This window comes from Cajanus cajan, chromosome 7 (genome assembly GCF_000230855.2).
Source record: "Cajanus cajan strain Asha chromosome 7, NIPB_CcT2T_4, whole genome shotgun sequence".
Lineage (NCBI taxonomy): Eukaryota > Viridiplantae > Streptophyta > Magnoliopsida > Fabales > Fabaceae > Cajanus > Cajanus cajan.
The window spans coordinates 14,018,515-14,071,996 of NC_138523.1; the positions used below are offsets into that span (position 1 = coordinate 14,018,515).

Consider the following 53,482-nt stretch of genomic DNA (forward strand, 5'->3'; position numbering starts at 1 on the left):
CCGATTTAATATATCGGGTTTTACCCGTACCCGTACCCGTATCCGGTCAAACCAGGTATTCCCGTTAAAATTGGGACAGATTCGAATATTACCCGCGGGTACAGATATATTTGTCATCCCTAGCTGTTAGCAATTGACAAGAAGATCCTGTTATTGTATCTTTTAAATGGTGCATTAGAGATAATACTATTGATTAGTTAAGAATTATTTATATTTTGGTTGCTGTTCATAACTTTTTTTTTTTTTTTTTTTGTATATATAGTTGAATCAGATAGAGTAATAATTAAAGAGAACACAATGAATCTCTCACTTGAAAGTAAGAGCTGAATATAAGATTCTAATGATTCAGTTCTCCTCTGATATATTGGTTAAAAAGGCAACAACAGGGTGGTTTTTCCAAAATGTTGCTTGCACTCTGGTCGGTAGAAAATAATGAAATTGGTGAGAAATAAAGTTGAAAAGAAAAAAAGATAAGTCTATATGAAAACAAAATATGTGAGAAATAGATTTGATTTAGAGGTGTAAAAGCAAAATAAGAAAGAAATAAAAGAAGGAAAATAATAGACATGTACGCACGCAATTTAAAAGTTTTACTAAAACATATTAACGAGTATATATTTAATTGAAATTATTTTTTTTTGGAGAAATAATCAAATTTTTTGAAAAACAATTCGTAAAATACACAATTACTTTCTAAATTAAATTGAACTAAACACACACTAATATTCGTCTTTAGAATGTTCTTATGAGAAAATGAAATAAAAATAGTTCTTAAAAGTTATATTCCTGAAAATTTATTTTTTAAATAATTATTAAATATGAAAAATTAAGATTTATAAAAGAGTAAAAATATTTCATGTATCAAATATTCTCATAAAATTAATTTATTTTTAAAGAAAAATGTATTTGGTCACGTAAATGGTAAATTTAATTTAAATTAATTTTATCCTGAACTCTTATAGCTTTTTTTCGACTTTTGAAGTTTATTTCGATCTAGATTCATCTAAGGCTCGCTTTTCCTATAAAGAATATTTTTAATTAAAAATTAGTGCCTAAATATTCGTTTTAATATAAAGAAAAAAAACAAACAAAAATATTAATTTATATATTATGCAAAATTATAATTAATTTTATAATATTGTAATTAGGCTTAGATCCACTTTTAGTCCCTATAATTTTATGAATGTACAATTTTAATCTTTTAAATATTTTTATTATAAATTTAGTCTCCTAATTTTCAAAAATAAGTAATTTTAGTTTATCATTACCATGTTTTCCAAAATTATAAAAAAAATGTTGACAAGTTTGTAAGTGACATTAAACAACACTGTTTTTGTACTATAAATATGTTATGTTTCTTTCATGTTTCAATTAAATTTTATAATTTATTAAAATAATTTTTCAATTTTTTAATTGCAAAACATTATTAAAAACCCAATTAAAAGCACATACAGTGCCTTAAATTAGGACAAAGAAATAGAGTACACCTCAAATTGTAAGAGGAGCATACAAAAAGCTATGAAAATAAATTAAAAAAGCTATAAAAAAATAGCATTTTGTTTTCAACACCACGGCCCACCAAAACGCAGATGATCAAACACACGCAACAACACAAAAAAAAAAAAAAAAAAAAACCATAAACCCATCAAAACATGTAACACAATTATGAACCCTTTCTAGGAAAAATTTTTATGCATTTTAAAGGGTTACACATTCATGCAATCAAAAAGTAATGAAATCCTTCTTACATTACTTTATGGTGTGTTTGGATGAAAAACTTTACAAATTTAAGAAATTTAAAATTTTTTGTATTTTAATTATTTTAATTTCAATTTCTATCATTCTTGAAATATTTTGTTTGGATAAATCAATTTCAAATTTTTTAAATTTTTAGTTTAGGTGTGGTAATTTGATTTCACCATGATAAAATTAATTTTAAAAATATATTCATATATTGATATTTTTAAATTAAATTTTATAAAAATAAATATTAACTAATTTAAAAATATTTAATAATTTTAAAAATTAATATTAGATAATATTTGATAATTTTAAAAGCATTTGTAAATATTTAATAATTAAAAGAATGAAGATATAAGATAAAATATATAAGTGAAATAAGAAAATTAAATATGAGAAATTTTAAATTCTTACTTTTTTAGAAGAATTTAAAATTCTACTGATTTAAGAGATTTCACAAATGTTTGAATTTTAAATTCCTTGTAAATTTTCTATCCAAATAAAGCATTTCACCTCAAGAAATTTGAAATTCTTCAAATAAATGAATTACTCTATTTAAATTCTTCATCCAAACACACTCTTAAGTCACTTTCATATGAAAGAATCTTAACATCAAGATCATAGTGTTACAATTTAATCAAATAGATTTTAGGACTACAAACCATACCACCATCCAACAATTGACATCAAAACCATTCCCTTCAAAAGAGCCCTAAAACTACTTGATATGCTTTTATACTTGACCATATATTGCTGTTTGAAAACCAAACCACCGAAAGCATAAAAATACCAAACCAAGGAAAATAGCTTACATTCAAATATAAGATGGTTAGTATGTTCATCTTCTCTAGGCATCCTACACAAATTGTTTTCATTCTCATTAATTATTTCCCTTCTTGAAAGATTCATTTTTGTTGGGATTCTGTTTTGAATTGATCGCCTTGCAAAACTAACACTTTAAGTAGAGTAAACTTGCTCCACAATATCTTTTATGAACCATGCCAACAAGCCTTCTCACTTTAGAATCTAGACATTATTATATGCATAAGTGACTATATACATGCCATCTTTTTCCGAATTCCAACGGTATATATCTTTCCTATCTAACTTCTCCTTTGGGTTTGGATGAAAAATTTTAGAAATTTAAAAAATTTTAAATTTTTAAAATTTGAATTATTTTAATTTTAATTTCCATTATTCTTTAAATATTTTATTTGAATAAATATTCAAATTCCTTAAATTTTAATTTCTTAATTTGGATATGGTAATTTGATTTTTTATTATGGTTAAAATTAATTATTTAATTTTTACTATGATTAAAATTGATATATATATATATATATATATATATATTATTGAGATTTTAAGATTAAATTTTATAAAAATAAATAATAGCCAAATTTTAAATATTTAATAGTTTTAAAAATTAATATTAGATAATATTTAATAATTAAAAAATATTTTTGATATCCAATAATTAAAAAATTACATTTTTGAATATTCAATGATTAAGAAAAAATTTGGGAGAGAGATAACAAAGAAGGGAGAGAGAAAATAGAGTATGAGAAACGAAAGAGAAAGAGAGATAAAATGAAACATAAGAGATAAGAGATATAAAAAAAATATAAGTGAGACAAGAAAGAAAAAATATGAAGAATTTTAAATTCTTACTTTTTTAAGAATTTAAAATTCTACTATTTAAAGGAATTTCACAAATACTTAAATTTTAAATTCTTTTAAAATTCTCCATTCAAAGAAGGCATTTCATCCCAAAATATTTGAAAATTTTCAAACCAAAAACTGAATTACTCTATTTAAATTCTTCGTCCAAACACTCTCTAAAAATATTTATTAAAGTTACATGTAAATTTCCTAACATCTCTTCCTCTCACATGAATTCTTCTCCATTCCCATTTTCACACCCAAAAACATCCTTATTTGTATGTATGCTATATAGCCTTGGAAACATATCTTTCAATCTACCCCCTTAACTTCCTTATCGCTTCATGTGACTAATTTATTATTATTATTATTATTATTATTTTGCATGGCTAATTAACTATTAGGTTGTAGCACTCACAAACAAACATCAACATTTTATGTTCTAATTTGAATTATACACTAAAATTATCATAAAAAATTTGGAAAATTAAAGGCTAAATTACACTTTTAATTAGCCCACTCACAATTTTTCTCAATCCATTTTTATTTCTACAATTTTAGTCCTTAATCTTATAAAAATCACAATTTTGGTCCCCTTATTGAATGTTCATCCATTGATAATTAAAATTGTAACGTTAGTCATGGTCTAATATTTAGTAAATGACATAACAATTAATATTTAATGATATTTTGAGTATAATTTTGTAACACCAGGCTTTTAGTACTATTGAAGGTGGACAAACTTTAGTTGATAAACATTTTGCATATTCTCTTAGGGCCCTAAGGTCAATAGAGCATAATTATTGCTACTGGAAGCATTTTAGTGTACTGAGGTAGAAAATCAAAGTGTATTGGTGTGGAGATAGGGGTGTTCAAAAAAACCAAAAGAACCGAACTGAATTTAAAACTAGACTGGACCACTTTAAAAAAACTAGAACCAATTATAATAAAACTGAATCAGATTTAATTTTTAAAATAAAACTAAAAAATTGAACCTATTTTTTTTAAGGTTTGGTTCACTAATATATTTGGATTATGGCATTATGCCTCGCTCAGACTCGGAGACAGAACAACACTCTCACACTCACTCTATCTCTCGCACTCTCTATGTGACTCTATCTCTTGGACTCGCACTCTCTCTGTCTCTTGCACTCGCAGAAATCTCGCTCATTCTTGTGAATCACTCATGCAAGTCTGCAACTCTGCTTCAGCAGCTCAACTAGCAGTTTTGTTCCTCTCCCTAGGATTAATTTCCATTAGAGTTGGTTGTGTCAGACCTTGTTCCATAGCCATTGGAGCAGATCAACTGACAATTAAAGACAGATCTAATGATGAGAGGCTCTTGGATAGCTACTTCAATTGGTATTATGCCTCAATTAGAATATCAACCGTGATTTCATTGAGTGTAATTGTGTATATTGAAGTAAATGTGGGATGGAAAATTGGGTTTGGAGTACTTGCTGTGCTAATGTTCATATCAGCTGTCAGTTTCATTCTTAAAACCAATTTAAAACTGGTTTATTTTTTAAAAACTGGTTCAAAAACTGGTTTGATTATGAAACTGGTTTTAAACCGATTATAAACTTGTTTATTAAAGTAATTCAATTTTAAAATGGTTTGTTAAAGTGATTCACATAATTTATAAACCAATTCATTTTATTAAAATGGTGTGGTGCAGTTCAATGTGGTTTTTTTAAAAAACCAAACCATGCACACCTCTATGTGGAGAACCCAAAATTGTTTTCTTCTTCCTTCTTCCTCTCTTTCTTTGTCAGAAAGTTTGGAGCCATTCCTTCTTCCTCTTCTCCTTTCTTGGTTTAACTTGGAATCAAGGTAAGAGAAGATAAAACTTGAATTGTCGTTATATTTTGAGTTACATATGGTTGCATCATTATCAAAAATGTGATTGTGTGGTTGAGTTTTTGGATTTACAAGGATTCTATATTGTGAAGTTGGGGTTTCTAGGGAACGTGAACCCAAAATCCAAAGTCATTGATATCTCATTATTAAAGACATGTATGTTGCATTTGAACTAGTTTCCATGTTGTATATGTTGTTTAAAATCATTTTGATGGTTTATATTTGAGTTTAGAGTTTGTAGATGAGCTTAGGATGGATTAGGGAGGCTTAGAAACTCCCAAATCGCAAGAAACAGTCTGTCTTTGTCACAAATCACAATTTTGGGCCAATCAACCTAAAACTAAAAACTTTACCAACATGCAACTCAATAAACCATATATACACTTAATAAGCACTTTAATTCCAACTAGAACAACAACATACAACTAACATATGATCAAAACACCAATTTTACCTCAACATGTTCAAGCAACACTAAAACCCACACATAAGATTTTCTTCTCTCAATCATCATCACAACCACAAATTTAATGAGATCAAGCAATATACAACTTTTACACCACAACAAAATCAACATGTAAGCTTTCCTTACCTCTATATCAACTAGAAAAGAGGAACAAGGAAGAATGAGACCTTCCTAGCCAACTTCGCATGGGACCACCACCACTTGATTCTCAGCCTTTCAAGCCTTGAATCTCTACACAACTCTCACAATCAAGTTTCAAGGAAGATCTTAGTACTCTCTTGAGGACTTATGAGAAGAAGAAAGAAATTTTGGCTTTAGAACTTCTCTCTCTAACTCTTCTCTCTAACTTTTTGAAGAAATAAATTAATGAAGTTCATTTCTTAAGAAAAACCTTATATATTATTCCCTAACTGGTCAACTTGACCTTAGCTCAAAACAGTTTCTAAACAACAGAAACTCATTAAGATTTCTAAATTCTTAGAGATTCAAAATAATTGAACAACTAATTACAATGTCAATTAAGTTAATAAAATCAACAATTATTAACAAAAATGCATAGTATTATATTTTTTCTGTCACAAATAAGAAGGATTACGATAAAAATATAAAAAAGAAAACATTATAAACAATTGCAAATAAATAAAAATAAAAGTAATGAAAAGTGATAACAATTGGAAATAAATATATTTTTCATAAGTTATACCCTTTTGAGTGACGAAGTAAATAAGATATGATATATGAATCATTAATGATTTTTTTTCAATCTATTCATCATAATCTTTTATTTTCAATTTCTTTTCCAAAATAATTTTTCAGATTTTGATAGTACTTAACGTGCAAACTTTAATATGCTAAAATAGTTACTCTTTTTAAATATTTGTGAAATGAATTATCAACATTGTGCTTACTTTGGGCATGGAGATTTGTGTCTGCAAATTTCTTTCTACAACAAATTTATAATATACCCCCTTCATCCCATTTCTTTAATGGTTTTAGCATATTTTTTTTTTCCAAAAATTTTTAGAATTTTAATGAAAAATTAGACTTTTTCCCTCTCAATTATGTCTTCTATTTAAGAAACTATTATTCTACGTACTAACTACTAACTTATTTTTATTAAAGAGTGGGCTACACAACCACTAAACACACTATCATTAATTCCACTAATGAGATACCCCCTCTACTCTTTTTTATAAGAAAAAATATTTAACACATATTAAAAGTCAGTTTTTATTTTATTTTATTAATCTTATATATAGTATATCTTTCCCCAGTTGCTTTGTTATAAATTCTCAAGAAAAATGATGTAATTAAAATGTCATGTATTAAAGAAATAATATTTAAAAAAATTATTAAATGAAGTTAAAGTTATTAAAATTTGTTTATATTTAAAAAGGAAAAAATATGTTTTTTTTTTATAAATGAGAACAAAGAGAGTATTTAATAAAGATTTTGTTAGTTCAAATTGTATTTATTAAATATTTATTAATCTATGTGCATTTCTTAAACCGTTAAAGAAAAGATATGGAATAAGTATTCTTTATGTCTCATAATAGGTATTATCCTAATTTTTTTTATATGAACTAAAATAAATTAATAAATCGATGAAATAATACTTTTATAAAATTAACTTTATTATTAATGTTCTTTATTTAAAATACTGCATCATAACAACATTTTTATTATTAAAAAAATAATATCTTTCTAAAAAAATATTATTAGGGAAATAAGTGAAAAAAAAGAAAATTAATATTATATTAAAAATTAAAATAAAATAGTTATATGATATTTATTATGAGACAAAGAATATAATTAATTTTATGGTCAAACTTTTCATATACTTCGTTTAAAACATTAATACCACTAAATCTCATTGTGACTTTTTTTAGTGAAAAATGTTACCAATATTTTTTTTAATGATTTTCTATAATTAGAAGAAAATTGTTACAAATCACCACATCATATAGAACTCATTTCTTGTCTAATATATCACACTCATGATATTTTAAATTTTTTTAAAAAATAGGTTAAATTTTATTTTTATTTTATATTTTAAAATATAAATATTTAATCTCTTAATTTTAAAAATATAAAATTTTGATCTCATAATCAATTTAACATTCATTAACTATTATATTTTAATATTGATGCATGACAGATTATCACTTAAAGAATAAAAAATACAAATGAGATTTAATAATAAAATAAATTTCAATCACTTGTTACAATAATTATAAATGAATATTTTTGTTTATTTTTAATTTTTATTTTTAAACATCATATCATGTTACTTAAGAGATAACAAATCAAAAATCAAAATTAAAATTATGATTAAACGTGATTTTAGCTCTTAAACTTTTGTTAATTTTTGTTTTAAATTTTTGAACAAATTTTATTTGATTTTAGTCCTTAAAACTTTTTTTCTTATGAACAAAAAGTTTTGGCACTAGAAACACAAAAAGTTAATGGAAGAAAAATTTAAAAATTAAAAATAAAAATCGATCAAATTTTATAGCTAAAATCAATAAAAACACTTGTTTACCGACTTAAAAATGGAAAATGACAAAAGTCTAGAAACTAAAAATATACTTGATTCTTAAAATTTAATGTCATTGAATATTAAATTGATAACAAAACCAAAATTTCTTATTATTATAAAAAATATAAAAATAAAAATATCTCTATTTTAAAATAAGAATAAAATTATTTATAAAAAGAATATGCAGACCAAGAGTTCAATTAAACTTAAATTTTAATCGATAAAAATTTATCAATTCTTCTTATAACACTAAAAAGAAATTTGCATAAGTGGACTTAAATAATTTGGATGATTATTAGCTTTAATCTAATTGTCTTTTCAAATGAAAAATAATATAAAAAAAATGCACGTGTTTCTTAACTATCTAGAGCCAAAACCGCGTTTTTTGTTCTAGAAGTTGTGAGGAACCGGAAACAATAAAAACTATGGCTTGGTTTATGTTGGGTCATGCATGCTTCCTGCTAGTGTGAAGTCAAAGCAATTTGGTAAGCATTAAATTAAACACATTCGATAATGATCATAGATCATTCCTACTAGCCTAAACGTTATCCTCATCGATTAGCTTCCAGAAGCATCAGGATTCATAAACTAATAATTAATCACTATGCATTTATATTACTTGCAAAATAAGCGAAAAAATATGAATATAAAATAGGCACTAATTTTATAGGTGATTAACTTATCTTTCAAAAATAATGTGATATATATATTAATAATATATTCATATGATTGATTGTTAATTGTTAATGATTAGTGAAGATATTCTGTTAAATAAATATAATTGTTTGATTATGATATTTTAAAAAGTATATATTTTAATATATTTTATTATTAAAAATTAATTGGTTAAAAATTTATTTTATGATAATAAATTGTAGGTCTACTGTGAGGGAATAGAAAAAGGTTAATTCGACTTTATCAAATTAGATAATACATGTAATACTATTTAAGAAAATATTGATATATTTTATTATTATTTAATATTGATAAGATATATAGACTAAAATAAAAATATATATATTTAAATTTTTTGCGACTTTGGTATTTTTCTCATTTATGATTGACCATAGAAATATGTTTACTAGTTCTTTGATAAAGTACAAAATTAAAAGATCTATATAATTTTATAGAATTTTTAGTTGTCTTTAATTGAAAATATTTTATTTTATTTATATGTATTACTAGTTTATACTGACTCATAACTTTTTTAAATAATTAATATAGATTTTCTTAACGATATGATAGATCACTACATTTTATAGCTTTGTAACAAAGTAGCATAAACAAATAATTAAATTAACTATACTAGAATTATCATGTAGCAGTACTTAAACATCCATGTAATAGATATATGTATAGGATGCGAAAATTATAAAACAATTCCTATCAATTTAACTAGAAAACATAAAATCATTTATGAGGTTACAATAAAAACTTATACATATATACAAATATACATTTAGTATAAGATATTGAAAACATAAATAACAATATCAGTCAAGCATCTACCTTATACAAGCTACATTAGAGTAGCCTCTAACAAAAAAATGTCATTTCCAGCGTGACACTCAAGCAACTAGTCCTCTAGCCTAATCCTATCCTACTCCCATAATAATATGGTCACCGTAGTCCAATAACAATGAAAGTGTAAGGGTAAGCTTAAAATCAAGAAATCAACATTTAGCCTATAAAAGTGTTTCACCAACCACTACAAGAAAAATGATGAATTGCGACAGACAAATTGTGACGGTTATCTTGAAGCCGTTGTCGCTTTGATATTGCGGCCCTTCATAAGACGGTTTCTACCAACCGTTGCAAAATTTTTCAACATTGCGACGATTTCTCCCAAAATCGTCACAAAATTTTCTAACATTGCGACGGTTTCTCCCAAAACCGTCGCAAAATTTTCTAACATTGCGACGGTTTCTCCCAACCGTAGCAAAATTTTTCAACATTGCGACGGTTTCTCTCAAAATCGTCGCAAAATTTTCAAACATTGCGACGGTTTCTCCTAACTGTTGCAAAATTTTCTAACATTGCGACGGTTCCTCCCAACCGTCGCAATTTACAAGACAAAAATTGAAATAAAAATTCACACAAAGTCATGCACACTCTAAAATTATATAATTTTACTTTCAATAAAAAATAGAAAAATAAAATCATAATGACATGTAATTACATTTAGAAATGTTAAAAATGAAAAAATACTTTAATATACTATATTAATTTTATTTCTCTATCTTTTAAATTATTTTAGAATAAAAAGTTTTATGTTAATCCTAGGAAGCTAAAAAAATTTTAAAAAAAATATATGTTACATTTCTTTATGTGTTAGTGAAATTAATAATACATCTTAATTGTGAATTAAATCGAGAATATTGAAAAAATAATAAATAATTTATGAAATTTATTATTTTAATGGTTAATTAAATATGAGATATTTGATAAATTAATTATCTTTTAACAAATAATAACTTAAAAATTACTTCTAGATTTGAATATAATACACACACGCACACACACATATATATAACCCCTATTTAATTAGAATTTAAAAGTTATTTTTAGTACAAACTAAGTATTATTTTGTTCAAAAATTACGGTAAAATTTGATAAAGTTTAGGATTAAAAATACATTTAATAGTAGATTGGACCAAAAGTAATATTTTTCTTTTGGAAGTATTATATTATCTTAATAAACTTATATTTTATTAACAATTTTATATATATTTTGTTTAATACGAGATACACAATTATCATCAAAAAAATTATATTTATATATATATATAGAGAGAGAGAGAGGAGGAATCAAATGACTCACAAAGTAACTCTTAATAAAGTTATTTCACTCAATAACTCATGGTATAAGTTAAATTTTATCGATCAAATTTTTAAATTAAAAGTTATTAAATTTTACTAATAATTAATATAGAAAAAATTGATTAGAAAATAAAACAAGGATAAATGCATTTTTTGAATTTTATATCTTAGATTTAAGATGAATAAATAAATTAAGTTAATTAATAATTTATTTAAAATGTTAAAATTTAATTTATAAAAATAATATTTTAAAAGAGAAAGGTTATAATAACACCAGTGTAACTTTTACTAAGTATTACACCGCTCAATAACTTTATATTAAATGTGAATTTTATAAATTCAACCATTAGATTGAAATTTTTTTAGTCTTAGATCATATATACAAAATTTTATATTAATTCAAGATGATTTGATACTTCATTCTTGTAAAAAAAATTGACGTAATATATACATTTCAAAATATACTAAAATACGAACACTTTGATTACCTTCAAGTTGTTCAATTTTAACAAAATTTGATATAAACATATAAAGTGATATGAACTTTCAATCCAACGGTTGGATTTACAAAATTCACATTTAATATAAGATTATTAAGCGGTGTAATAGTTAGTAAAAGTTACACCGGTGTTATTATAACCTTTCTCATTTTAAAATATATAAATTATTATTTAAACTTTTAAATTTATAATAAATAATGTGAATTATATCATAATATTAATTTTAAATAGAAATAAGTAGATTGTTAATTATAAAAGTAAGTATATATATAAATAAAGATTAATTAAATATAATATAATTATTATTAGTAATATAATTATTATATATTTATAACGGTTCGAACACACCGGAATGAGAAAGATCCAAAGATAGTATAAGTATGAGATTGTATAGTTGAGAATGACTTAAATGAATTAATTTGTACTACTTATACTGACAACATGTATTTGCTTTTCTGTAGCTTATCTCATCAAAACTCCACAGTTAAGTGTGCTTGACTTGGAGTAATATAAGGATGGGTGACCTTTTGGGAAGTTTCCTAGAAACTGTGTAAGTAAGGACAAAACATGTTAAAAAGTGAAGTATTATGAAATAAAATCCTTGAGAAAAATAGCAATCGAATTTGAGACGTCTAAAAAATTTAATAAAATAAAAAATAAATATTCAACGACTGATATAGAGGCAGTTAGTGCGACGGGTGCTATAAGGGTCGCAATTTCAATTTTGCGACAATTTGTGCAATGGTTCCAGTAACCGTCGCAAAATTCGCTCGTGACGGACATTTTTGCGACGGTTGGTGAACCATCGCAATGGTGTGTTTGCGGCAGTTCTAACCGTCGCAATGTAGGCCATATAACTGTCGCAAAATCGTCATTTTCTTGTAGTGAACTATATTAGCAACTCAATTAGTACAACAGTTTAACAACTCAACAACTTTCATTCAACATACAATGATTAACAATTGAATCAACACAACAACTAAACAACATATCAACCTACAACACAATACAACTTAACAACATTTACACTTAGACAACACTACAACATATCAACACAACAATACAATGCATCATCACACATTTCAATTAAGAGATCTTTTACAACAAGGTGAGCAATCTAAATAGTTTGACACTACCGAATTAATTTAACAATATAATTTTTTTGGTCTTGCTAGATCAACAACAAATTTATAAAACTTGAATATTATAAGTTCATTTCTCTAAATACTAGAGAAAAGTTTTAGAGGGATGAGCTTTGGAGCTAAGGAAGATGTTTCTTCTTCTGACTTCAATTGGAGCAGCTAGATCCTTCCCTGATGTAGAGATTGAGTAGTTGTGTTGAACAATCAAGCTTATGAGCTGTGAATCTTAGTGAGAAGTTGCCATATGTGAGGTTTATGGGTCTTCTCCATCGCCTATTCTTCTCCTTGCTTTGTGAAGTAATTGAGATAATAAGGAAAGTTTATTTTTTGAATGTTTTTGATGTTTTTCAATTGTGATTGGAGTTGTATAGCCCATTGGTGGCTCAGTTGTGAAAGATTTAAGTTGTTCATAGGTTGTGAAGTTAGGGTTTTTCAAGTGTAGGGATGGCAACAAGATAGGATAAGTATGAGTTTCACTATTCCCATCCTTGTCCCTTGTACCCATCCTTGTCCTTGTACCCAATGGGTATGAGATTTGTGTCCCCATCCCTGTTTTTGTTGGGTATTGGGTATACCTGTACCCATCTCATATCTACCAAAAATTTAATTAAATATTTTTTTGTAAAAAAGAATTGGTTAAGTTATATTTGACATAAATTTAAAATAAACTAAAAATTACAAAATTGTTAAATATATTTTTTTTAAAATAAGTTTTTATAAATTAAAGCAGGTACATATACAAGACAGGTAAGTATATACCTATCCCCGTCCTCATATCCAATTTAATAATTAGGTATTATCCATACTTATGTTTGGTCAAATTGTATATTCTCCATCAAAGTTGGGACAGGTTTAAGTATTACCCATGGATACGGGTTTACTTATCATCCCTATTCAAGTGTAAGGAGACTTGTAATCCAAGGAAGTTAAGATTGATGAGTTTTGATGTTGCATTATGAAATTGATGTTGAATTCATGATATATATATATATATATATATATATATATATATATATATATATATTGTTTAGATGTTTCTTAATAGTTTGCATGTAATGGGTCCTACTTGTAGTGGTTGGATTTGAAGAGAGAAGATAAATCTTCACAAGGAGAATTCATATTTTCACCCAGGGAAAATGAATGCTTACTCAACGTTCATCCAAACTTGAAGATTTTTTTGTCTAGAATTACATTCTTGCTCAATGACGTGATTGTCGCCCAACAAGGAAACCACTCTATGGTAGTCTCTCTCAAAGCTTACTCGATGAGGCATAACGTGTCCAACGAGAGGACCCCCAAGGGTTTATGGTCACCTAGCAAAAGGATCCACAAATTGATCTATTCACTCAACAAGCTTTTGGCCACCCAACAATGAGCTCTAGAGGTGTTGGATAGCTCAACGAGAAAAGTTACAAAGAGTTTTTCTCGTTGAGCGAGACTAGTTTACTTAGTGATGAGCTCCAAAGAGTTTTGATCACTCAATGAGGCTACCTGTTGCCCAACGACAACTATGTTTTGTGAAAACTATATATTAAGTATCCTTTACATATTTTGTTGATATAAGATGATAATAATTGAACCTAGTTTGTAGTTTAATTATATACTATGATGAATTATGTTGTTTAAGTTAAAAGTAGCTTGTTGTATGAAATTGATAAAGTAAGTTATATGTTGTAAGTTGTTATGAACATGTGATGCATGTCTTAATTGTTGATAGTTGCATAAAAACTAAATGAAAGAAAAAGTGTTTTTTGAAAATCAAATATCTTATTGCGTAGATATCAGTTGTGGTACTCTGATAAGTCCAAAATTTGAAAACCCTTCATATAATTAATTGTCCCCTAATTGAAAAGTTGTTATAAGTTATATTCTCTAGGTTTTCAATTGAAATACTATTGTGGAGGTCGAGCCATATTTGTCACAAGCGTCCAATGAATAAAGTACAAGGTTAGAAACCCAAATTTCTAATTGAGTACAAGACTAGATGAATTGGGTGCAACATTTTCTATTAATTTTTTTTAGTTTGATTATTTTAAAGAATAAACATATCATTTACCCATTTACCCTTTAAATTACAAAAATCTTCTCTACGCTTTAGATTTTTCATTTTTATACTTATTTCAATATTTATTTTAATTTCTTATATCTTTGAATATATTATTTTCATATTTATTTCAATATTTTTTAAAAAATTATGAATAATTAAAAATAATTTTATATAAATTGTAACGATCTGACGTGATCCCTACACTTTGTGGAATCGCACTAATAATCTAGTGAACTAAAATAAAATATTAAGCTAGATAACATAATATACATATATAAGAAGAGGTAAAAGAAAATAAATATTTGTACACAATATCGTACTATGCATATATAGTCATCCAACTAATACAATCCTAGTATTGGTCAAGCACCAACAGACAGTTACCCAAGATGGTAACTCTGACACTAGGAACAAAATTTCACTTCTAGCAGCGATCGCAGCAACCAGCTCTAGCCTATCCTTGATCTACTCCCATACACAGTATGATTATCCCAGTCCATCCACATGGAAACAAAAGGGTAAGCTAGAGTTCAATAAACAACCATACAAGTATAGGGTAATAACTATACTACTCATTCGTTCAATCATCATCAAAACACAACAACACAGTTTATCATAATAGCTCAACTATCAACTCATTCATACAACTTTACATGCAATTTGAATGCAACAACACATGCAACATCAACTAATGCGTCGTCACGCATATACAACTAGGAGATCTCCAGCAACTGGGGTTGAGCAGCCTAGGTGGCATAAATCCTATCGAATCCAATGTTTGACCTATCTTAACCAGGTCAGGTATTCGACATCGTTAGGAACTTCGAAGAGAACTAGGTATAAACAACAATAGGCGATTGCTCAGGTGTGTCACTCAGACTTGGAGGTCTAGTACTAATGTCAGGGCAGAAGGGTTTGGGTATGGGCTTACCACGACCTTGGCTTGCATAACCAATCCACATATGGAGTTAGCCCACCCACTGCCCTCCAGGTACCACGCACCCTCCAGTACCTAGTCAAAGACTACATCTCTAACTAGATACCTTACTCAATGTGGTCATTCAACCATGACATGGATCGACTACTTCCATATCGCTCACACAGTACTAAGAGATTCAACTTTAAAACAATTTTTAACTTATCACCTTAGTACTATATATCTCAACATAAGACATATATCTTCACCATATGTCCCCATCTTTGCAACTTTACAACAATAGACATCTTTATACAACTTTACAACAATAGACTATTTCAACTTATGCATCTCGACTTATTCGTATTTCAACAATAACAACATGTAATCAACTTAATTTCATCAATTACACAACATATAAACAACTTAAGTCAACAACTACTCAACTCATCTTCATCAGACAACTTAGCAACTTAACCAAATCATTAAGCCTACTCACGCCCGACATAATCAACTCGTGCCCTACCTAACATCCAACCTGAGAGCTCTAAGCTCTTCCACGCCTGACGCAATCAACTTGCGCCCGACGTCCTTGAAACAAAGACTCACAAGAGTCTCCACGCCTGATGCCCTCACTCTGCGCTCAGCGTTGTCTACACAGAGACCTACAAAGGTCTCCATGCCCAACGCACTCACCCTACGCCCAACACTATATCAGCAAAACATCATCCAAGCCACTATTTGATATGGCGCTCGACGTGGTTTTCCTCACGCCCAGCGTGAACTCATGCAGAGACTCCCGTTTATAATCACGTCTGACGCGACTAATCTTGCACTCGACGTGATCAAGAAATGGGTGCCTCTGATGAATACACGCCCGACGCCAAGAACATGCGTCTGGCGCAAATTCATACAGTAGCCTTCAAAACTTCAAAATTTTCCATCAAAACCTGAAAATCAGAAAATCTAGCCACATGCAATCTATGAAATATAAGACAAAAACTCCATACAATCAGAAATCATTATCCGATTCAACATGCACCCACCCGATGCATCAAAATCATCAAAACCCCAATTTTCCCAAAAACCCCGAAAATGAGAAATCTTTCAATTCAACCCTTGATTCTCAAATTCATGCACCAATTGAGTCCCTAATCTCACATGCAACTAAACAACCTACATTTTAGCTTCCATTACCTAAAGATTGGCTCCGAACAACCAAGAATTTGAGAAGAAGAAGAATTTCTCCCGAAGCTCTACTTACAGAATTCAATCCTCCGAAAATAAGCTTCCTAGCCTGAATTCCAGGAAAAGACAGAAGAAGTTAGTGATCTAAAGAAGAAGAATAAATCACAGAAATATGGGAGAGAAAGGAGCTCACGGACACAAAGTCCTTCTTTCTAAAACCCCTCTCTAAGGTTTCTTTCAGAATGAGCTAATGAGACTCCCTTCTAGGAGAAAACCTTATATACTCTCATCTCTAACATTCACTAAACTCTAAACCAACATACTATATGTTACATAAATTATTTATCATAAATCTAAAATATAATTATAAGTTCAAAATTATTTATTTATTATAAATTTAATTATAACACAAAATATAATAAAAAATTTATTATAAATTTTAATTATATAAAATAAATAATTATCTTATAACTAAAATACTAGTTTATTAAAAATTAAAAATTCAGTAGATCGTTGATCTTATTGTGTCTTCTTTTATAGTTAGATCTTTCAATATTTATAATATTTAATAAATTTTAACTAAAAATAAAAATATATTAAATATAGTTTTAAACACAAACAATGTTTCGTGATTTCTCTTTCCTAAATCCACTCCAAAATATGATAATTTTTTTTAATAAAATTGACTATCATTATTTATAATTCTAAATATTTTTTTTACATATTTAGTTGTTCAAGGTATGATAAGATTTTGCGGTGATCTCGTTGATGTACGGTTGATAATAGATATGATGGTCGCGAAGCCTTTACACGTGTTTCGTGGGACATGTCGTGTAGCCGCCTCGCACGTGCTAGTGCCACTTACTTCGTTCCTTCTTATTCATATTCATGATTTCGTTTTCTATTTTTCACTTTTTCTTTCTTAAATTCTCCTTTTCTTCTTCTCTGCTTGACTCTCTTTCTCCAACTAGTCAATTCCTCTTTCTCTTTCCGCAAGGAAACTTCGTTTGGCCCAATTTTCTTGAATAATGTCTGGGAAAAGGAAAAGGAAGAGGAAGTTGAAATCGTAAGCTCCTCTTCTATCTAATCCAAATGTCAATTTTGCATGCTTATCTCTGTTTCAAATTTTTTGTTTAATTAATTAATTGTAGTAAATACGTTAAAAAAATGATCTTCAACGCTGGATCAGTTTGTGCTTGTACAGAATGGCAGTTTTTGTTTGGTTTCTGTTTTGATTTTAGTCTGAATACTCAATTTCAAACAAAAATTGATTTTTGATTAGTTTAATTTAGTTAGTTTGTGATTGTGAATGCATTAGGTATTGCGGTTCAGATCAGAGTCTGATTTTCATAACTTTGTTGAGAATTGGGTTTCTCTAGTGTGAATTATTGTGATTTGCTGAAAATTGGGTTACTCCAGTGTGAATTGGATTTGTACACAGGCTCTAGTGAGTCAGTTGTAGTGTGAATTGGAGCATTGTACTATAGTTCAGTTTAATTTTTCTCAGGCATATATTTTTTTAATTCTTTACTCTTTTATTTATTTAATTAATTAATCAATTAATTCCTAACCTTACTGGTTGGTATGCTCCAGTAAGCCTATGTAATCAGATTTTAGAATATTATTATTTTTATGTTATGTACACTGTTCATGACAGAAACATCCAACTTAATATTTTCAAACCTTGAGTGGCAGAAAAGTGAGATTGGTGTACGTATTTATTGGTATAAAGGACTGTTCAAGGAACCAAGTTCTAGTTTCTTTGACCTTTGCTGTAGGATATTAAGCACATTCAAGTGAATTTGTTCACTTCTCTGTTACATGTATCTTTAACTTTTTAGGTTGAGTGATACCAATACAGACAGCGGAAGAGCAGCAACGGAGGCGGAAAATGAAAATTTGGAGTTGCAAACATGGTCCGATCTTCCTACTGAACTCTTAGAATCAATATTGTCCCGTTTAAGTCTAGATGACAATGTTCGTGCTTCAGTTGTTTGCAAGAGTTGGCATTCTGTTGCCACTGCTGTATGTGTGGTAATCCCGTCACCGTGGCTAATGTATTTTCCAAAATTTGATGACTGGTATGAATTTTATGACCCTGTCAAGCGTAAAACTTATTCCATTGAGTTGTCAGAGTTGAGTGGAGCTAGGGTTTGTTATACAAAAGATGGTTGGTTACTGCTATACCGGCCCAGAACACACAGCGTGTTCTTCTTCAATCCCTTTACTCAGGAGATTATCAAACTGCCAAGATTTGAGATGTCATACCAGATAGTTGCCTTCTCTTGTGCTCCAACATCATCTGACTGCATTCTGTTTACTGTTAAGCATGTTAGTCCTACTGTTGTGGCCATCAGTACATGCTACCCTGGGGCAACAAAATGGACCACTATTAGTTACCAAAACCGCTTGCCCTTTGTCAGTAGCATATGGAATAAGCTTGTGTTCTGTAATGGACTCTTTTATTGCCTGAGTCTCACAGGTTGGCTAGGGGTGTTTGACTTATCTGAACGCACGTGGAATGTTCTTTCAGTACCTCCACCCAAGTGCCCAGATAACTTTTTTGCCAAAAATTGGTGGAAGGGAAAATTCATGATAGAACATGAGGGAGATATAATAGTAATTTATACATGTTCAAGTGAAAATCCCATTATTTTTAAGCTAGATAAGATGTTAATGGAATGGGAAGAGATGACAACACTGGATGGAGTAACTCTTTTTGCTAGTTTCTTGTCTTCTCATTCAAGGACTGATCTCCCTGGAATAATGAGAAACAGTGTCTACTTCTCTAAAGTTCGTTTTTATGGAAAGCGTTGCATATCATTCTCTCTTGATGACTATAGATACTATCCTCGTAAGCAGTGTCATGACTGGGGAGAACAAGACCCTTTTGAAAACATATGGGTTGAACCACCGAAGGACTTTGCTGGGTTCACGTGAAGAACTTTAGTGAAACAAGTAAGCATTCCCAAATCCCTATTCTATAGAACTATTTGTTATGACTTATAATGTCTTATAACTGGATATATGCTTTCATAGCAAATTAGCAATGCATGATAATTGTTGCCATTCTTTATTAAGTAATTATGCATGGTTGAAATTTTCATCAATGTTATTGATGTTTATATTATTTAATTATCAATGCTTGCTCCATGCAAATTACAAAGTAATCCAGGTTGCTCTCATTCAGTCATTCTTTTCAAGGTTAAGTTACATGATTTAATTTTGATCCACTATCAACATACAAGTATTTTCACACTCATCTAATTATTTATTGATCTGTCACACTTGATTGAATGATGGATTAGAGGTTAAATTATGAAACATTATTGTCTGTGTGTACCGAATAAGTGAGATAACTAGTTTATTGTGACTTGTGAGGATGAGAGGAGTGAATTCACAGCTGGATCTTATGTGAATGATCACGATTGGAACACTAGAGTCATATGTGTGTCCATTGGAATTTATGAGTTATTTTTTAAAAATCTTGTACAAGTTCATTCATTTGCATTAAGAAACCAGCTTTCAAAAAAATTGTCTAAAATTCCATATAATGTATAAAATTTGACAAAATCCCTACAAGTAGTAAGGATAGCCAACATTAATGAGTAACTTGTTCTATAGGGAGAGAGAAAAAGGAGAACAAAAAGAATAACTATCAGGGGAGAAGTTGTGTAGTGAAGATTGTAAAGTTGTAAGATGAAGCAAGAGTCCATTGAGAAGAGCCTAAATAAAATAACGACTGCTCTTCTTAAACAAAATCTACCTACATACATTAAGCAATAAATATCTTATTTTGGGTTTCTTTCTATTTATTTGAGGATGGGTGAGGGGTTACAAAGTAGTGTCTGTTTGATTTTGTGTCAAACTCCAGAAACATGCATAAAAAATGAGAAGCTATATAACGTGTGAAACTGACATGTGTAACCTCTGAACTCTGAAGTAACAATGAACCAAACACCCTCATAAGAGACAATTCATGAATTTGAAGCCCAACAATAAAAGAAAGCATAATGAAAATGCAAATCAGGCGGCGCTGTAAGGGCATTGTGAATAAGAAATTTGAAAATGTCAGGGGAAGATCAAAGACTAAAAGACATATTTAAAGGTCACACATTCCACCTAGTCAGCTTGACAACCTAGCCTTCTTCCTTACCTTATCTACGTGAAAGAGCCAACTTATGATTTTGAATTTGATTGGCTTAAATTACTGTTAGTAAGTGCACCATTTTAACTTTGTATGGCCCTCCTCATTTTTATTTAGACAGCTCTCGTGTACAAAAATTAAAACATACTTCGGCAATCCTGAAAAGTTATTTGATAATTTTGATGGATAATGGTTATTTACCTGTTTGTCAAACATAGTTGTGTTCTCTGTGCCAAGCTTGTGACTAGGTTCCCTGCTTTTACAATTGAACTTGTTTGCTCGGTCTGTTTCTGAGCATATAATAGGCAGTGACATTTTCATCCAGCTGTCTTGCATGGCATTCATCATCCAGAGCATGACCAATTCAAGTTTCCGTTAATCAATCTTTTGGGCTATTGCAGTTCGTTAGTGAAGCTCATATGGAAGCATATCGAAGGCAACGTCTTTACCATATAATATGTGAGGCTACTAAGTGAAGAATCACATCTATAATCTGTTGGGGGATAAGCTTAGATATATCCCCTTTGATTCCCTTGTCTCAGCTGATGTAGAATTTTAAAGATTTTTCCCAACACAATAGCGATCTAGTGCTTATGCAGAATAATTGGAGTTCATTCTAGAATTACCTAGAGATTTGTTGACATTTATTATCATGATTGTTATTCGTCTTTAACTTTCTGTTTGGTTGAACCGTCAACTAATTCAATTTTTTTTTATAAAAAAGATAAGAGGTCAAAATTAATTCGAAAATTTAAAACTATAATTACTTAAAAGTATATTTTTAACTACAGAATAAAAATATATATAACACATTATATAAACATATCTTTTTCTAACATTTTATTTTTTTTATCAATTAGTTCAATATCTAATATTATCAAACATTTATAATTCAGTAAGAGACTTAATAACCTTAAACCCCACACGTGAAATGCTAATTGTATCATGCACAATTAGTATATGTTTTGAGTCCTGTATTCCTGTCAAGTCTCTTGCATCTTGTCGCAACTTATAATGACGCAAAAATATATATTTTTGTGAAACTGTCATCAATATTTTGTTTTAAGGGAAAGGTATTAAAAATTTCTTTAAAAAAATAATTTTTAAAATTAAAATTTAAGTTTGGAAGTTAATTACGTATAGAGAAGGTATTAACATCCTATAACATGTAAAAAAAAAAGTATCTTTAATTAATTGTGTAAAATTACGTAATTTTATAAATATTTAATTTACCCCAGAAATATATTTTGTTATTTCTTTTTTAATTTTTATAGATGAAAAAAACTTTGTATTTTATTTAAAAAACTTACATAATGATTTAAACTAACAAATAAATAATCATTAAACTCTCGTAATAACATTATAGATAGAATTAACATTATTAATTTTTGATTATTTTATCAAAAGACAACGAATTTTATTATTATTATGATTTTATTTTATTTAAAAAAATATTTTAGTACAAGAATTTAAGTTAATAAATGACTAGCATTAAACCCTCTCATTTAAATAACATTAAAGATAAAATTAGTATTTAATTAATTTTATTAATAAATGTTTTTATTTTTATAAAATAATATGTTTATTTTATCATATGTATAAAAGCTTACTATGAAAAATAACTGTTTTATAAACTTTATGATTTACATAATATTAAAGGTAGGAGTGCTACTTAATTGATATCATTAAAATAACGTATATGTGAAGGATAATTATTTTTATATTTTTATCTAAAAAATATATTTTACATAAAGATTCAAGTTAAGAAATGATTAATCAATAAATCTCCACAATAACATTAAAGATAAAAGTACTACTCAATTAAAATTATTTTAAAGGAAAAAAAATTGTGCATAAGAGTTTAAGCTAACAAATGACTAGTTATTAAAACTTCTCAATTAAATAACATTAAAGATATAATTGTTATTCAATTAATGTTATTAATAAGTGTTTTTATTTTTATAAAATAATAATTTTTATTTTACCTTATGTATAAAATTTTATGATAGCAAATAATTATTCTATAAACTTTTATGATTTACATGATATTAAAGATAAAAGTGCTATTCAATTAATATCATTAACCACTAAAAATAACTCATATGTGAAAGAGAAATTTTATTTTGATAAATATATTTTTATTTAAAGAAACAAAATTTTGCATAAGGATTAAAATTAGTAGATGACTAGTTATTACTCTTATAATTAAATAATGTCATAGATAAAAGTATTATCCAATCGACTTTATTAATTGTTACATATTAAAGTAAATTTAAATAATATTTTTCCGAGAAAATAATTTACTCTAAACATAAAAATTCATGATAGCAAATGACTGTTCTATAAATTCTTATGATTCAAGTAATATTAATGGTATCATTTCCGTTCAATTAATACTGAAAATCTTTATATGAATTAAAATATTATTTATTTATATGAATGGATATCATTGTGAAAAAAAACGGATTGATAATTCATATAGCATTACAAAAAGGTTAAAAGAAAATAAGGATAACAAAAGAAAATTGTGCATATCAAATAATACCACTTATATGTTATTCATTTATTATATAACAATAGTTTAATAAATGTAATATGGTTTCGTACCGATTAGAAATTAAATAATATATGCGTAGAACTTTCTTACTAGTTTGTGCGAGAATGCAAACACTTCTTCAATTTTGGGTTGCTGAATCCTATTCCCAATAATTGAAAAATGCACATTGATATGTTTTTGATTTTTATATTTACGGCATATGAAAAGACACAAGCACGAAAAAGAATGATAAGCATTTCACATATATTTATCATTGCAATATACATGACAAAATTTAAGAGCGAGGAGTATACTAAACAAAATCTGAATATAAAATATGCAATTGTAGATTCTCTGTGATGGTTGAAACTAAAAGACTAATTTTCCTTTTGCAATAAAGACCTAGAAGAGCGTGGAGTGTAATGTAAATTACTGTGAGAAAACTTCTTACTAGAAAGCCAACGTCAAAACCAAAATTGTGCCCTTCCTTCTTTCTTTTTTCCCCCTCCTGCTAGATATATCTAGATCTTTTATAAGCTCTATTGGTTTGTAACCAATATGCCACTATCTAATCCTCTCCTTATTCTTAGGTAACCAATCTTATCTGATAATCCCTTCTTTTTTTTTCAACTACCACATGACTGCTTTATCCCTTCCTTTATGCCATATCACCCTTATTTTTTATAACCTCTTGTTCCACTTATTCAGCTTGTAACCACCTTCAATTTTATCCACTTTTATTTTTAGCTTTTTTTTATAAAAAAAATACCGGATAAATTTAATTATTCACGGTTTCCCTTCTTTATTTATTTCTTTCTAAATATCAATGCTTCTAGATCACTATGATAAGAAATAAATAAAGATGTGAATGAATTTTATCCGATAAACATATCTTCAAATGCCAGTGCAATCAAGTCCTAAGCTTTAATGTTGGTGCCAAAATGATCAAATAAATGCTTGTATTGGAACAATTAAATGTTGGTACTAGAAAGATTCAATGCGTTTGCTTGAACAATAGGATATTCTTATTCAATAAAGTAAAAATGTATTTAAAAAGGAAGTCATTGTATGACTGGATATATATATATATATATATATATATATATATATATATAGGGAGCATATCAAGTGAGAGAAAATTTATTATGAGAGATGAGAGGGTTAAAATATAATCCTTAGATTAATTTCCTCTCACTTGATTAAACCCCAAATTTTCTCTCATTTGATTAATCTAAGGGTTATATTTTAACCCTCTCATAATGAATTCCCTCTCACTTGATATGCTCCCTATATATATATATATATACACACACACACAACGGTAGCAATAGGAGGTAGCTATTATGTGAGTGACATTTTCTAGATGAACAATGTTAGTACTACATTTCAATAACCTTGATTGCTCGCCAATAAACTTGTGAGGATAATTCAATACAATTCTTTTGCCCCATTTTATGATTTTGCCATGGCTTGCCCCAATTGATACCTCAAAAATTGGCATGATACTTCCCTCTCATTTTGATGGTTTCTTTTTATTTTTTTTGGACCTTAATTTTTGCCTAAATTGCTCTTTTGAGTTTTCAACCTAGCAGGTCGCTCTAATTTTGCCTAAATCGCCATTTCAGGTTTTCAATCTAGCAAGCCTTTTTTATCCTAATTTTTACCTAGATTGCTCTTTTGAGTTTTCGACCTAACAGGTCGCTCTAACTTTTGCCTAGATTGTCGTTTCAGGTTTTCAATCTAGCGAGCCTCCCTTTTTTTAGGCATAATATTTCTTTACTACATTAGAATTTACAAGATGTAGTAGATCTTTGCCATCTATGTTTATGAGGATCAAGGCTCCCCCAGAGAAAACCTTTTTAACTATAGAAGGTCCTTCATAATTTGATGCCCATTTACCAAGACGATCTTTCTAAACTTGCAGAATTTTCTTAAGCACTAAGTCTCCTTCTCGAAATTCCCTAGGGTGAACTTTCTTTTCAAATGCCTTCATCAATCTTTTTTGGTATAATTGGCCATGGCAAATTGCATTTAACCTTTTCTCCTCAATGAGGTTTAACTGGTCCAACGGGCTTGGACCCATTCTACTTCTTCCAATTCAGCTTCCATTAGTACTCTTAAAGATGGGACTTCAACCTCGATTGGAAGGACTACTTCCATTCCATAAACTAAAGAAAACGGGGTTGCCCTAGTTGAGGTGTGAACTGAGGTACGATATCCATGTAAGGCAAATGTGGAAGCATCTCATGCCAATCTTTGTATGTCACCATAATTTTCTAAATAATATTCTTAATGTTCTTGTTTGCTGGTTCAACTGCCCCATTCATTTTTGGGTGATATGGAGAAGAGTTATGGTGTTGAATTTTGAAGTCAACACATAATTCTGTAATCATCTTGTTGTCAAGTTGGTTCCATTATTAGTAATGATTTTGCTTGGCACACCATAAAGACAAATTAATTCTCTTTTGATGAACTTTACAATGCATTTTGAGTCACAAGAGCATATGAAACAGCTTCAACCCACTTGGTGAAATAGTCAATTTCCACTAGAATGAAGTGATGTCCATTTGAGGCTTTCGACTCAACAGGACCATTAACATCCATTCCCCACTTCAAAAATGGCCAAGGTGATGACAAAACATTAAGGGAATTTAGTGGAACATTGATGTTATCAACATATGTCTGACATTTATGATATTTCTTCACATATTTAAAGCAATCACTCTCCATGGTCAACCAATAATAATCAGCCTTTAAGATTTTTCTTGCCATGGCATGCCCATTCGTATGAGTGCCGAAAGAGCCTTCATGAACTTTTTTAATAATCTTCTGTGCTTTGACAACATATACACATCTAAGCAAAACTATATCATGATTTCTCTTATACAATACATCCCCATTTAGAAAGAAACTCATTGACAGTCTTCTTAAAGTTCTCTTATCATTCTCTAAAGCATTTGATGAATATTCTCTACTTTTGATATACTTCTTAATATCATAGTACCATGGATTTTCATCTGATTCTTCCTCCACTGACTGGCAATACGTAGGCTGGTCACGACATTGAATTTTTATAAGTGGTATGTCTTTATCATCACTTAGTGTGAACATAGACAACAAAGTGGCCAATGCATCTGCCAAATGGTTATCCTTTCTATGGATGTGATCGAAAGTGATTTCTTCAAATTCTTTCATTAATTCCTTTATACGAGTTTGGTAAGGGATTAATTTTGCATCCTAAGTTTCCCACTCTCCTTTTAATTGATGAATGACTAAGGCTGAGTCCCTATATACCTCAAGCATTTTCGCTTATGCTTCTAGAGCTGCTTGTATCCCCAAAATGCATGCTTCATATTCTGCTATATTGTTGGTGCAATAAAAACACAACCTAGCCGTGATTAGAGTATACTACTTTTCTGGAGAGATGAGTATAGCTCCAATTCCATGGCCCAATATGTTGGAAGCACCGTCGAACAACATGATCCACTTGTTTTCTTGTAGTGACCTTTCTCCATTAAATAATTTCATTATGTTTTCATCTAGGAATTCACACTACATTGATTAATAATCATCTATAGGCTGATGTGCAAGGTAATCTACCAAAACACTTCCTTTAATTGCTTTTTGAGTCACATAAGTAATGTCATATTCTGATAAAAGAACTTGCCATCGAGCAATCCTTCCTGTAAGAGCAGGTTTTTCAAAAATGTATTTGATTGGGTCCATTTTAGACATCAACCATGTTGTGTGACTAAGCATATATTGTCTCAATTGATGAGCTGCCTATGCCAAGGCACAACAAGTTCGCTCCAACAATGAATATCATGTCTCATAATTAATGAATTTCTTACTTAAATAACATACAACTTGCTCCCTTCTTCCAAAATCATCATGTTGGCCTAACACACAACTCATAGACCCATCAAGCACTGTTAGATACATAATGAGAGGCCTTCCAGGAATAGGTGGCACTAAAACTGGCAACTTCTATAGATATTGTTTTATTCTGTCAAAAGCTTCTTGATAATCATCATTTCACTTCATTGGTTGATTTTTGTGTAAAAATTTAAAGATGGGCTCACATCTAGGTATTAGTTGGGATATGAATTGGGCAATATAATTCAATCTTCCCAAGAAACCTCGAACTTGTTTTTTCGTGCTGGGCGGTGGCATCTCAAGAATTGCTCGAACCTTGTCAGGATCCACTTCTATTCCTTTTTAATTGACTATAAATCCCAACAATTTACCAAATTTCACACCAAAAGTACACTTGGATGGGTTTAGCCTCAACTTAAACTTTCTTAACCGCTCAAACAATTTCCTCATGTGAATTACATTATCTTCTTCTTTTCTTGATTTTGAAATCATGTCATCTACATAAACCTCAATCTCGTTGTGTATCATGTCATGAAACAAGGTCACCATTGCCCTCTGATATGTTGCCCTAACATTTTTTAGGTTGAATGGCATGACCTTGTAGCAAAAGGTGCCCCATGGTTTGATAAATGTTGTTTTCTCTTTGTCCTCCTCAGCCATCTTGATTTGGTTGTGTCCCGAGTAGCCATCCATGAAAGAAAAGAATGAATGTTGCACTGTGTTATCTACTAACACCTCAATATGAGGTAGTGAAAAATCATCCTTTGGGATGACTCTATTTAAATCTCCGTAATCCACACACATCCGAACTTTCCCATCTTTCTTAGGAACTGGTACTATATTAGCAATCCATTATGGATATTTGGAAACAGCTAGAAATCTTGCATCAAATTATTTTTTGACCTATTCTCTAATCTTCAAAGAAAATTATGGTTTTATTTGCCTCAACTTTTGCTTGATAGGAGGACATTCTGGCTTCAAAGGCAACTTATGTTCTACTATGCCAGTATCAAGCCCCGACATATCCTGATATGACCAAGCGAAGCCATCTTTATAGTCATGTAAGAGCCTTATCAACTTATTACGTTTAGGTTCTTTCATGAGTGTGCCAATCTTGACTTCTTTCTTTTCCTTTTCTTCGCCCAAATTAATTATCTTAGTCAACTCTTCATGCAATTGGATCTCTTTGATCTCTTGTTCCACTAACCTTAATACCTCACAGGAAGGCTTTAAATCATCTTTAGTATCCTCACTAGTTTGATTAACAGGAAATTAAAACTATTTAATGCAATACTATCATTTTCACTTTCAAGCACATTTTTTTCAATTCTGCATGATTTAAAGTTGGAATAGGATCAATAAAAAGAATAAGAAAGGAATAAAATAAGAGATGAAGGAAAAAAAATGCATTTATTAATAAACTATTGCAAGGAAATACATGAACCCTTATTCAAAGGAAATAAAAAATCCTAAACCTTGGGGAAGAGCAACAGGATTAGCATTTTAAAAAAATCATTTTAAATTTGAATTGAAAACCACAGGTAGCTCGACAATCTCCCAATTATTCAGCTCAAAGTTTGATGGACAAGCATGGACCAGGTTGGCATGGTCATCCTCTTGAACGACTTGCTCAATAACAGCTATTGAGTTTGGAAACTCGTACCCAACACTCCAGAATCTTTCTCGCAAATCACAGACAAGGACCCCATCAATTTTTGCCTCCCTATTTTCCAACCTAGCCAGCCTTCTTTCCCTTTTCTCATACACAGCTCGCCTTTTATCAACTTTGGTAGGTTTGTAGCCCAAATCAAATCAATCATTATTTTCTATCAATTCTGGCAATTGATTTAGGCCCTGTGTATCTCTTCCCAGTCCGCAACCATATTGATACCCATTCTCTAACATGATTTTGGCTACCATCAGAGAAACACCTAATGGTCGTGGCTTCACAACAGTCTTTCCATATCTCACATTTGCAATTTCAAGCCCTTGAGATGAGGTCTCCAGAGCTTCTTCAACAACCTCAATATAAGGAGTGGATGAAGGTTTACTAACCAATAAGTTTTCTTTGGCCAAGAAAATGATCAACTTGTCATCCACAATAAATTTCAGCTTTTGGTGAAGGGTGGAGGGTACAACTCTTGCACAATGAATCCAAGGTCTTCTCAAAAGGCAACTGTAAGCTAGCGCAATGTCCATCACATGAAATACTACCTCAAAGGTAACAAGACCGATTTGGATAGGTAAACTTATTTATGAGACCCATCAAAAGATCTCACTATCACAGTGCTTGGCTTAATGTATGATCCATCATAGGGAAGTTTTGCCAGTGTTATCTTTGGCATCACATTCAATGAAGAACCATTGTCAACCAAAACTCTCGCCAAGATAAGGCCCATGCATTTCACTAATATATGCAAAGCTTTATTGTTCCCGGCTCCTTCCTCTAGTATCTCATCATCTGTAAATGTAAGGTAATTATTAGTAGTGATATTCCAATAATATCCTTAAATTTCTTCTTAGAAATGTCATGAACGACATGTGCTTCAGTCAATATCTTCAACAGTATTCGTCTATGAGGTACTGAGTTCATCATAAGAGACAAAAGTGATATTCTAGCAGGGACCCGATTCAGCTAATTGATCACCGTGTACTCACTTTGTCATATAAGTTTTAGGAACTCACATGCCTCTTCATTAAAGACTTCCTTCTCTTTTGCTATTTCCTCATCAACAACTTTCTGTTCAAGAATTTCTTTATGCTTCTCCTTATCTCGACCAACCTCTCTGGATTGCTCGACCCTTAACTCGCTTGGAGTATAAATTCGACCACTTCGAGTCATACCACCAATCCCAGCAACATTTGTGACTTTGAAGGCTTCTGAACAAGTTTTTACTATTTCTTCCTTAGAGGCTTCAACACAAACTTCCACACAATATCTCCATGGTACTGCTTTGTTATCTTTATAAGTAAAAGACTTTGGCACTTGTATTGTGATAGCCTTTAGGCCATTAGTATTTAGAATAGTTTTATCCTTAATATAATGGATAACCAAGGGTTTTGGGCAGCCTAAAGCTGGTTTAATAGCCAATACATGACCTCCTAAGTAGCCAACTTGTACAAGTTGTTTATTCATCATGTCTTGTTGTATCTTCTTAAAATCATCACATTCTTCAACTTCGTGACCTTCACTGGGATGCAATCCTCATCCCTTACTCCTATCAAGACTTCCTTCCAACATCCCAAACTTACATATTGCCTCAAAATTGACATTTAGGGTATTTTTTACATCCTTCACCCTCCTTATCATGAACTATTCTTTACTCTCCTCAATAAAATTAACTGTAGGCCCTCCATGCCCTAGTAGAGGATGATTCCTGATATTATGATTATCCTCTTTGAAGTTTAACCACCTAACCTTAATCAAACTTTGTACCTTAAATTTTAGTGCTCTACAATTCTCAAGGGAGTGACCAATAGCTCCTGCATGATAGCCACATTTGGAATTAGCATCGTATCCCCTAGGATATGGTTGTTTTATAGGCTTCATCAGACAAGGTACTACTAATGAATTTTGTAGTAGGAGAGGGAACAACTCATTATAGGACATAGGGATAGGGTCAAACTCGATCGATTTCTGATCTTGAGTATTTTGTGACCTCGTATGGCTAGGATTTTGGTTCCATGGTTGGGTAGATTGAGGTGGTCGTGTGGTAGATGTTGTAGATAAAGCTTGCAGGGCTTGATGGACAAGTTGGTAAGGATATGATGAGATGGTGGTAATGTTGGGGTAGGCCATGTGAGGGGTATAGAAATGAGGAGGTTTGTTGTTAGGTATCCCAAGAGAGTTGAATGTCACTGCATTTGTATCTCCTTCCTTTTTCTTGCATGCACCACTTGGAAATTTTCTTGAACCAATTATTCCAATAAGGTAAACAACAATCTTCCCACTCCTTATGTCATTCTCAATCCTTTCCCCAATGATGACTATATTAGAGAAATTCGATTAAATATTTCCAATCATCTTAGCATATAACGGTGCTCGTAAAGTATCAATAAACAGGGCTATCATTTCTTTATCAGACAAAGAAGGTTCTACTTGTGCTGCCACTTCTCTCCACCTCTAAGCATATTCCTTAAACGTCTCACCATCCTTTTTGGACATGTTGTGTAGTTCAAATCTATCTGAAACCATGTCAATCTTATATTTATATTGTTTAAGGAAAACATCATCTAAATCTTTCCAGGAGCGGATATAGGCTCGTTCGAGATGCATATACCAATTCTAAGCTGCCCTAGTTAAAAAATCTTGAAAATAATGAATAAGCAACTTATCATTGCGAGCATATGCTGCTATCTTTCTACAATACATGGTCAGATGGTTCTTTGGACAACTCTTTCCTTTGTATTTATCAAATTCAACCACTTTAAACTTTGGGGGGAACTCTATATTTGGAACCAAACAAAGATTGACAACTTCACTAATATCATAACTACCTCCTTCCACAACCTTTAGCCTCTCCTCTAGCATTTGTAACTTCTCACTAGATTGAACTTGCTCAATTCTAGAGGTTTGTTGAGATCCCCCAGAAGTTTGATGAGGATTACCTTGGTTGATAAAATTAGTATTTTGGGGTTGGTAGGGAATTTGGTGTTTATAAGAGGCGACATTCTCAAATGAACCCCCAGGTTGGGTAGGTTGCATTTGCGTAGGCAGTTGATTCACCAACAGTTGGTGTTTATCTGGAGGGTCCATGATTATTGGAGATGTGTAGTTGGCCGGAAGGCCATATGATGGCCATTGGACCTTTGGAGGGTCAACTTGTTGGCCGGGTTTGTTAAGATGTAGAGTTAATGGTTGTGTTAGGATTGGGGTAAAGCTAGGTTGATACGCAGGAGAAGTTGACGATTCTCCTCTGGTTATTGGAGGGGTCCCTTCTACATTTTTCACTTGCATAGACGGCAACATCTATAGAATTTGGACATTTGTTCCTTCAACTGATTGACATCACTCCTCAATTCTTTGTTGCGTTCCTCTATCTTGTCCATGATCTTGGCCTGACAGCGTGTCCTATAACGATGCCGAGGAAACATTTTTGTTTTTAGATTTATTATTTTTTTAGTACAAAGTGAATTTATGATTATAAAAAAAAGGAAAAAAAAACAAATTTTTGGAAAAGATTGATTTTGTATTCAATTTGAAGAGCAATTCCCTACATCTCAACGCTAGAGGCAAAACCCCTTAGGTCGTACAAAAATTGACATTGATTCTAAGGGAGCATTCACTCCTCAATGGATAAGGTCATTTTACTAGCAATGCAATAGTGCGGCCCACATTTTCAAACAAGGATCAATCATCTCAAGATAAAAATGTGATTAACAATCATTTAAGGGAGAATTCTCTCCTTAGTAAATGATGTCTACAACAAGTTATCTATCAGGTCAAATGTGCTATTATTATATTATGCATCAAAATGAGTTACAATAATTATACTATCTCATTTTACATGAGACCCCTAGCTAAATTTTGACAATATTTCACGAGCTTAAAGATCTTCTAAGGAAGCTTCATTTCAGGATTTGAGTTGATCTCTTCATTTACTTCATGCACATGCGTCTTCAAGCTTTCTATTTGTTTTTGGACAACATTTGTCATAACTTCATATTTATTCATCCACTCATTTACCCTTTCATGATGATGTTCTATAATTAAATGTAACCCCTTAACATTAGATTTTAGTTGGTCCCGCTCCAATGTTAAATCATCAATTTTTCTCAACCATTGTTCTTCATTTTGACTAGCCATCTTGACTGACTTAGAGTATTTTATAGCCAAATTCCACCATTTCTCTACTTCTTGGTGTGCATTTGTTAGCTCCTCTTGCATGAATTCTATTTTTTGTTCTTTTCCACAGTTACTTAACTCTTAGCGCTATTTTTTTTTCTTGTATTTTTGTCATCTTTTTTCTCATTACTTTAATCTTTCCTTCCATATTTTTCGAAAGGATTTATGTCTCTTTTTCTACCATTCTCTTAAGAATCTCTATTTCAGTTTGAGCATATTCTTCTTTTTCCTCCATCAATCTCATTTGAGGTTTCATAACTTCTAACTGAGAGGTTATTTGGTTGGTTTCATGAGATTGACTCACTACATGTTGGACTTCTTTGAGGATTGGGATGGAAATTCTTCTAGCCTTTCTCCATTCTTTATATTTCGAAGAAGCTGTCACACGAGGTTTTTCGAGCTCTGCCTCCCCTTTCTTTATAACCTTTCCCCAAGAAGCTCTAACTTCTACCTATTGCCCCAAATAGGGATGGAAAAAATACCCCCACCCGCGGGTATCTGCAGGTAAAATCTGCTACGGATAATAAATGGATAAGCTAATTGGGTACTCGCGGATAATGGGGACGAATAATTTTTTACCCGTTTATAAACGGGGTGGGGGCAGGTATGATAATATCCATACCCGTGGATACCCGTTTAATAATATTTCTTAAATATCCTAATTATCCTTGTACCACATAACCCTAAAACTACACTCTCACATCTTATTTTCTTTTCATAGAATTATGTTGGATGTAATTTGATTAATTTTCTAGCTTTGATTGAACCAATAAGATTTATATATTTTAAGTTGTTTACTATCTTTTGGAATTATGAGATTGAATTATTGTATCTTTGTGATATGAGACTTTCACTTACTTGTGTGAGATTGATGTATTTTAAGTTATTGATTATCTTGCATTTTTATTATTATTTCAACAAAATTAACGTTAAATACAAGTTCAAAATTAACATTAAATTTTTATTTTTAATATTTCAATGACATTAAATATAAACTTAAAATTATTTGTAATATAATTATTTGTTTATAAATATCCATGGATATCCGTGGGTATTCAAGAAATTCATGGATACCCGCTTAATAGATACCCGCGTGGATATGGGGTGGGTATGAGGCCAATTTTCATTCAGCGGGGCGGGGACGGGTTTACTATTACCCGCCCCATGGGGCCCCATTGCCATCCCTAGCCCCACATTATCTGAAGCATATTGAAAACTCAAACCTCCTAACTCTTCACTTTGAGGCACACATTAAGTCCATTTAAGTTGTCTAAGAGCGATTGTTAGGGTGTATGCTACACATCCTCTCGCTCCATTAATGGAACATTCAAGAAAATCCCACAACTAAAGATTGTATTTATGGGATGGTACTAAGGGCATACCCATGTAAAGTGCTCTACTTCAAATGTCGAGAAATCTCTTTTCCACTCTACTGCTTCTAATTTCTTCACTGGAATACGATGAAAACTTCTTAGAGGATCTGGCATATATCCCATACGATTCGAAACATATAAATGAGTTATGATCCACACATATAGTAAATGATTACAACATTGTAACATCCCTCTTTTCTTTTGATGACATACTTCTAGAGAGAGGAGACTATCTGCAAGATTGGCTGGAATGTGATTTTTTTTTCTGCATTTCGTAAGTGAAGAACACATCCATAGCTGCTTGATCAATCACGCCCATTGTGAATGAGAACAAAATTAACCCATAAATAAGTAGAGCTAAAGTCTTATTGAAGTGTTCCCAATCACCTTTCTCGGCTAGAGATATCATATGATCTTCTAGAAGACCTTTATTCCATCCTTGAGTCACACCTTTGCTCATCAATTCCGCTTGGTGTGACGATAAGCCAATTAAGCCAACAATTTTCCCTCTTGATACATAGTGCCCTTTATATAGATAAACATCGACTTCTTCTTTGAGGGGTAACCTTAGTATCATCTCATACTCTTCAATTGTAGGAACCAAATCCAGATGAGGCAACTCAAAGCTTCTAAAATCTGAATTCCAATATTGAGCTAATGCACTTAGCATATGAGTTTCTATTGAGATCAATAGCAAATATAGAATCTTCCCATATTTCTTTTGAAACTTTGAACATACCTCTTTAGTCATCTTTTGGCAGATCTTACCTACCCTTTGAAGATCACGTTTTTAGCACATTTATCCTAATACTCTTGCTTAACCCTGATGCATTGCTAGTATGATTTTGAATCTCCTCCATATTGAATATTATCAATTGTTTAAAAGTGTTAAAAGAGAAAAAAAAATTAGACAAAGACTTAATTAAATGAAAAACATGCAACCTAACATGCCCTTAATATGCATGTATGCATGGCTTTCCATCATTTTTATCTTTTATCTATTTATTTATAAATTTTATTTTGGGCAAGAAAAACAATCTAGATACTAAAATGATATTGGATATATATGTATGATGCATGAATGTATTAACCTGCTTATATTTTAAATATTAGTATGAACATGTATAAAAGGAGGGATAAAAAGTAGTATATTTCCCATGTGACCTATTATGGTAAACTTAGGGTAGCAAATTTCTACGGTTAACACCCTAATTCAGAAGGTCATTAAGCCCACCTATTAGTGCATGGTTTTGTAGGTGGATCTAGACTCCTTAAGATTTATTAGTCCCTAGGTTGCCCTTATCATATAAATAAAGACCTAGCACATGAATCAATCACAAGTAGAAAAGATACCCTCTCAATATGATTAACCCAAGCTACTAGTAACAACCTGAGCGGTAACTCAACAATTGCCAAGTGTGCATCAAGCCCCTCAATAACAGTCATCAAGCCACCTTCTATTCCTAGGCTCGCACAGGCTCAGGTATAGACTCCAAAGTGCGTGAGGTACAAGTGTAGTGAGTGTGTGGGGTAACAAACAGACATGTAAACCTAAAAATTATCCAAATCCGCCCAAAGGACAGGTAAAGAAAAACATATATATAACAAATAAATAAATAAAATTCTAATTTCAGCATAAATCCAAACAAAACATGCGTAGCCAAACAAAAAACAAAAAACAATAAAAAACAAAACAAAACAAACTCTACTTGTACAAAATTAACATTGTTTGAAACTCTCCAAGATTCTCTCCAAGATTCACTCAAGAATTGTTTTCACTTCTTGGTGCTTCCGGCCAACCATGCTTAGGCATGGTGGACAATTTTTGTCCCTGGCCGTGTGTGGCCAACCTTCCATCAACCAATACTCTTCAAACACTGTCAACACCATCATTTGCTAAAGTCTTGACTACAAACTTAGCTTCAACATTTGACCTCCCTCTCCCTAAGCCTTACCAGAAGGGAGACTCTATTGCTATGAAAATTCTAGAACAAGATTATCAAGCAGGACTCCTACGCTGCCGCAACCATCTTCATGGTAGAGTCATCTTGGCCAAAGGTCAAAAACCTTTGAAATTTGTTGAGCTCAAAGATAAGCTAGCTAGGCTATGGATACATCTTGCTGGCTGGACAGTCATCTCTCTTGGAAGAGGATACTTTGAATTTGAATTCCAACATAGCAAGGATCTTGGCACGGTTCTTGCAGTTGGCTTATGGAATTTGGAACCCGGATTACTTCGACTATCCCTTTGGAAGCCGGACTTCAACCCAAGAAACTTCAAGAACTCTCTTGCACAAGTTTGGCTGCGGATTTATGAGTTGCCTCAGGAATATTGGTGCACTAGGATCATCCTTGCCATAGCCTCGGGTGTAGGCACGCCTATAGCAATAGACTAAGCCACGATACAAAGATCATACGAACACTTTGCACGAGTGTTAGTGGAAGTCAATCTTGTTGAATCCATTCCGGATCGTTTGCTGGTTGAGAGGGAAGGATTTGCCTTTTATGTGACTTTAGATTTTGACAGGATCCCTGCATATTGTTCATTATGCCAATGCATTGGATAGGCTAAGCAAAACAATGTACGTTGTAGAATTTATCACCGCTCAGGTGGTTGATCACGCCAAGGCTGATCAGCACGTAGGTGACTCAGCTGCTCAACTAGCACCAAATGCTCAGGTCGATGGCTTGGCTAAGCAAAAAACATGATGCAATCTCGGGACCAGTAGTAATTCATTACGCTGATGATCAACACAAGGCTACATCTACAGCAGGAGCTGTCAAAAATGCTGCTGTTCCAGCAGCTCCAACATCGCTTGGTGACCAACTAGCACACACTTCACCTGAAAGTATGCAGTAGCTAAACCAGCCAAACCAACTTGGCGTTAATTTGGTTCAATATGCAACTAAACCAGCTATTGTTATTACTAAAAATTCTGTTGCAGCAGCTGGGGGACATTAGCCTGTTTTGGCAGCTCATGTGCCAACAAATATGGACAACCATAGGGGTGATAATTCACTTGAAGGAATTCCATCTCTGGAAGATATATCCGATGATCAAAGCCAGTCTTGCTCGGATGACAATGATGATGCAATTGGTGCAATTAAGGTGCAACAAAAGGGAGCAGCAGATAAGTCAACCGTTGTGCTTAGCAAGCTGAATGTAGCACCAAAGGTGCAAGCTAGAGCAGGTGACCACTCAGTGAAATCCCAAGCAGATTCAGATGTGGGAAGCAAGGCTGGGACAGTCAATGCTAGTCATAAAAAGGGAGACATAGTTGACGCAAGGAATGGCAGCCTCAAGCCAACTAAGTCTCAAAAAACCGTGGATGGTGCAGATTATGATTCTGATTCTGACTTTAATTCAGAATATGAAAGTGATCCTGAGGAAATGACTGATCCCACCTCAAAGGCCTTGGTTAAAGTTGATGCAGGTGCTCACCTTGCACTGGACACAACAGCAACTAGAAGTGCAACAACTGCCTCCAAAAAAGGTACTACTAATGCAGTAACAAGTTCGATTGGTGCAACTAAATCTAGCCACAAACGGCAGGTAGCAATGGTGGCCAATCCAACAAGGAGGAATGATGTGTCTGCTTCAAGAAAACGGAGTGATGTGGATGCAGACTCAGGTCTTGATTCTCCTCCTTGGGAAAACTGCAGGATACCCTATGATGAGTACCAACAGAGAGCTATAGCAAGGGCTGCTAGATATGCCAAATACTCTTAAACAGTTTTGGAACTTTTGGGGAATCATGTAGATTGTATGTAGCTTAATTGACCTGGTTTGGCCTATGCCAATTGATTGCCATTGGTATCATCATTTTGTTTTTCTTTCTATATATTTTTTAGGTGGGTTTTGGTTTGGCCCCCCCACTTTGTACTTTTTACTTACTTTTTTTTTTAGTACATTTTGATATGCTATAGATGATTGATGTGGATTGAGGTGTTAACCTGGTTAGGATTTTAATTCCACATAGTGATGCCTTAACATATCTATCTTTTTTCAAAAAAAAAAAAAAAACAAAACAAAAAAAAACAAAAAATAATAAAATAAAATAAAAATAAAAAAGGGTAAAATCAATATTTTACCCTCTCAATATGATTAATCCAAGCTACTATAGTAACAACCTGAGCGGTAACTCAACAACTGCCAAGTGAGCATCAAGCCCCTTAATAACAATTAGGGATGGAAAATATACTCGTACCCGCGAGTAATACCCGAACCTGTCCCGACTTTGACGCGGAATACCCGGTTTGACCGGGTATAGGTACGGGTACGACACTACAAGAAATGTGATTTTTTGTGACTAACAATAGTGATGAAAGTAAAACTTGTCACTAATAATATATTATTAGTGACTAAATTTTATTTTGTCACTAGTGTTATTTACAATAGTGACAAAAAAATAAGTTGTCACTATAATATTATTAATAGTGACTAAAATATCTTTGTCACAAAAATTTGACACTAATATCTATAAATTTTGTTTTCTTAACTTAAAATCGTCACTAATACAAATTTTATTATATATATAAATGTTTTTGTCACAAAAAGTTAACTTTGTCACAAATATTTTAATTCATGATTGATTATTATAAAAATTATGACTTATTTTTAATTACAAGTGAAAAATTATTCATCATAAAAAAATATGAAGTGATTCTATGAATATTTATTGTTATTGTATTAGCAAGTTATAAAAATTAAATTAAAGTAGTTAGTTCTATAATATACTCATTTAGTGGCCAATTAACCTTCTAGCCCTCAAAAATTAACTCAACTAATATAAAAATAGAGAAACACAAATTGAATTGACCAAGTAGATAAATATTAAAAAAAATATATCATCTATAAATCATGGTTTGAACATGACCTTTTTCACTTACTATCATCATTGATTTATGTTTTGAATATTTATTTGTCTATATACTTACTTTTATAATTAATAATCTATTGATTTCTATTTAAAATTAATATTATGACATAATTTAAATTATTTTTAATAAATTTAAAACTTTAAATAATAATTTATATATTTTAAAATAATTTGTAATGATAATATAATTTATAAAATTATAAATGCTTGTTTATTACATATTAAATCTTATTTATATATACATACTTATAATTGAACCCCAAGCGTGTGGTTTAGCAGTAAGGGTTGATCCACGCTTAAGTAAGGTCAAGGGTTCGAATCTTGCCTTGTATACGCAACTGTTATAAAATATTAGTCATATTTATTTATAAATTAAATTTTAATATTTTAAATAAATTATTAATAATTAGCTTAATATATTTATTTGTCTTAATTTAAAATATAATTAATATATTTAAAATTATTTATTTATATTAATTTTAAACATAATTTATATATTTAAATATATTATTTATTTATATAATTTATTATAAAGTTAAAAGAAGAAAATAACCACTAAAACAAAGTTAATTTTATATTTTTAAGTGAAAGTTTTAAATTATAAAAAAAAATTAGTATAAAATTTTAAAAAATTGTATTTTCCTTATTTTATTTTCTGATTATCAAATATTCATAAAATAAAAATTTAAAATCTTAACTAATTATATCATAATATTTTCATATCAAATTTAAAATCAATTATTAACTATACAAAAATATTAAGATCATGTTGTAAATTTTTGATAAGATTATAGTTAGATAATTTAAAATACTTAATTTATCAACTAAATTCTTATCAAATAATTTATTCTAGTTCTAATCAATTTTCCTCTATATTAATTATTAGTAAAAATTAAATTATATATTATTTATTAGAATATTTATTTAAATTTTAAAACATTATTTTTATACTTAATATATTTTTTGTTATTATATAATATCATTATACTATAAGTACTATTTTATGATTGCATACATAGTTAAAATTATAGTTATCTTGATATATTAGTATATTATTTATATTCAAGGTATTTATCTCCTAATATTTATATATCAAATTAAATATTTGATTTATTATGTCTATCAATTCATTGTTATAAATATAAATTTAGCATATTAATTATATCCAAGCTATTTATCTCTTAATATTTATATATCAACAAATTAAATTTTTGATTTATCATCTCTATCAATTCATTGTTATAAATATAAATTAAATAGTTTAATTTTTTAATCTTATTAAAAATTTTTCAAAATAAATACTTCTAGAAGATTTATAATATTATATATAAAAATTTAAATCTAATCTATACCCAAAATAAAATAATTGAATTATAATGCTAGACTCGTATATATGCAAAAATTTGCAATACAATAAACATAATTTGTAATTAAAAAAAAATACTAAATATAATAATCATCATCAGTATCATCTTCCTCAATATCAATACTTTCTTCATCTTCTATTAAATGAATATTCTCGTCGTCACTTTCTTCATCAATATTGTCAACAACTTCTCCAGATACTATTGGTTTTCCATTAGATGTGGATTGAGCTAAGTCATTCCTACTCAAAGATAACCCTTGTTATTATCTAAAGCATTAGATGTAAAGGGGCGAATCAAGCCCATATCTTCATTTTCTTGACAAGCCTCATCTATGCTTCCTTGAGCATGTCATACAAATCTCGAGGCTTTGTTTTCACAACAACTAGCCAATTAGAATCTTTGGTATCTATAACACTCTTTTCCATTCATTATGTTGTACTAGTTAACTTGATCCTAAAAAATTAAACTAACATTTTTTTTAAATATTTTATTTTATTATCTCATACAACAAAATTTAAAACTATTAAGGTAAAAAGTTTGATGTGAATCAAAACATTTTCTTCTTACGAAGATTAAAAGCTTTTTTATCTTTTAAAATTTTTTATTTTGTAAGTTTGTTTCAAAATTCTATGAAAAAAAAGATTTGTTAACCAATCCTTACAAAATTAATTTAAAATAAAATAAAATAATGTTATTTTACTTTTATTCTCTAAGAATAATTTATTTAAATCTAAAAGAAATATATTTAAATTATTTTTATTATTTATTATCACCTATTTTCAAAAATAAAATTCAAAATTAAATCAAGACACAAGACTTCTTTTAGAAAATTGATTTTTTGTTTTATTTTTAAATTACCAAATCATCTAAGACAATGAACAAAGAGAAACATGTCAATATGCATCACACCATATAGCAAAAAAACTAGATCAAATAACACATATATTATCAATTTAAAATGTCAAATTTAATAAAAAATTTACTAACCTTTGTATATATATTTTTTTTGTAGAATCCACAATTAAAATAATCTTCCTCTTGTGATAGATATTTTTTTTCAAGTACTCAATCCAACTGTATATCAATGACTCAGACTTGAAATTATAGTAAAGGAAAATATTATGCATTCTCATGTACTTAACATGACTATATATAGAACATTCAAACCTGAAAAAAAACTGTTATTAACAAATTATCTATGATGATAACATTATCCAAATTAAGATAATAACATTATCTCTATTAATAAAAAAATGTTAAAATATAAAAAATATTATCTAAATGACAATTAAATCAAATAATTTAAATAAGATTATTTTAGTTGTTAATTAGATAGTCTTTTTCATTTATTTACTTAATAACATTTAATTTTGTCCATTGCACATAATATTTATATTATGAATTAAAATATTATAATAAATAAATATTTTAAAGTTTATTACCTAACTATAAAAAAATATCAAATAAAATTAAACTAACTTATTTTCTCTGTTAACTAAAATAATTATCTTGAATGGAAGTGATGAGAATATTTTTAGGATGTTTTAGAATAAATATTTTTTAAATTATTTTACATTTTAAAATGATTTTCTTAAATTAAAATTTTAGAAATTTGCATACCTTCCGTATATTTTTAATTACCAAACAAACCTTTCATGTTTTATTTTGTTACAAAACACACTTTTCATTCTCTTTCTTTTTTGTTACAAAACATACCTTTTTTGTGTTTTATTTTCTTTTATAAATCATACATTCTTTCTTTTAATATGCAACTAGATTTTTTTGTTAAGCTTGGAGCATCTGAATGTGTTGCCCTCATGGTGTTACTTTATTATTGTTGTGTATAAGGAAAGACCTACTTGAAAGTTAAGGAGAATCTTGGTCCCTATCATTTTGCACCTTCTAATTTTTTTAATATATTATATTAACCTCATGCTATGGACAATTTATTTTAGTAAATTAGATAAAATGATATATAATTAATTTTATAAATAAAAATCGACAACAAAAATATATGCAAAGTATAATTATATTAAGAATAAGTAAAAATTAATATTAAAAAATAAATATAAATTAACTTGTTATAAATTATTGAACATTTTTTATATAGAAATTATAGCCTATATTTGAATGAAATGTTAGCATATGAAGGAGATAATGATAACCTAAGTATATACATATCTTGACATCAATTTGACTACTTGATATGACTTTTCTTTCTAAAACATATTTTTCCTAATAGTAATATATTAGTAATAGAAATTTTTTATAATTATTCTTTTGATATTTTAAAGAAAAAGAATTGTTGCAAAAGTTGTTTCTTGCATATATTCATTATTTTTTAGCATATAATAGTAATAATTATTATTATTCTTATGTAAATTTTATAATTACTTTTACTTTAAAATGGCAATAATTTAAAAATAATGTAATTAATGTTTTTTTGATACTTTTTGTATTATTTTATATTTTTATAATTAAAATTTATATAAAAAAGTTTTTTTTGAGAGTTTTTGAGGAAGTTGTTGTAGAACATCTTTCCTCTATATTGTTAAATTAATAGATTATATTCCTTATATTAACATAATGCATAATAATTTTTATAATTATTTTTTTTGATATTTTAAAGAAAAAATAGTTATTCCCGAAGTTGTTCACTTTATGAATGTGTGTTATTTTGTTCGTTAATATTCATTAGTTTTAGCATATAACCGTAATTGTTTTTAATAATTATTTTTAATGTAAATTTTATAATTGTTTTTACTTTAAAAACTATAATAATTTAAAATTAATGTAACTAATGAATTTTTGAGAAAAATAATTGCAGAAGAAGTTAATTCTTGTATATTTACCAATGTTATATTATATATATATATATATATATATATTTTAAATAATTTAAAACTGGAATAATTAATACTTTTATATAAATTTATGTTTAATTACATTTTTTATATTAAAAAAATAAATAATAGTTTTTATAACTACTATTTATGATATTTTAGGGAGAAAATTGTTGCAAAAGTTGTTCAATATGTTAATGTGATATTTTTACCGTTAATATTCATTATATTTTAGCATATAATTATAATTATTTTTATATAAATTTTTAATTACTTAATTACAATAATTTAAATTTAATATGATTAATGTATTATGATACCAGTATAGTATTAATAAGTTATTCTATTATATAATTTTTATAAAAAAATAGAATTTTAATTTTATTTTATAAAATTTGTATATAGAAATATGTTGGAGGGAAGTACTTACTGCACAACTTATTCTCTTCATATTATTAGTAGATAATATGTTATTTAATATGTGTAATACAATAATATTATTAGTGTTTAAATTATATTGCTTTGAGAATTAAAAAATTAATTATAACTTTTACAATATGACAAACTTGCAAATATTTTATAAAAACTTTAAAATTTATACCTTTTGAGACACACTAATAAATGTTTTTTATTTCAACTACTATTATCTTTCTATCAACTTTTATAATAAATACAAAAAATATTAATGACATAAAATTAATTATTGAAATTTGTAATCTTAGGTCTTTAAAAAAATGCGTAGCTTATTTTTTTTATGAAAATTTAATTTATATAACATAATCTTGAATTATTTAATAAAAACAATAATAAATAATATCCTTATTTTAAGGAATTTAAATTTAAATTTTTATAATTTTTTATTATTTTATTTATTTATTGTTTATCTTTTTACTTAACCTAAAACAAATTCACGAGGCACACTGCACACTGATAAACAAGCGTGAATAGGTAACCTCCCATTTTCTTAGTTTTCAGGAGACACACTGATAAACAAGCGGGAAGGAAAAATATTTTAGGTAACCTCCCACTGTTCTTTTTATTTTCTCTCCCATCAAGAACGTTGCAGAAAACGAAGAGCGTGGAAAAATCTAAGGTAACATCCCAACTTTATTCTCTTTTTCCTCTTGTCAAGAAAGTTTGGTTCGCCTTTTGCAATTAGAATCATTGTACCATATTTTTATTTTCTTTATATCATCATTCTCTCTTTCACAATTCAATTCTCTTGATTATTGTAATTAGGTCATCATCAATTTCCCTTCTATTGATTGTTGTAATAAGTTTCTCTGGACAGTAAACTAAACTAAACCCTATCACAAAATGATAAACAAAGATTGTGATATATGATTGAAAATAATGTACAATTGGAAAAAGAAGAATCAATAATTTCAATTGGATTCTTAAATGCTAATATAAACTTAATATATCTAATATTGAAAGGTTTATTGTTTGTAGTGAAGAAGAGAAAAATAATGTCAAATCTTGAAACTTTCAAGTATGAGGAGCAGAGGATGAAAAAAATTGCAGAAAATAGAGCAAGATTAGAGGCTCTTGGGTTGCCCCAAATCTCCTCCATTTTTAAGGGTCTGATTCAAAATTCTAAGAAGAGAGATAAAGAGAAAGTTGAAAAGGATGATGAAGACTTCATACTTGAAGATGAAGAAGAACTTGGATCAAATTTTTCTAGTGAGGGTAACAACGATAATGATTTTACTGTTGAAAATGCTTTTGGGTCACGAAAAAGAAAGGCAAGTGTTGAAATTTTTTTTCATTGTAATTGTAATATGCATTATTTTGTTATTGAATTATGTTAGATTGTATTGGAATAATTTAGTTTGTTAATCATTTAAGTCAATAACATATGCATTTAGGAAAAAATTTTCCTATCAAATATTACTAATCCCTAAAATTTATAGTTTACAAGTTTATTGATGATAGTCTTTCAACCAAGAATGGTGTCTCATAATCTTATATGCTCATACAAATTTTTTTAAAAACCTTTGTATGGATAGTCACTTTATAGTTCTTAGAGAACATCAATTTCAGACAAATCTTATCATTTTGGATTGATACTTGAAATGCACAGACAATTCATCAATTTGATTATGACATTCTTTTTTACTTATTTAATAATGTAATTTGTATTTACCTTTAATTTTTATAATTAATTATTTTAATTGATAGGTGATAAGACCATTGAGATTGAATTCTAAAAGAGTCTCTAATGGTCCATTTACACACGTTGAAAAACAAGTGAATGAGTCTCAACTCAATAGGACAGCTCATGCCTCAGAAACTATGAATGTAGAACAAGTTGAATCTAATTCAGGTACTTTTATGACACTTTTTTAGGAGAAAATAAAATAATATTATTATAAAATACTATTAATTTATCTTATTTATTTTAGGTGATCATACCATAAGGAAAGGACGTGGACATACAATTAATGCAAAATTTAAAAGGAAAAAAGAAAGGCTTATGGCAAAAGGAAAAAATATTGATATTGAATTTCCTCCACCATTTTATAAGATATGTGGAAAACATGCAAAATATTTTAAGTCAGAGACACAAGTTTGTATACGCCAGAAAGCTCCTTTGCAAGTTAATAGTTGGAGTGAAATAGCTAAAGATGATGTAGATGAAATGTGGAAACATATGAAGGTTAGTATGGTTATTACTTTCATTCAACATAATTTATATTTTTAAACTTCATTTGATAATGTTTTGTTTTTGTTTCTCTTATAATATTCATGTGACATAGGATGAATTAAGTATATGCAATGAAGCAAATTCAATCTCAATACAAAAATAAGCTTTATCATTTACATCAACTATATCTCAAAAAGAAGGGAATGCCAAAAAATGTATCTCCTGATGATTGGAATTGGTTAATCAATAATAAGTGGAGTGATTTAAAATTTCAGGTAAAATTACTTAAAAATTTTGAGTTTAAATTTATTTGTTATAATTTTATATTTATAAGATTATAAATAATTTTTATTCATATGCAGAAAAGGAGCTTAAAAAATAAAGTTAATCGAAGCAAGCAAGAGATGAAATCAATTACCGGTACAAAATCAATTGTGCAAAAGGCATTTGAAATGGTAATATTTCATGTAAAATTCTTTGTACATTATATAAAACAATTTCCCTTTTTATTTTCATATAGAATAAGATATCAATAAATGTAAGGTTTGCAAATTTATAAAGTCATTCAACACTAAATTTTATTTTTGATAATTTAATCATTAATTTAATTGTATTATTTTATTATTTTATTTTAATAGAAACAAGAATCCAAAGCTGATGAATGGCCAAATGCTATGGAAGTTTGGAAAGCAACACGTATGAGATCTAATGAGACTTGGTGCATTCCAAATGGAGAACAAATTATGGTAAGTAAAAAGATATTTTATAGAATTTACGTTGTTATTAAATATAAAACATTAATTATATATGTTGTATGTGACATATTATATATAGTTGCAATTTTCTTTATGTGTTGATAGTTAGTAATAATGCTTTTATGCAATTTTTTAATATCTATTTGTGAACTAGTATAGTGAAACTTTAATGACATCATAATTTTTTTTTATATTTTTTATAGGAAGATTTGAAGAATGTAAGTGATACATATCAGGAAAATATTTCAAAGGCCCCTGTACCATTGGTGGAACACTTTGCCATTGTTTAAGGAAGAAAACCAAATCACTCTATAGGTGTTGGCAGTTCAGGAATAACTAAGAAATTTTCACAAAAACAATTTCTTCAAAATCAACTTGAGAATGCTCAAAATCGAGCAAATAATTTAGATTTAGAAGTGCAAAAATTGACTGAGATTACTAAAGAGCAAGAGGAGACCAATATTCAACTACAAATTGAATTGCAATCTCAAAGAGAATTGATTGATGCTCAACAAGAGCAAATGAAGCAAAATGTTGAGAATGAAGTGAAGCGTCAAATAGCTAACTTGTTGGGAGAAATGTGATGCTATAGACTCTACTGACTCAAGTGCTTAAGTTAAAAATGTAAGTTTTTTTTTTGAAATCTTCTATTAATTAATATTTTATAATAACTTATATATGATTAAATTTAAAAAAAAACATCAATTATTTTATTTTTCCACATATTTATTATTTTTTCTTATATTTATTTGCAGGACTGGAAATTCATGAAGATGTTGCCTTTTTACTTCGAGAATAGTCTATTTAATTTAAAATTTATGAAATGTTAGTAGTTGTAATAGTTTAATATACGATATTTTGGATTTAAAATGTTGTTGTTATTATGTTTCAATTTTTGTTATTAAACATGTAATGGTTCATTTATATTTAGTGATTTAGTGTTTTAACTTGTGTCCAATACTGATGCATTTACTCTAATAAATATTTTTTTATTTTAGTTCATTATTGTACATGTACTGCATTATATATATATATATATTAATGTTATATTTGAATTATTTAAATATGTATTTACTTTAATTCATTTTCAATTTAACATTTAAAAAAGTGACGAGTGCATTATTTTTAAATTAAATAAATAGTGATAATCAAACAATATAAATTATTATAAAAAATAGTCATAAAATTCTATCGATTAAAATTAATAATCAGTGACAAAAAATTGACATTTAATAGCAATAATAATAATAATAATAATTTGTTATTATTATTATCATTATTAATTTTTAGTAGTGACGATTAAATTATCACTATATAGTCTCGTATACTTGTGACAACATGAGTTTGTCATTAATGTGTATGAGTATTTGTGACGATATTTTTATCACAATAAATATTTTATTTGTGACATCTACAAAATAGTCACTAATGAAATAGTGACTCGCATATTAGTGACGACTGGTGACAAATCAAAATTTCGTCACAAGATATATGTAGTGACGATTTTTTAAGGTTATAGTGACAAATATTATCATCATAAAAATCATTTTTTCTTGTAGTGCGGGTAAAACCCGATATATTAAATCGGGTACGGGTACGCGTATGTACTTACCCGCCCCATACCCGTACCCGTACTCGTCCCCGTTTCCATTTTTAATTTAGTACCCACTTTCAATTTAATTATATTAAAAAAATTTAATATTTTTTTATATGTGATTATCTATTAATATGAGATAGAGAAATAAATTAATCATAATTATAATATAAAAACAAAATAATTTAAAAAATATCATATTTTTTTTACAAAAAATAAAAAATAAAAAAATTAACGGGTATGGGTACGGGTATACCCAATACCCGACGGGGACAGGGATGAGGATGAAAATCATATACCCGACAGATACGGGTACGGGGACATGGATGGGTTTGACTCGCGGGGACGGGGATGGGTATCATGAAACTCGTACCCGACCCGCCCCGTTGCCATCCCTAATAATAGTTATCAAGCCACCTTCTATTCTTAGGCTCGTATAGGCTCGGGTATAGAGTCCAAAGTGTGTGAGGTACAAGTGTAGTGAGTGTGTGAGGTAACAAACAAACATGTAAACCTAAAAATTATCCAAATCCGCCTAAAAGACAGGTAAAGAAAAACATATATATAACAAATAAATGAATAAAATTCTAATTTAAGCTTAAATCCAAGCAAAACATGCATAGCCAAACAAAAAACAAAAAACAACAAAACAAAACAAAACAAAAAATAATAAAATTAAAAAAAGGGTAAAATCAATATTTATAAAGTTATAATTTTGCATAATTAATTTAATAAGGTCTGACTCTCAAATGTCCCCAATGAAGTCTCCATCTATCGCAACTTATATCACGATGGTAATGACGCAAAAATATATTTTTGTGAAGCCACCACCAATATTTTATTTTAAGGAAAAATTATTGGAAAATCCTTTAAAAAAATAATCTTTAAAATCAAAATTTGGATTCAGAAGTCAATTATGTGTAGAAAAGGTATTAGCACCCTACAACGCCTATAAAAAAATAGTACCTTTAATTAATTGCGCAAAATTACGTAAATTTATAAATATTTAATTTGCACCTAGAAATATATATTTTTTATTCCTTTTTTAATTTTTATAATTGAAAAAAACTTTGTTCGTATTTTATTTAAAAAACTTACATAATGATTTAAACTAACAAATAAATAATCATTAAATTAACTCTCACAATAGTTCTATAGATAGAATTAATGTTATTAGTTTTTGATTATTTTATCAAAAGAGAACAACTTTTATTATTATTAGATTTTATTTTATTTTTTTTAAAATATTTTAGTACAAGAAGTTAAGCTAATAAATGACTAGCATTAAACCCTCTCATTTAAATAATATTAAAGATAGAATTGATATACAATTAATGTTATTAATAAATGTTTTTATTTTCATAAAATGATAATTTTATTTTATCGTATGCATAAAATCTTATGATGACAAATAACTATTCTATAAACTTTTATAATTTACATGATATTAAAGGTAAGAGTGCTACTCAATTAATATCATTAACCATTAAAAGAACGTATATATGAAGGAGAATTATTTTTATATTTTTATCTAAAGAAATAGATTTTGCATAAGGATTCAAGTTAACAAATGACTAATCAATAAGTCTCCACAATAACATTAATGATAGAAGTGCTACTCAATTAACGTTATTAATTGCAACATATATATATATATATATATATATATATATATATATTAACATTTTATCCAAAGATGACAACTTTTAAAATTATTTTAAAAAGAAAAAAAAATTGTGCATAAGAGTTTAAGTTAGTAAATAACTATTCTATTAACATTTATGACTTAAATAATATTAAATGTAGAAGTGTTACTCAATTAATATCATTAACCACTAAAAATAACTCATATGTGAAAGAGAAACTTTTTTTAATAAATATATTTTTATTTAAAGAAATAAAATTTGCATAAGGATTCAAATTAATAGATGACTAGTTATTACTCTTACAATTAAATAACATCATAGATAAAAGTGTTATCCAATCGACTTTATTAACTGTTATATATTAAAGTAAATTTTAAAGAATATTTCTCCTAACAAAATAATTTACTCTAAACATAAAAATTCACAATAACGAATGACTATTCTGTAAATTCTTATGATTCAAATAATATTAATGGTATAATTTTCATTCAATTAATATTGAAAATCTTTGTGTGAATTAAAATATTATTTATTTATATGAATTTATACTATTGTGAAGAAAAGCGGATTGATATTTTATATAGCATTACAAAAAGGTTAAAAGAAAATAAGGATATCAAAAGAAAATTGTGCATATCAAATAATACCATTTATATGTTATTCATTTATTATATAACAATAGTTTAATAAATGTAATATGGTTTCCTATCGATTAGAAGTTAAATAATATATGCTTAGAACTTTTTTACTAGTTTGTGCGAGAATGCAAACACTTCTTCAATTTTAGGTTGTTGAATCCTATTCTCAATAATTGAAAAATGCACATTGATATGTTTTTTATTTTTATATTTACGGCATATGAAAAGACACAGGCACGACAAGAAATGATATGCATCTCACATATATTTATCATTGCAATATACATGACAAAATTTAAGAGCGAGGAGTATATTAAACAAAACCTGAATATAAAATATGCAATTGTAGATTCTCTACGATGGTTGAAACTAAAAGGCTAATTCTCCTTTTTGCAATAGAGACTTGGAATAGCGTGAAGTCCAATGTAAATTACTGTGAGAAAACTTTTTACTAGAAAGCCAACGTCAAAACCAAAACTGTGCCCTTCCTTCTTCCTTTCTTTTTCCTCTTACTTAGAGCTGTCAAGGTGGGCTCTAGCCCATGGGTCAACCCAATCTACCTTGAAAACGGGCTGATCGGGCCAAAAAAATGAAAAAATTTATGATGGGTTAAAAAATGTGCCCCAACCCACTTTCGACCTGGCCCACCCAGGTTGAACTCGTGGTGGCCTGACCCACTTACCAACCCATCAACTTAACCCACTAACAACTCACTTAACTAATTATTATTATATATGCATTATTTTAATAAGATATTTTTTTTTTATAGATAAAGATAAAATCAATGTTAAACAATATGAAATTGATATAAATTTATCTACCTACACCTCCAATAAAATTTAATATTGATGAATAATCACTCTCATGAAATAATTTTTATTTTTATTTTTGTTTTAATTTTTTAAAGTTGTACACTTTTTAATTTAATTTTAATGTTGTATCCATGATACTTAGTTTGATAATTTTTACTTTAGATTATATATTATTTTATATTGAAATTTATTTTAAATTATAATTTTTTTAAAAAAATCAGGTGGGTTGGTGGGCAGCCCGTTTAGCCCACCAACCCGTAGTGGGCAGGGCTGAGCTAGAAAAATTTGCATAATAAATTTGGTGGGTCAAGCTGGGTTGGCCCACTTAAAAAGTGGGTTGAGGTGGGCCGAGCTGGCCCATTTTGACAGCTCTACTCCTACAGGTTATATTTAGATCTTTTATAAGCTCTATTGGTTTGTAACCAATCTACCACTATTTAATCCCCTCCTTATTCTTAGGTAACCAATCCTATCTAATAACCCTTTTTTTTCAACTGCACATGACTGCTTTATCCCTTCCTTTATGCCATATCACCCTTATTTTCTATAACCTCCTGCTCCACATATTCAACTTGTAACCACCTTCAATTTTATCCACTTTTATTTTCCTTTTATTTTTAGCTTTTTTTTTTTAAAAAATATACCAGATAAATTTAATTATTCACACATCTAACTCTTCCCTTCCTGGCCAAATTCTAATGAGTTGGTAAATCTATCTTGTGTTACGGGCTAATAATAAATGAATGTCGATATATATAAATGTTTAAATAATTTTGTGATGTCATTATTATTATTATTATAAGATATTTTTAATCAAATCACACAAGTCAGCCTAAGTAGTTATGTTAATTAATTTTATTAGATTTATAAAATAAATTCATGACTTATCAATTTTACTATTTTTACTTATTAAATTTTCATGAGTGAAGTGACGGTATTATTCTATATCAAAGTTTATGCATTAATATTAACAAAAATGATAAATGTTAATCTGAGAGAGTTTAAGAAATAAGAGAAAAATATATATATTCTCATAATCTTTAATATGGAAAAAAGGGAAAAAAAATTTAGTGTTATTTAGAGACTATAAGATGCTTTACAAAAAAGGCCAAGATTTTTTTCTTCTAAATTATGTCTTATAATAAAGATCAGAGGGAGTATTTATTAAGGTAAACTTAATTATCATTTGATATTTTAGCATTTATGTCAATGAAAATATATTAACAATTCTATGTAATTATTTTTTTAAAATCTTAATTACTTATGAGACAAAAAATAATTATATTTATATAAGTAGTTAACCTCAAGTGATAATAATTATTTTACATTATTAGCAAAATAAAGACATTTTATACCTCGTGATTGTTGTCTGTGTGAAAGTTACAAAATTGCAATGGAGTTGTAATTTATTAAAGAAAAAATTGTTTTAGATAAATAATAATTTTTTATTTAGATTAATAAAATATAATTATTAAATTGTCTTATACTAAAAGAATAAAGTGTGCGCTTATAAAAATAAATAAAAGATAAAATGTGTACACAAAAATATTATAGTCTTTATATATTATTATATATTAATTACTCATGAAGTAAAGTTGGTCATTATTAAATTTACAATACCATTAACTGCATCAACAAATGTA

General features: G+C 28.9%; 4 protein-coding genes and 1 long non-coding RNA gene across 7 annotated transcripts; 2 read left to right on the top strand and 3 right to left on the bottom strand.

Annotated features, from left to right (window-relative positions):
* Positions 1 to 14,258: 14,258 nt before the first annotated feature.
* Positions 14,259 to 21,429, bottom strand: LOC145950153 (uncharacterized). Its single transcript, XR_014428260.1, has 3 exons — positions 21,229 to 21,429; positions 16,890 to 16,989; positions 14,259 to 15,241 (listed from the first exon to the last, which is right to left on the bottom strand). It is a non-coding gene; the product is annotated as an uncharacterized LOC145950153 (long non-coding RNA).
* LOC109816336 (F-box/kelch-repeat protein At1g57790) lies at positions 17,784 to 21,700 on the top strand. 3 transcript variants are annotated; one of them, XM_020381316.3, is made up of 3 exons: positions 17,784 to 17,946; positions 18,722 to 19,838; positions 21,333 to 21,700. In XM_020381316.3, the coding sequence occupies exons 1-2, from the start codon at positions 17,909 to 17,911 to the stop codon at positions 19,818 to 19,820; spliced, it is 1,137 nt and encodes a 378-aa protein (XP_020236905.1). In that variant the 5' UTR covers positions 17,784 to 17,908; the 3' UTR covers positions 19,821 to 19,838; positions 21,333 to 21,700. The 3 variants fall into 3 exon arrangements, with proteins under 3 accessions (XP_020236905.1, XP_020236904.1, XP_020236903.1); XM_020381315.3 differs by having other exon boundaries at positions 21,353 to 21,700; XM_020381314.3 differs by having other exon boundaries at positions 17,786 to 17,946; positions 21,429 to 21,700.
* Positions 21,701 to 26,038: 4,338 nt separating this feature from the next.
* On the bottom strand, positions 26,039 to 26,758 carry LOC145949844 (uncharacterized). Its single transcript, XM_083060736.1, has one exon. The coding sequence runs from the start codon at positions 26,756 to 26,758 to the stop codon at positions 26,039 to 26,041; it is 720 nt and encodes a 239-aa protein (XP_082916862.1).
* Positions 26,759 to 27,124: 366 nt separating this feature from the next.
* On the bottom strand, positions 27,125 to 30,578 carry LOC109816341 (uncharacterized). The gene is made up of 8 exons (XM_083060738.1): positions 30,125 to 30,578; positions 29,702 to 29,900; positions 29,331 to 29,615; positions 28,976 to 29,213; positions 28,408 to 28,465; positions 27,899 to 28,275; positions 27,428 to 27,550; positions 27,125 to 27,346 (listed from the first exon to the last, which is right to left on the bottom strand). The coding sequence occupies exons 1-8, from the start codon at positions 30,576 to 30,578 to the stop codon at positions 27,125 to 27,127; spliced, it is 1,956 nt and encodes a 651-aa protein (XP_082916864.1).
* Positions 30,579 to 44,710: 14,132 nt separating this feature from the next.
* On the top strand, positions 44,711 to 48,078 carry LOC145950151 (uncharacterized). The gene is made up of 8 exons (XM_083061138.1): positions 44,711 to 44,840; positions 45,200 to 45,492; positions 45,929 to 46,073; positions 46,153 to 46,406; positions 46,757 to 46,849; positions 47,033 to 47,140; positions 47,353 to 47,773; positions 47,905 to 48,078. The coding sequence occupies exons 2-7, from the start codon at positions 45,217 to 45,219 to the stop codon at positions 47,437 to 47,439; spliced, it is 963 nt and encodes a 320-aa protein (XP_082917264.1). The 5' UTR covers positions 44,711 to 44,840; positions 45,200 to 45,216; the 3' UTR covers positions 47,440 to 47,773; positions 47,905 to 48,078.
* The last annotated feature ends 5,404 nt before the right edge of the window (positions 48,079 to 53,482 follow it).

Coding starts and splice junctions, on each gene's coding strand:
- LOC109816336 (XM_020381316.3), top strand. CDS start 17,909: ATGTCTGGGAAAAGGAAAAGGAAGAGGAAGTTGAAATC. Junction 17,947..18,721: donor AGGAAGAGGAAGTTGAAATC/GTAAGCTCCTCT, acceptor TTAACTTTTTAG/GTTGAGTGATACCAATACAG.
- LOC145949844 (XM_083060736.1), bottom strand. CDS start 26,758: ATGAAAGAATTTGAAGAAATCACTTTCGATCACATCCATAGAAAGGAT.
- LOC109816341 (XM_083060738.1), bottom strand. CDS start 30,578: ATGATGAATAAACAACTTGTACAAGTTGGCTACTTAGGAGGTCATGTA. Junction 28,466..28,975: donor AGATTGTCGAGCTACCTGTG/GTTTTCAATTCA, acceptor TGGTCATATCAG/GATATGTCGGGGCTTGATAC. Junction 27,347..27,427: donor TTGGAAGAAGGGAGCAAGTT/GTATGTTATTTA, acceptor GCCTTGGCATAG/GCAGCTCATCAATTGAGACA.
- LOC145950151 (XM_083061138.1), top strand. CDS start 45,217: ATGTCAAATCTTGAAACTTTCAAGTATGAGGAGCAGAGGATGAAAAAA. Junction 46,850..47,032: donor TGCAAAAGGCATTTGAAATG/GTAATATTTCAT, acceptor TTATTTTAATAG/AAACAAGAATCCAAAGCTGA. Junction 47,141..47,352: donor CAAATGGAGAACAAATTATG/GTAAGTAAAAAG, acceptor TATTTTTTATAG/GAAGATTTGAAGAATGTAAG.